The sequence below is a fragment of the Mytilus trossulus genome, chromosome 5 (assembly GCF_036588685.1).
Source record: "Mytilus trossulus isolate FHL-02 chromosome 5, PNRI_Mtr1.1.1.hap1, whole genome shotgun sequence".
NCBI classification, from domain to species: domain Eukaryota; kingdom Metazoa; phylum Mollusca; class Bivalvia; order Mytilida; family Mytilidae; genus Mytilus; species Mytilus trossulus.
This window is the reverse complement of record NC_086377.1, coordinates 23,063,463-23,135,551: the sequence shown is the minus strand read 5'-3', so window position 1 is coordinate 23,135,551 and position 72,089 is coordinate 23,063,463. Positions and strand designations below refer to the sequence as shown.

General features: G+C 33.9%; 4 protein-coding genes across 4 annotated transcripts; 2 read left to right on the top strand and 2 right to left on the bottom strand.

The window, feature by feature from the left end:
* Positions 1-19,140: 19,140 nt before the first annotated feature.
* LOC134717757 (uncharacterized) lies at positions 19,141-20,367 on the bottom strand. Its single transcript, XM_063580251.1, has one exon. It carries the CDS (start codon positions 20,365-20,367, stop codon positions 19,141-19,143), a length of 1,227 nt encoding a protein of 408 aa, XP_063436321.1.
* Positions 20,368-20,495: 128 nt separating this feature from the next.
* LOC134717756 (uncharacterized) lies at positions 20,496-24,365 on the top strand. Its single transcript, XM_063580250.1, has 4 exons — positions 20,496-20,510; positions 21,083-21,243; positions 21,687-21,771; positions 24,258-24,365. Exons 1-4 carry the CDS (start codon positions 20,496-20,498, stop codon positions 24,363-24,365), a joined length of 369 nt encoding a protein of 122 aa, XP_063436320.1.
* A 1,788-nt stretch (positions 24,366-26,153) lies between these two features.
* LOC134718670 (putative nuclease HARBI1) lies at positions 26,154-27,890 on the top strand. The gene is made up of 2 exons (XM_063581324.1): positions 26,154-26,323; positions 26,774-27,890. Exons 1-2 carry the CDS (start codon positions 26,232-26,234, stop codon positions 27,810-27,812), a joined length of 1,131 nt encoding a protein of 376 aa, XP_063437394.1. The 5' UTR covers positions 26,154-26,231; the 3' UTR covers positions 27,813-27,890.
* A 38,319-nt stretch (positions 27,891-66,209) lies between these two features.
* LOC134717755 (uncharacterized) lies at positions 66,210-71,837 on the bottom strand. Its single transcript, XM_063580249.1, has 4 exons — positions 71,179-71,837; positions 70,140-70,648; positions 66,941-67,027; positions 66,210-66,401 (listed from the first exon to the last, which is right to left on the bottom strand). The coding sequence occupies exons 1-4, from the start codon at positions 71,585-71,587 to the stop codon at positions 66,210-66,212; spliced, it is 1,197 nt and encodes a 398-aa protein (XP_063436319.1). The 5' UTR covers positions 71,588-71,837.
* Positions 71,838-72,089: the final 252 nt, after the last annotated feature.

The window sequence follows — 72,089 nt, the reverse complement described above, 5'->3', positions numbered from 1 at the left end:
AAAAGAACTCAACAAAAAGGGAATAAGAGCATCTTCTGGTATATCAAGACAAGTGTAAAAGAACTTTATTTAGAAAATTGTTTTGATGGAGTAACAGTTTTAGAGACACAACAGACAGACACCGTTAGTGATTAGATTAACACAGATTCTTCACCAGAGATCACTCTTCCAATTACCTTATCAGGATCAGTGCATCAACACAGAAGCAGTGTTTGAAATGGCGAAAATAGTGGAACAGACGGGAACATAGCTCAGTGTTTTGAAGGACTCCAAGAGACCTTCAAACAGCTAATTTACACAGACAATTGTACTCATGACACGACATGACAAGATCTAGCCCTGTAGATGTTCCACCAGTAACCCAAACAGTGCAGTCAGCAACGCAGAAGGAGGAAGAAAAGAGGGTCACTCCACCAGTGGAGGAGCCAGTGGCAACCAACACAAGTGAATCCTTTGTAGTTCTAGTGTTCAACAACAGTAGAAAGTTAGTAGCAGTGACGTCTGTCGCTAGCGCTGTGGCTCAGGCTAGGGACTTGTTCGACCTGAAAGACCAGGCGGTCGTGCTGACCTACCTTGGAGCTGAACTGACAAGATATGTGAGAATGGAGTTGCTGCCAGCCATGTCAGAACTCACCGTCATACTCAAATGAGCCATCAGGGAAGTGACTTAGATGGAATTTTGGTGTTGGCTTAGCCTCCGCTTCATGTCTGGAAGCTGTAGTCCCCAGGACTTGAAAATCTACTGTAACTAGAATAATGAAGACTTGTTTGACCTTAATTTCCTGGTCAACACGAAAACAAATTACATGTATGTGCAATTTGTCGAAACATTTTACAGGACATCTTGATACGAGAATTGTTGTTGACTGTACAGAATCTAATATTGACAAAACATCTGCATTGAAAGCACAGCGTTTAACTTGGTCTGAGTATAAACATTACAATACCTTATGCACCAAATGTTTGAATACTAGTAATAAAGAAATATATTTGTTTTCACTTAAGTGTATCATTTTTGGAGATCAAGGGATAAATCATAGTTATAGCTACAATGTATATTTACATCAACAATTTTCACAACAAATATCATAGTCTGATTTGCAGAATCCCCCAGACTATGAAAAAATGCCTTAAAGAGAACTACTTAAAGCAAGATTTGGATAAGTCTGATAATGGTGGTATTTTTTTTAACGAGAATTATAGGTAATGTAAAAGCCAAATTTGTATATAAAAAGTTAGTAAATAAAGTTATTGAACTACTACCGACTAGTATAAATTTTCGAAATGGGAAGAACTGTTGATTACTGATACAACAGAATGGTCAGAATATTTCAGGATAACCGATACAATCCTGTAGAGATGTTTATTTAAGAACCTTACAATACAAATGTTTGCATAGAATCATAGCAGCTAATAATACCCTTTTATACAAAATTAAATTAAAAGACCTCAAGATGTGTTCTTTTTGTAAACTTGGTGAAGAAACCATTGAACACCTATTTTTTAATGCCCAATAACTTTTCAATTGTGGTAGTCTTTTTCAAATGTAGTAAATCTTTTTTTTGTAAATTTTGTTCTTAACAAAGATTTGATTGATTGTTGGTTGCTTAACGTCCAGTGGCAAATATTTCATGCATATTCAGGACGAGAACAAGTTCACAATAAATACAATAGGTAGGTTGATATAATAGAGGCCATCTGAGGTGATGGTCGGGGAAATTTGGACTGCCACTGGAAAATAAGGGTATATTGGATAGGGACCGAAATTTTGCCTTGCAACAGACCACCTACGGACCCCTCAAAGAGTTGTTGCATGGGTTTTTAACGTGCAAAGAGCGTGGCACTCTCTTTACAAGAGGTATCGGATTTAACGTCCCCCTTCTGACCAGACGTGACTGCGAACTTGATACATCCCGCACAGCCAAACGGACGCCCCACTTCGGCAAGCGTTTTACTGCCGGTCGGGAGAAGACCAAGTGACCATATTTCTATTCCCCAGTCACCCTTGGGGAATTCTTAACAAAGAGAATATGTTTCTTGGTTGCAAACATGGAAAGTTTATGACTGAATCTGCTAGTCATAATTACAAAGAATTATATATATAAATGTAAATTAAATTAATTAAAACCAAATATGGTTGGGTTAAAGAATAGAATAAAGAAATACCAATTTCTCGAATATTATATTGCAGATAAAAATGATAGTCAATCCCATATTTTACACGCGACTATTTAAACCAATCAAAATTCATCCAAACAAATCATTACAGTGCATTCGATACATAAATTTAAAGATGGCCCATGTATATGTCCAGAGAACATCGAAAGAAACCGCGGGTAAATCTTGCACTCGCTTCAGAAACAATGATCAACAAAATGTCGATTGTAAGAGAAAAGAAAGAAGCTAAACAAACGAGGGAAAAAGTTGACGAAAGAAAAAGAAAAGATAAGGAAGATGCTCAGGAAACGCGAAAACGATATGTGGAGTCGGGAAATAAACCACATGTAGAGGACAAGTACTATAATTCTAGGGACGAACGTTTAATGTTTAATTTTGACAAGAATACTTTAACAAGGACCGTCATAAAAGCAAAGAAACATTGAAATTAAGAGACCAATTTTTGATTAGATTCCTTATATACATTTATGGAATATTTTGATACATATTTATTGAATATTTTGATATATTTTTTTATAAACATGTGCTATTACGTTTACAGACTTCTTAATTATTTTTGTTAGATAAAATGATGACATTTGTTCTTTAAGTGGGGATGAATGTGGCAATACAGGAATTAAGTTATTTTGAAAGCTCCCTTGTAAGATTGAACGTATTTACATTTTATATAATTACAATTGTTTACATGAAAACTTTCACCTGTGTTTATGTTCACAATAAATTGACTCCTTTTCTAAACCAGTTATTCATAATTAAAGGTAAGACTGTTCAGGATATTTGTTTAATTGCAAATCTTATTCAAAGAAAGTGCCATTGTTAAGTCATTTTGTTATTAATTATATACTGAACTCACATTTAATACATCCATAATTCATACTTTCCTCGAAGGTAACTTTCAGTATTCATTACAGCCATGTTGATTACTATAACTGTTCTGGACCAATTATTCTCTTAAATGTTTTGTCATTATTTAGGGTTCATACGCTAGGTTGATTGATTGTTGGTTGCTTAACGTCCAGTGGCAAATATTTCATGCATATTCAGGACGAGAACAAGTTCACAATAAATACAATAGGTAGGTTGATACAATAGAGGCCATCTAGAATGATGGTCGGGGAAATTTTGACTGCCACCGGAAAAGGAGGGTATATTGGATAGGGACAGAAATTTTGCCTTGCAAGATTTAATCCACCATTTTTTACATTTGAAAATGCCTGTACTAAGTCAGGAATATGTCGGTTCTTGTCCATTCGTTTTGTTAATTGATTTTGCCATGTGATTATGGACTTTCCAAATTGATTTTCCTCAGAGTTCAGTATTTTTGTGATTTTAATTTTTAAACCAATCAAAATTCATCCAAACGAATCTTTGCAGTGCATTCGATACATAAATGTAAATATGGCCCATGTATATGTCCAGAGAACATCGAGAGAAACCGCGGGTAAATCTTGCACTCGCTTCAGAAACAATAATCAACAATGTCGATTGGTAAGAATTGAAAAAAACTTGGATAAGTCCAGAGAACATCGAAAGAAACCGCGGGTAAATCTTGCACTCGCTTCAGAAAATGAATAACAATGTCGATTGTAAATGAAAGGAAAGAAGATCAACAAACGAGGGAAAAAGTTGATGAAAGAAAAAGAAAAGCTAAGGAAGATGCCCAGGAAACTCGAAAACGATATGTGGAGTCGGGAAAGAAACCACATGTAGAGGACAAGTAATATAATTCTAGGGACGAACGTTTCATGATTAATTTTGACAAGAATACTTCAACGTTATAAAAGCAAAGAAACATTGACATTTAGAGACCAATTTTTGTTTAGATTCCATATATACATTTAAGGAATATTTTGATACATATTTATTGATTATTATTTTTTTTATAAACATGTGCTACTAGTATTACGTTTACAGACTTTTTCATTATTTTTGTTTAGATAAAATGATTACATTTGTTCTTTAAATAGGGAGGAATGTGGTAATATTGGAATTAAGTTATTTTGAAAGCTTCTTTGTTAGATTGAACGTATTTACATTTTATATAATTACAATTGTTTATATGAAAACTTTCACCTGTGTTTATGTACACAATAAATTGACTCCTTTTCTAAACCAGTTATATATAATTAAAGGTAAGACTGTTTGGGATATTGGTTTAATTGCAAATCTTATTCAAAGAAAGTGCCATTGGTTAAGTCATTTTGTTATTAATTATATACTGAACTCACATTTAATACCTCCATAATTCATACTTTCCTCGAAGGTAACTTTCAGTATTCATTCCACCATGTTGTTTACTGTTATGGACCAAATATTCTCTTTTAATGTTTTGGCATTATTAAGGGTTCAAACGCTAGGACTTTGGTAAAAAAAATGGTTTAAGGAGGTAGACCTCGGTTAAGGGAAATAACTCTTAAAATCATCAGTACGTTTGTGTCAATCATTTTTATAAATATATTCTAAGCTTCTAGGTTACACAGATTATTTCAAATCTGTTTCAGGTAAATGCTTAAAATACATTGATGAGACTTGACCTTTAAAAATGTATAACTGACTTAAACAAAGTTGTCTCCCTGAACAAAGGTCTGCCCCCTTAAATGATAGTTTAAACGCCCCTTCCTAAAGTAAGACATGTCCCCACTTTATTTCATTTCTGTATTGTTGTAAAACTTACTGCCATAATAATATAATATTCATTGTGTATTTTGGTATGAAATATATATGATAATTTAGGTATTATTTCTTTAAAACTTCCCTTCCTAGAATGCTGGCTTATACTTGTCCAACTTTTCGTCCGGTTAAGTATTAGCTTTATACTACCGGAGAACTGTCTGTTATGTCGGTTGTTGCAGACACTTTTCCCATAGTGTGACAAGGTGTCAAGGGCAAAACTGGGTTGTTGCAGACACTTTTCCCATAGTGTGACAAGGTGTCAAGGGCAGAACTGGACATGATAGTTATGTAAAGTACATAGAACCTGGTTAAATTTGGTTATTTCACAGTTGCTTATATTTATGTCAATCAATATGTAACACTTAAATAAACTATTTACTTACTTACGTTTTTATTTAGAAAGATGCTGTTTGTTCGTCTTGGGATTGTAACACAGGGATGACTGTTGTAGCCTTAATTTTACTACTTTACTGATTAAGTCTGTTTTATTCACGCATCGTTGTACGAATATCGGAATTTGATGCGACGGTCATCAAAGTGAAAGGTTTAGCGCTATAAAACCAGGTTCAATCCAACATGTTCTGCATTTAAAAATGCCTGTTCTAAGTCAGGAATCTGAAAGGTGTTTTCCAATCGTTTGATGTGTTTTGTCCCTAGATTTTGATATAAGATGAGGGACTTCTCGTAATCATTTTTTTTTTGGAGTTTAGTATTTTTGTGATTTTACCTTTTTCCCAATTGTTAGATGTACTTAACTGCAGTTTCGGACATCACATTTATCTCAGTACAGATGGTCTTGAATCACAATTGATTGTTTTGTGGTAAGGCCACACCAATTTATTTCCGACAAACCTTGTTTGCACGCATTTTTATCTGTAAAACAAATATTTTTTTCAATATTCCCGTATCCGGGAATGTATTGGTGTCTTTTTCCAGCGTCATTTTTTTTAACAACATTTTACGATAAAAAGCGATCAGAAGAGCGTTTTAGTCAACGATAATTGAGACCCTAATAACTGTTTCAGGTATCAACACAGATTTATTTTCGAAGTCAACAAAAAAACATAGAACACGTGTTTAAGGACATTCAATAGGATGCTCTATAAATATTAATTAAAGGTCCAAGCTTTAGGGTTTTTTAACATCTCTTTCAGATTTGTGAACAACTATAATTACTTGTTGATAAATTACACTTACAAATTGTATATCCGAAATAACAGATATCTATCTAGGTTCTTCAACTACCATACATTCACAATGTATCATGCATTCTCAATAAGTTTCTTTATGTTTCCGCAGTTAACAAGAAATTGAATCTAAATAATAAACGTACATCTATGATTGATGTGCATGTCTACTTAAATTACATTTTTTATTACTAGTATTTGATCATGCATACTAGTCAATATAGTATGATGATGATTTAATAAAAATAATGACTCGAAAAATAAAAAGTGTATTTTTTTTCACAGAAAATGGTGAATCGAGCGCTTTGAATAACTCAACATGTTTTGTAACGTGTGGAGAAGGCACAATCACAATGAACAGAACATGTGACAACCCTGTCTCTTCGTTAGAACGTATGCATTTTCACAGTTAATGGCGGTTTGGGCGCTTGGAATAACTCCACATGCTCTGTTACGTGTGGAGAAGGCACAATCACCATGAACAGAACATGTGACCTACCTTAGTTATATTTGGCAAAACTTTTAGTCCTCAACTTCATTTTTAAGTTTTTGGATTCGAGCGTCACTGACCGAGTCTTTTGTAGACGAAACGCGCGTTTGACGTATATGCTAAATTTGGTCCTGGTTTAAGTGATGAGTTTATTTTTTGTAAGAACGGATGTTTTTTTTCAGTTCATACTGGGCTGGGCGCTTGGATAACTCCACATGTGCTATTACCTGTGGACAAGGCATTGTTACCAAGAACAGAACATAGAAAAAATTCGATCTCTTCGTAAGAACGTATTTATTTCACAATAATGGTGGATCGAGCGCTAGGATTGATTGTTGGTTGCTTAGCGTCCAGTGGCAAATATTTCATGCATATTCAGGACGAGAACAAGTTAACAATAAATACAAGAGGTAGGTTGTTGCAATAGAGGCCATCTAGGATGATGGTCGGAAAAAATTGGACTGCCAATGGAAAATTAGAGTATATTGGATAGAGACAGAAATTTTGCCTTGCAACAGGCCACCTATGGACCCCTCAAAGAGTTGTTGCAAGGGTTCTCAACGTGCAAAGAGCGTGGCACTCTCTTTACACGAGGCATCGGATTTAACGTCCCCCTTCTGACCGGACGTGACTGCGAACTTGATACATCCCGCACAGCCAAACGGACGCCCCACTTCAGCAAGCGTTTAACTGCCGGTCGGGAGAAAACCAAGTGACCATATTTCTATACCCCAGTCACTCTTGGGGATCGAGCGCTAGGAATAACTACATATGCTCTAGAACGTGTGGAGAAGGTACAGTCACCAACAGACCATGTAACATCCCGGTATCTTCGTAAGAAAGTTTTATTTTTAGTTAATGGTGGGTCGAGCGCTTGGAATAATTCCTCATGATCTGTTACGTGTGGAGAAGGCAGTGTCCCCAAGAACAGAACATGCAACAACCGTCATAATCACCATGAATAGAAAATGTAACAATCAATGGTGGATCGAGCGCTTTGAATTACTCCACATGTTCTATTACGTGTGGAGAAGGCATGATCACAAAGAACAGAAAGTGCAACAACTCTGCTCTCTTCGTAGAACGTATTTATTTTCACAATATCCTCTATTTCGTGTGGAGAAGGCAGAGTCACCAAGTACAGAACATGTAACAACCGGCATAATCACCATGACTAGAAAATGTAACCCTCCCCTTCTCTTCGTAAGTAGGTGTATACTTTTACAATTAATGGTGGATCCAGCGCTTGAAATAACTCCACATGTTCTATTACGTGTTGAGAAGGCATTTTCACAAAGAACAGAAAATACAACGACTCTTGTCTCTTCGTAAGAAGGTATTTATTTTCACAATAATTGTGGATCGACCGCTAGGAATAATTCCACATGCTGTATAAAGTGTGGAGAATGTGGTCACTAAGAGCAGAACATGTAACAACCCGGTTTCTTCGTAAACAAGTTTTATTTTAGTTAATGGTGGGTCGATCTTAGAGTATACACACATCTTCACAATCATGCAGCTCTTATTCAGGCCAGACGCTGCTCTTTGACAGCATTTTGAAAAACAAACCAAAACCAGTTACACAGAAACCTTTTGAATATTTATGCGATTTACATGTATTATTATTGTCGCCTTTAATTTTTTGGTATATCTTGTTCATCCGTTTTATCCGGTACGCTTTCGTTAGGTGTCCGTTTTATGCAGTACTCGTCCGTTGAATGTACGTTCGACATCCGTTTTGTGCAGTACGTTTTTGTTTCTCTTACGATGCTTATCTAATGTGTGTCCGTTTTGCTTTCATTATGCGTCCGTTTTATTTGGTCAGTGCATGAACGGACTCCCAACAGATAACAATTTTGTCAACAGTCCATTTCTATTTTCATCTATATATGCATCCTATCGTTCTATCGGGTAAGGTGTGACAAAGGCTTAAGTAAACAACTTTTGATGCATGGCTATTGGATCATGTTCAAATTTTCAGATTACCTCATTGAAATGAAAGTCACTTCTGGCAGTACCTGGGCATATGTTATCAATATCAAGCATTTGTTTTGTATTAATTTCCTGCAGTTGTTATATATATATATCTTTTACAGGTTAAAAGCTTGGCTAACTGTAATGAGAAGGAACTGCAGAAGGTGTTGCATACATACAAACAAATTCATCATCTTGTACAGGAGATGATGTAAAGCCAGAAATTTGTTAAAAATTGGTAAAGGAGTTCCACATGGTGGCGAACTCGTAGTGCACACAGACTTATTTGTTAAAAGCTTAGAAATGAAAGAAATAAGAAAGCTTATTTTCCTGGCATGGTGGTAATAAGGACAGAAGTGAACTGTAAAATCAAATGTTAGCTACTATTTATGATTTCATAGGGCGTTTCTCCATCTATTTATAAAAAAAGAATTTCAACCCCAGCTTTTCTCATCACTTGGCGGGATTTAAAATCCAGTCTTCCATCTACAAAAGCCAAGTCTCCACCTTGCTCAAAAACCCCAACAGAGCATTTCATAGTGCCGGGTATAACAGCTGCTACATAATTACGTGTCACACAGGTAAACAAAAATAAATTTGTCATTTTCAGTATATGTTCATTATTTACAATTATTAACCAACTTACTACAATATGTATAGCCATGCTTCGACATCTGGTCATTATGAACGGAGAAATTGCTACAGCCAGTCATTACGAGATCTCAGTCATGCATTACGAAATCACACCCGTGCATTACGAAATCACAGTCATGCATTATGAACAGATGAAACGGGACATCGATTAAATCAAAATGTCGTTTTATTTCTTGAAATAAGTGTGACATTTTTTTATTCCTTTTAAACTTAATATCATAAAAAAACAAGTTTAAATGATGTTCATTGACATTGTTTTGTAACGACTTTAAACGGAAATATTTCACAGCCTTTTTCGAGTACGACTTTCGATTATTATCACTGTTTAATTTCCGTTGTTCAATCCTCAGAATGCAGACTTCAAATAGTTAAACTGTCTGATTTATTCTTCCCAGCTACTTTTTATTTGCTAGATGAAATGATATTAAATAGCATAAAATTAAGTACTTGGATGAGAAATCAGAAATTACATCTGACAGTCACAATGTTGACTAAAATTCCATGCGAAATTGAATGCGAAAAGACAAGTTGAAGTTTAGCTATGAAATTCCTGTATCTTCTTCACGGTAAGTTTCTTACTCTTTGTTTAATCGAAGAATTAAAACCATTTTTAAAAAAGAAATGTTATGAAACGGGCTTTTCTGTATTGGTCCTGTTGTAGTGTGTGGATAGCTGTATAATTTTGTATCCGAGACTCGATTGAATGAAGTTGCCTTTATAGAACTTTGGTTAATAAAAGTATCAATATATGGACTTTTTAGCTCACCTGGCCCAAAGGGCCAAGTGAGCTTTTCTCATCACTTGGCGTCCTGCGTCCGTCGTCCGTCGTCGTCCTGCGTCCGGCGTTAACTTTTACTAAAATCTTCTCCTCTGAAACTACTGAGCCAAATTTAACCAAACTTGGCCACAATCATCATTGGGGTATCTAGTTCTAAAATTGTGTCCGATGACCCCGCCAACCAACCAAGATGGCCGCCATGGCTAAAAATAGAACATAGGGGTAAAATGCAGTTTTTGGCTTATAACTCAAAAACCAAAGCATTTAGAGCAATCTGACATGGGATAAATTGTTTATCAGGTTAAGATCTATCTGCCCTGAAATTTTAAGATGAATCTGACATTCCGTTGTTAGGTTGCTGCCCCTGAATTGGTAATTTTATGGAATTTTTTTTGTTTTTGGTTATTATCTTGAATATTATTTTAGATAGAGATAAACTGTAAACAGCAATAATGTTCAGCAAAGTAAGATCTACAAATAAGTCAACAAGACCAAAATAGTCAATTGACCCCCTAAGGAGTTATTGCCCTTCATAGTAAATTTTTGATAATTTTCACAAAATTTGTAGATTTTCACTAACATTTTCCACAGAAACTACTGTTATAGATAGAGATAATTGTAAGCAGCAAAAATGTTTAGTAAAGTAAGATCTACAAACACATCACCATCACCAAAACACAATTTTTTCATGAATCCATCTGTGTACAATGTTTAATATTAACATAGACCAAGGTGAGCGACACAGGCTCTAAAGAGCCTCTAGTTTAACTTGTTTTATATTGGCCCTGTAACATGCCCTTGATATTAATAATGGCCTCGGACAGTTGTAATGGCCCTCGGCGTTGCCTCAGGGCCATTACAACCATCCGTGGCCATTATTAACACCTCGGGCATGTTCCAGGGCCAATATGAAAAAGTCCATACATTAATACTATAATATCTGCAGTAATATTATCTTCCTGAATTCATTACTAAGCTTACGTGACACAACACCACAAGTGAGATCTGATACATTTCTAAAACGAATCGAAACACAATTATTACTGAACTCAAATAGGAACAGATCATTATATCCATATCGGAAATCACATCAATTTTGACAAATTAATTAAATCCAATTATTTTTTTTAAACACGAAACAGAAAATGCAATCTTCTGACGACTTATATATCAATTGTAAATGCCATTATGACAGTATTGAAAACAGAAAATAATTTAGTCAGCTGTATTACATATGTGACGGGATTGCTTCCCTTCGAGCCCCGTTGTAATGATTTTTTTTTTATATTTTTATAAAGTCCAAATAAATTGCAAAATGTCCAAAACAATAACAGTCCAAAATGTCTTTCGCCATCCGGGTTTCTTTTTAACTACAATACCTGCCCTCCCTTCATATTCGGCATCTTGTAAACATGTGAGTCATTGACTCTGGGAACGATTACAGCTCCATGTAGATTCGGAAATAATTCCTTCTTATTTATTTGCTCACTAAGAATGCGTCTTTCCTTCTTAGCTGCTTCCCTTGCCTGTACGTTTACCTTTGGTTTTATAACACGTTTAATTATCTTGCCGGGGTCAATATAATTCATATTATCTACCAGTTGAGAAATGGTGTTCAGCACTTCTTCTGTTCGGGCTTTAATATTAAGCTTTTGACAGTCCCTCAAATGCTGGAGAAGGTAACATCTTCTTCCTAACTTCCGCTGACAGAGACGGCATATAATTATTGAGGTTTTCTTGGTATGAAAGCGGAGCCAGTGTCTACAGTACATTCCTATGCTTTTTATAACAGGGGTTTCACACCCCTTTACTTCACAGGACATTCCTTCATCTGGCCAATACTCTGGAATTTCTTCCTCTGAAGGTATAATAAATTTGGCTACTGAAATTTCAGACATGCTGAAAAAGGTAAAATACAATTTTAAACATTATAAAAAATTCTTTCTAGGAAGTTTATAATTTTTTATTAGTACATGAAATAGAATTAACTGTTGCAGTACGTTCTGCCGCAATATCTTTCTCTAAAAGATGGCTCGTTCTATAATGTCGGCCTAGTTCACATCTGTATTTAAATTTTCTGTTGCACATAGTACATTTAAACATAGGAATATTTTCTAAATGTACAAGTTTCCAATGTTTTAAGTAACGTGAGAAGTTCCGGAAAAGTATGGTGTTACACCCGGTTACATCACAATGCATGCCATTTTGTGGAAATGTTTCTCTTAAATCATCATCTAGACGAAGTATTTCTCTATCTTCCATTATTATCATTGACATCATTTCGTCTGCTTCAGCCATTATCAGTAATGTCTGAAAAATATTTTTGTTTCTGTATTGAATTATATGTGTGTATGTATGTATGTACGTGTATGCATATCGATATTTATATACAGAATAAATAACTCAAGCCACTTTAGGTACCGGTACTCATTTGTGTATTTCAAATTATTCCAAGTCCTGTATGTTGCTGACTGAACTAAATATTTTGTCATATGTTGCTAAATATATTAACATCTCTAACTCAACTATCAATCTAAGAAGACATGAAATAAACTGATAACGCCCTTATAAATCTTCGGAAATTCCATATAAGTTGAAATTAGGAAATAAACATTACAATCATGAGTTTATAGTTGCTAAGCTGTACAATACGACAGGGTTGTTAGGAAGTATCATCATTATACAGTATAATGACTCTTGAGGTGGGGGGAGTGTGACGGGGTTGCTTCCCTTAGAAAAACTTAGTAGATACTTAGTCAGCCGTAAGCGGTTGAGCTATGGAAGTACTTCTTTAGCTCAGTCGGTTAGCGCGCTGCCTTGTAACACAGAGGTCTCGGTGGAGACAAGCAATTTTGTAATGAAATTCGCGCTCAACAATAATAACCCACGGTTGGAAGAATTACCTAGCCAGGTTAAAATATAAAGATAAAAAAGATAAACATATATCATCATTATAGAGTATAATGACTATTGAGGTTGGGGAAGTGTGACGGGATTGCTTCACTTAGAAAAAGTTAGTAGATACTTAGTCAGCCGTAAGCTGTTGGGCTAAGGTTTGATTGATTGATTGATTGTTGGTTGGTTGCTTTACGCCGCATTAGCACAAAAAGGCTTTATCGCGGCGAGAGCTAATTCGAATAATTTTTACAATTTAAAGCATATTTTTAAAATAAGACAAAAGGTCCTTCAATATACTAATATTCTCGACTAAAGCAAATTTATTATATATAAATAAAAATCAACAGTAAAATAACGTGATAAAAATTAAAATGGATTTAAATATATTAACATTCTTATATTCTAGAATAAATTCCAATTTCTTTTAAAAAAGCAACAATATTTGTAAATGGAACATTATTGAATAAATCATACATATTATTGACATTGAAATGCTTCTTATGAATATCAGCAAAGTCAATACAAATAATTAAAACATGTTTAATATTATACTTGCAGTTGCAAGGTACACATTGCGGTTCATCTTCATTTTTTAAAAGATACTCGTGTGTTATTCTAGTATGACCAATACGACATCTAGTAATAACACTCTGATCTTTTCTGCACATAATATTATTAAAAGGTTTGCCTAATTTAGGTTTAATTTCATGCAGTTTATTATCATCTTTTTTACTCCATTTATTTTGCAATATATTAAAAACATATTCTCTAATATTAGATTTTAAATCAGTATATGGTATATCACAGTTAGATAGAGGGTCACCCAGGGCATTCTTTGCCTCAAGGTCTACAGCTGTGTTTCCAAGGATTCCAACATGACTCGGAACCCATAGAAATATTATTTCTTTAAGAAAATTTTTAAATTCCTCATTACATATTAAATTTTGAGAATTGTTGGGTTTTTAATTTTAGTATTTCGTGTAGCTTGTAAGCATGAAAATGAATCCGAACATATAATAAATTTGGATTTATCTGAAGAAGCAATAAATTTCAAAGCCAAAATTATTGCTTCTGCTTCAGCAGTAAAGATGGATGCATCAGATGCAACTCTGTCACCATCTTTTGATCCATCAGTATAGACAGTTGAAAAATCTAGATAATCGGCTTTAATTTCAGCATAGTGTTGCTGAATTAAAAGAGGATTTGTTTTATTTTTATTGTGTTCACGGAGATCAAATATCATTTTTGGTTTGGGAAGTTCCCATGGAGGACATTTACAAGTTTTATTAACTTGAGCAACAGATTTTAAATCAAAAGAAGCTAAATGTGGTTTTAAACGTATACTTAACGGAGGAATTTTATTTTCATGTTTTGCAAAAATATCTTCATAAATCGGATTAAAAACACAGCTGTATGTAGGATTAGCTGAATGGGCTTTTAGTTTGACAGCATATTGAAGTCCAAGCTTCAAACGGCTGTCAGAGAGTGAGTGCTCATCAGCCTCTCAACTGGTGATGTTTTAAATGCGCCTAGACAGAGACGCAAACCTTGGTGATGCACAGCATCGAGAATCTGTATGTAGGACTTCCTTCCATACACTATAGAGCCATAATCTAGTTTAGATATAACTAGAGATCTATGTAAATTAAGTAAAATGTTGCGATCAGCACCCCAGTCAGTGCTGCCCACAACTTTTAAAATATCTAAAGCTTTTAAACATCTCGCTTTTTACATTTTGAAAAGGTTAACTTTTTATCGAAAATTAAACCAAGAAAATGGTTTCATCAACCATTTCAATTGGGTTGCCGTACAAAGTTAGTTCTGGATCAAGATACAATTTCCTTTTGTTACAAAAATGCATCCCGACCGTTTTTGACGTGGAAAATTTAAAACCATTTTCCGAGGCCCATTTTTCAATTCTTCCAAGGCATAATTGTAATTGTCTTTCAATGTTATTCATATTTTTGCCTCTGTAACATATTAAAAAATCATCAACGTACAATGAACCTTCAATATTACTTTTTTAAACTTCAACAAAGCTGTTGATTTTAAGACTAAATGATGTAACAGATAAAATACTGCCCTAAGGGACACCCATCTCTTGATCATACAGATCAGACATGGTCGAATTAACTCTAACATTAAATTGTCTGTTAGAGAGAAAATTGGAAATAAAATTAGGCGTATTGCCTTTCAACCCCACATCAAATAGATCTTTTAAAATACCATATTTTCATGCAGTATCATAGGCCTTCTCAAGGTCGAAAAAGACCGACACCACATGTTCATTTTTAGCTCACCTGGCCCGAAGGGCCAAGTGAGCTTTTCTCATCACGTGGCGTCCGGCGTCCGTCGTCGTCCGTCGTCGTCCGTCGTCCTGCGTCCTTCGTCGTTAACTTTTACAAAAATCTTCTCCTCTGAAACTGCTGGGCCAAATTAATCCAAACTTGGCCATAATCATCATTGGGGTATCTAGTTTTAAAATTGTGTCCGGTGACCCCGCCAACCAACCAAGATGGCCGCCATGGCTAAAAATAGAACATAGGGGTAAAATGCAGTTTTTGGCTTATAACTCAAAAACCAAAGCATTTAGAGGAAATCTGACAGGGGGTAAAAATGTTCATCAGGTCAAGATCTAACTGCCCTGAAATTTTCAGATGAATGGGACAACCTGTTGTTGGGTTGCTGCCCCTGAATTGGTAATTTTAGGGAAATTTGCTGTTTTTTGTTATTATCTTGAATATTATTATAGATAGAGATAAACTGTAAACAGCAATAATGTTCAGCAAAGTAAAATCTACAAATAAGTCAACATAACCAAAATGGTCAGTTGACCACTTTAGGAGTTATTGTCCTTTATAGTCAATTTTTAACCATTTTTCGTAAATCTTGGTAATCTTTTACAAAAATCTTCTCCTCTGAAACTACCAGGCCAAATTTAAACAAACTTGGCCGCAATCATCATTGGGGTATCTAGTTTAAAAATTGTGTGGCGTGACCCGGCCAACCAACAAAGATGGCCGCCATGGCTAAAAATAGAACATAGGGGTATAATGCAGTTTTTTGCTTATAACTCAAAAACCAAAGCATTTAGAGCAAATCTAACAGGGAGTAAAATTGTTAATCAGGTCAAGATCTATTTGCCATGAAATTTTCAGATGGATTAGACAAAATGCTGTTATGTTGCTGCCCCTGAATTAGTAATTTTAAGGAAATTTTGCCGTTTTTTGTTATTATCTTGAATATTATTATAGATAGAGATAAACTGTAAAGGGAAACAATGTACAGCAAAGTAACACCTAAAAATAAGTCAACATGACCTAAATGGTAAATTGACCCCATAAGGAGTTATTGCCCTTTATAGTCAATTTTTAACAATTTTCATAAAATTTGTAAATTTTAACTAACATTTTCCACTGAAGCTCTTAGGCCAAGTTCAATATAGATAGAATGATTGTAAGCAGCAATAATGTTCAGTAAAGTAAGATATACAAACACATCACCATCACCAAAACACAATTTTGTCATGAATTCAAATGCGTCCTTTGTTTAATATTCACATAGACCAAGGTGAGCGACACAGGCTCTTTGGAGCCTCTAGTTCGTAAAACCATTACGGACAAATGATTCGAATCGAACAAGATGATCAAGAGTACTGCGGCCCTGTCGGAATCCACACTGGATATTGGCTTATAGCCCATTGGATTCCACGGAACTAAACAAGGCGATCATTGACCATCCGTTCGAGTGTTTTACAGACACAACTGGTAAGAGCAATTGGTCGATAATTGATAGGATCCGTATGATCTTTACTTGGTTTTGGAATAGGCACGACGGTTGCAAGCTTCCAGATTGATGGTAAATCACCAGATTCCCAGATGGTATTCATGAGCTGCAAGAGAGCTTCTAGTGAGGAATCAAGTGTTTTAAGAGTTGGTAGTAAATATATCAGGCCCACAAGCTGTATTATGGGCTAAGTTTTAATGTTATATCTTTCAATTTTAAATATTTCACTGGTGATAGGCTTCGCAAAAATTGTAGTACTTTACTAACGTCCCATGTAGATTCATATCTAGGTCTGGGTGGACGAAGATTAAAAATTCCTTTCATGTATCTTATCACCATAGCATGACGTCCAACTGGAATACTGTCAATAGTAAGTCCTAAAGACGAAAGAGCTCCTCGAGCTAGATTTAAACTACTATAGCCTAAATAACCTTCCTTAAATAAAGTTGTAAAAAATTCAAGCACTGTTCCTACAGAAATTTGAAAGCAATTAATTTGTTTTTTGTTACAATATTTGAACCATTTCCTGATATACACTTGGTACTGTTTCTTTGTACTTGATTTCCAAGACGACATAAGTATGTGGGTTGTTCTTTAGAAAATCCTCGTTCTCTGAAGCTACTCCTGACACTAGACATGCAATTATTTTCATTTTCTTGTGGAAAGGATGAACAGATTGTGGATCGTGAGAAAGATTCAAAATCTTCTTGTTCTTTGGAAGAACGATTGGATTGTCTGTTAACAACTGCATTAGTCTCGGAAACCAAGTTTGTGTCTGCCAAAATGGAGCTATTACTACTCCTCTTGCACCGTCCTCTCTGATTTTGAAAATGCACCGGCTCAATAAACTGAACGGAGGAAACAAATAGACAAACTGAAAATATGACCAATTTATACTAAATGCATCAATAAATGCAGATAATGGATCTGGTTTCCAAGAGCAGTAATTTTCTATTTGGAAGTTTAAACTAGATGCAAACAAATCAATATCTGGCCTTTGCCACAAAGTACATAATTGGTCAAAAACAGACCTTTTCAATTTCCATTCTAATTTGTCATCAAATTCTCTAGATTTTTTGTCTGCTAGATTTTCTTTGCCTGCTATATGAGTGCATGTCAACCAGATGTCATTATCTTTACAAAACAACCAAATCTGTCTTGCAATTGTATTGCAATCTATGGACTTTGTGCCGCCCATATTTGATATGTAGGCCACTGCCGTAGTATTGTCTGTAAGAACCTTCACATGCTTATTTATGATCAGATGCAGAAAGGATTTTAATGTATAATATATAGCTAATATTTCTAAATAATTAATGTGATTTTTTGATTCTTCATCTGTCCATCTACCTCCAATTTCATTATCACTTAATATGCCACCCCATCCTAATAATGAGGCATCTGTCTGAATCACAATTTGTGGACTACCATGGCTTATATGTCTTAATTCAGTAGACACATTAGCAACCCACCATTCTAAATCTCCTTTCATCTGATTAGAAATAAGCATGCTTTGTTCAAAATCTCTCCTTTTGAGTTTTTTAAAGCTATAATTTTTTCCTTTTCAAGGTTACGATAAAACAATTTACCGAATTCAACGGCAGAAAAAGAGGAGACTATAAGTCAAATGACTTTTGCTACATCTCTAATCTTAGCTAAGTTTCTCTGCAGTAACCATTTACATTCTTTTACTAGGTTTTGTTTTTTGTCTGCCGTAAGGGTTATAATCATATTTTCTGAATCAATAATATTACCCAAGAATATAATTTGTTTTGATGGTTGAAAAACAGATTTGTCTTCATGTATGACAAATCCCAATTTTGACATTAATTCAATTGTGTCATTTACATTTTTATTACATTCTTCTATAGTCTCTCCTAATAAAAGACTATCGTCTATGTAACCAACATTCACATGACCTAAAACTCTAAGACTAGAGTAAACAGGTTTTAATAATTTAGTAAATATTCTAGGTGCGGAGGAAATCCCATTAGGTAAGCATGTGTATTGAAAAAGTTTTCCGTTCCAATAAAACCGTAAAAACTTTTGATGTTCCTCTGCAATTGGAACACTATAATAAGCATGTCTCAAATCAATAGAAGCCATAAATGATTTGCTAGTTACAAGTTTAATGGCACTTTCAAAAGTGTCCATTTTAAAATGATGATACTCAAAGTATTCATTCAACTTCTTAAGATTCAAAATCATTCTATATTCTCCATTCTTTTTTGGCCTTAAAAATATAGGCGATAAAAACTGGTCTTTCATTGACTGAACTTCTTTGATAACATCAATTGCCATTAACTTTTGAATTTCATTTGAAACAATATCACTTTCTTTTGAGTTAAAGACAGATTTTACATTAAAAATGTCTTGCTTAGGTTCAACATTATCTATGAACTCTATATGACAATGGCTTACTATATCTAAAATAAATTTGTCAGAGGTAATTTTTTCCCATTCATCGGAAAACTTTTTCAATACACCAGCTTTAAAACAATGACTTACTTCATTTGATGTATCTAATACTTCTGTGGATTTCCTCCTCTCTGGGAGTTTTTTGGAATAGGGCCGGAACCTCGACCTCTTCCTCCTCGGAAGCCACCTCTGCCAAAAGTACCTATGTGGCCTCCTCTACCACCTCTGAAGAAGCCTCCGCCTCTACCTCTGCCACTACCAAACTTCAACTTGTTTCCAACTTTGGAACAATCTTCAATGTCCTTTGCAACTTTAGAGACATCATCTCCAAAAAGGTTGTTTGTGTAAGGAACAGAGTGTGAGCAGAGAGGCACATATTCTGCCATCATTTCGGGCTTTAAAAAATCCCTTCTAGTCATATTCAATTGGCGGTTTGCATGGCCCAACAAAGCCAATACATCATTACATTTGTCAAAGTATTCTCCACTACCAGAGTTACCATTGGCATTGTTGTTTTCGTCAATAGCCATTTTGTTGACAGTTTTTGTTAGAATTGTTGCTGCTTTTACAATAGTTCTTTCAAGAAATTGTAATTTTTTATCAGCAGATTGTGCTCCTGGTGAAATTACATTCCACATGAGTTGGTTTATTCTTACAATAGATAAACCTTCACAATTTTCAGGTCTTGCATTGTTTTCATCTTTACTTAACTCAGAGTATTGTTCCTCATTCATACCATTCCTGAACAACTCATTGACATTATTTGCCAAGACCTCATCAATTTTGACATCACAAAGTTCTTGAACCTTACATCTCTTAGACATAGATGAAAACCTATTATCATCTTTGTTCGGCTTCTTAGCAGGTGGTTCACTTTCATTGTCTACATTTTCCCCATCATCATGGGGGTTTTCTTCACCTTCATCATAATTATCATCATAATTATTACGCTGGTCATATTCTTCAATGTCTTGTACCCGGTCTTTTAAAGACCTTATATCGTCAGATTGTCTTTTCTGACCTTCTTGGATTGAGACTAACATTGACATGATTGCATCATGATTGTCTACTTTTGCAGAGGTAGAAGGGCCAGGGTTTTGAGTTTCATTACTATTAACCTTCGCTGGATTCTTACCATTTACACTTGAAGTGTTTGCTCCGCCACTCGCGGAAGCTTTCGACTTTGTCGACTCATGTTTCCTTTTACCAGCCGCGCTGGAAACGGAATTTATCTTCTCGGACAGAAGCTCATCTTCGTCCGTATTACTGATGTCTTCAAGTGAAGACCTTCTTTTAGAGGCGGACCCCTTTTCGATCATTTTCTCCGCCATGTGTTTTCTTTATAACCGGTTTACGGCAAAGTGCCGAAAACAGGTGAAAGTCGTAAATTTTTACCGAATTACATCCGGTGATTACTTACTTTTATTTATATCTTATATCAAATTTTATTAATTATAAAATGAATACCAACTACGTTGGTTTAATATTTAATCTGAAGTTAGGACAATTCAAACTACGTCCGAACTGCCCAAGAGCTATCAGCACACTGAAGTTCACACATGCGCAGCACAATCTCATTTGGTCCCGGGAGTGTTACAACGAAATAAAATTGAACTTCAAAGTACGTGGTATGTTTAATATATTGATATAATATAAAGAAAAAAAGAGCATTAATTGAGCAATATATGCAGTTGGTATTTTTATTTTAAGAAGGTTTTATTTTGTCAAATTATTTTGCCAAGGTAATTGAAATGCTATTGAAATTAAATTTATGATTACACAATATTTTTTGCTATTATCAATTGAATTACTACAACTTGTTATAAAAAAAAATTGTGGACATTTACATAAATGAATGTCAATTACTTAAATGGATTTTATCAAAATCAATCAATTATGATTACAATTTCCCCACCACTTCTTCATTTCCTTTTATTTATTTTTTCAGAATGGAAAGAAGGAAATATTACAAGCATATTCAGAAAGCTAAAGAACAACCGGAAAAATATTTAACTGTTATAATTGACTCGATGGACCAATACTCAGCTTCCATACTTCTTATATAAATCAAAGTTTACAGGTAATATGTGGAAGCTGATGGTCCACTTAATTTGGGTTTTGCTTCACGGAATAAGTACATATGGATTTTTTGACATATTTGAATATCCTCACTCAGCAAATCTCACCATTGATAAACATTTATGCAGGTTTGGAAGACATCCCACATGTCCTTTACTTGCAAATGGACAATTGTTACAGGGAATATAAGAACAGGTTATTTACTTTTATTTAACTCTATGACCATTGATTGAAAGAATGTAACGAAATAACTTAATTTAAGGAAACATATACAAAAAAAAATGCTGAAATTTGTGCTTTGTGAATTAAATTTATGAAATCTTCAATGAAATTAATCAATTTAAAGTTTGAAAATATGATATGTCTTTGAAAACAAATTGAAAACGCAGTTTAAAATACAGAAATGCTCAATAAAAAAATGTCACAAGTATTTTTAAGTTAAAAGAGATGAAGAACCTATCGGAAGATATTTTGTTGAGTTCAAATACTGTTCGATGTAGGATTTTATTTCTTATGTTTATTGATATCAAATATGTATTACAGATTTGTCTTTGGATATTTTCATTGTCAGTGGAGCTGGGTGTATTAAAAAAGTGAAAGTATCATTCCCTATGGTAGGACATACACATGAAGACGTTGATCAGGTTTTTTTCAAGGTACGTAAATATATATAGCATAATGTTAAAATTTCCTTTTTGCTATCCTTGACCAGAAAAAGATGTACATGAATATTCTGGAGATAGATATCAGTAGTGGTCTTAGTAAGGTATTATGCGGAAACCAGTTTTTTCATTTCCCATGATTAAAACAGAAGATTCGAGCTCCTAGGATATTTCATAACTTGTTTATCAAAAAAAGAGGAGAGTAAACTTCTTATGTTTTCCCGATGGCTTCAAATATACTGAAAGCTAAACTACCAGTTTCAAAGAGGGAGAATGCATATGAGTGTGTTGGGTGCCAGACGAGCAATACACCAGTAGTAAACTCCTACACATATGTGGTCAACCACAAAGGAAGCAACATGTTACATTAGAAAATGCCTGTACCAAGTCAGGAATATGACAGTTGTTATCCATTCGTTTTATGATGTTTCGGACTTTTGATTTTGCCTTTTGATTTTGGATTTTCCTTTTTGAATTTTCCTCGGAGTTTAGTATTTTTGTGTTTTTACTTTTTACTAACCATAAAGTGCCCGTATTGGTGCACCCTGTGTGACTACAGATGTGACACACAAGAACAATTGATTGATTGATTATTGGTTGCTTAACGTCCAGTGGCAAGAACAATTGACATAGCACGTAGACACGTATCCAGTCCATAAGAAACTAGTTGGTATATAGAAGACGTCAGGGATTACCATCAACCCTGACAGTGTCTTCGGGCATTCTGATATGCCATACTTCATTTCGAGTGATGATATCGTTACATTTAACAAAGAGAAGAGCCAAGAACAATACACCAAGAAAAGAAAGGAAAATGCAGAACTGCGACACAGACCGTGGAAGAGTGTCTACAAGTTCCAGAAGCGAATTCTTTGAGTAGTCAAATACTGGCAGTTCTTCCATCTTCTGAAGAAAAAGAGATGGGGGGGGGGGGGGGGGGGGGGTTTGGGGGTATGATGCAGTAACTGTGACATCAGGTGATTTAGATAACACTGGGATAGTGAATGTTACAGTGGTTGACAATACAAGATTAGAGTCGGAGAAGTCTACAACTACTTTAAGGTCAACATCATCATCATCCAAATTTAAATCCAAAGAAGAAATTGAGCAGCAGACTCAAGATTTTACCACCCAAATGAACAAAAGCTGAAAAGAAACATTCAAATTCATAAATTAAAGTTTTATATTAGGGGAAAAAACAACTAACCTCAATGGTCGGGGAGCAAACTAAAGCATTTAATAAGATGACTAACGAGCTAAAAGGACTGAAACAGTGGCTAAGGGACAATAATGAGACAAAAACTGCAGATTAAGACAATAGAGAAATCAGAGAAGATATGGATAATAGGGACAATCCTAAAGACAGCAGAGAATACCGAGATTATAGGGACAGAAGATATCTTTCATATATATAAATGCTCAAAACGACAATAGTCAGTGATTTGACTTCTGACAAGTATTTTTATAACAGTGACATTATTAAATCCTATATAACATACATGAAATCAACAGTCTTAATGTTTTATGACTTTATTTTAATTTGAAGTTCGGAGGACCCCACAAACAGAGGGTATTGTAATGATCTACAAACTACCCCCTTTTAATTACACGAGGTAATGTGAGGTAATTTGCACATTACTTATACCAACATAACCTATGTAACTATGTTAAAGAAGTTGAGGGTATAGTTCATTTACATATAAATATTTGGTTTATGATATTGGTAAATTTAAGCACATGTGGAGGAGTCATACAATTTTTGCATATGTGAAGTTGGACGTCTCATGGTTTTAGTGTATTTGTTTCGTTTAAGCACCTCACAGTTGTTTCAGAGGTTAAACGTCGGTTGGACTTGTTCTTGTCTTACCTTTTTAGCATGCCAACATTTCCTTTTGTTTCAAATTGTTGTTTTAACGGTCAATGTTTACAAATTCCCGATGTATAAAATTCCATCGAGGATGTGTATTCGAAAGTTGACTATGAACTCCTCCGATAATTCATGTATACTGTCACTAGGACCATGTGTATTGTTAAATAAACTGTTCCCAGCTGCCACAAAGACTCACATTGTATTGGATTTGGACATTTAAATTTGTCATAAATTAATTGACTGTCAGTACAAAATATTTTTTTGGTTTTTTTTTCATTCTTTTACATATATCTTTTGGTTTTCAATTCTAGTGTTTTATATTTATTTACCATGCAAAGATGTTCAAAACCCGGAAGTAACCATATCCGCTTCCAGAATCTGATCCGATATTGTAATTTTCTTCTCATGTCAGCCATTTTGTTTTCAATGTTGTTTTCGTTTTAACTCGAATTTAAACATCATTTGTCGGCGATTTTCTGTATAAAGCTAGCGGTTGAACAAAATGATCATCGCTGTCATGATTAAAAATGCTAAAAACAAGATTTGATATTGTTTAATAGGAGACTTTGATAAAAAGGTTTGAAAAGTTATTTTTTTATTTTCTTTCAAGTCGGGCAAGTCGAGTTTAGCTAGTAACCAAGTCAAAAGTCCGACTTTTAAAGTGAAAGGTCGCATGGCTCGCAGACCTCTGCCTCCAAATCAGTGGAACTTATTTTAAGACTACTGACGTGGTTGACAACGTATTGACGACAAACAATATTCCTACGACTTACGCCATTTTGGAAATCTAAACTACTTGTCTTTAGAGATTTTCGGCGATTCAACATTTAATACATTTGTTCTTTTACAACTTAGCCAAAACCTCAGGGGATAATAAACGACATAAAGATTCCTAATGTGCCCTACTTCCTATGTGTAATTTCAAAACTTTTGGATAAATCAACGATCTTTTAAGGTTTTTCTATTTATATTTTTTGTAATCAAGAACTAAAAGAATTAAAAAAAAACCTGTTCAAATAGTTTTAAATTACATGACATCCAGCTAGATTATAGCAATGGCACATATTTCAGCATGTATTGGGTAGAACACATTGTTGGAATGTCACACTACGCAGAAGCAGGGATATCCGTCACTGATTAAAGAATAGTATTTGTTAAATTTAAAGATAATTATATTTGTTGTAGATGATTCAAACGTCAACATTTAATACTTAAATTTGTGGGTCAACAACTTTCAAAGTAAATAAAGTCCGAGGGGCTTAAAGAGATTGGGGAGAGAAACGACTTTTTTTTTCTTTTTTTTCCTGTAAAACTCTGTTTTGAGAATCTTCCTCCAAATCAGCAGCACCTCGATGTATGAGTAATTATCCACTACAATAAACACTTAAAATGTGAAATTTAGTATATGATAAGTAGTCTTCCATGACAACTAAATATTGTGTACCAACATATTCATTGTAATGGAAACCAAAAAAGGAAATTACAAATGTTGCATTTTGTAGTTTAAATCTATTTATTCCTGAAATTTTACAAATATTTCAAAATGTAGGATTTGGAAACAAGCTTCACACAGTTTACATTAATCATAATTTTTTATTATTAGTACCTGTATCCCTGTGATGAGAGTTGTAACTGTGAACTTTATCAATGGAAAAAAGTAAAATCACAAACATACTGAACTCGAAGAGGAAAATCAATACGGAAGGTCCATAATCACATGGCAAAATCAAATAACAAAAAGTAAAATCACAAAAATACTGAACTCGGAGGAAAATCAAAAAACAAAACGCATCAAAAACGAATGGACAATAACTGTCATATTCCTGACTTGGTACAGGCATTTTCAAATGTAGAAAATGGTGGATTAAACCTGGTTCTATAGCGCTAACCCTCTCACTTTAAACGCATCAAAAACGAATAGACATGAACTGTCACATTCCTGACTTGGTACAGACATTTTCAAATGTAGAAAATGGTGGATTAAACCTGGTTCTATAGCGCTAACCCTATCTCTTTAATAAGTCTCATCAAATTCCGTTATATTTACATGATGCGTTAAATAAACAGTCACAATTAATAAAATAGTCAAAATATTGGAACAGCAGTCATCACCGCATAACAATTTTAAAAGAGACAATTTAACAGAACACAAAAACATTTATCTACGAACACATGGATTGACTTGAGTGTCTGACGTCATAAAATATGTATACGTCACAAATTTGTCGTTCAATGTGCATACAAACAGTTTTAAAATTTACATAGGCAATGTAAGCATACAGAGTTAAAAAATCAAAAGTATGCAAGAACAAATTACAGAAATAGACCGAGAGTTTAACTAGTCCAAAAGTTATAGGTATAATTTATGAGAATCCAAAAATAGTAAATTCCACTACGCGATTGAATGATTTAGACATTTGTTGTTCAACTTATATAGTAATTCATAAGAGATATATCATAATGACATAGAATAGACCAAAATAATACTGGGTCGATTCGTTTCTGACTAATTCGGTATACACCGACCACGTGGTCGATCTACACCGGACCAACCGTAGAAACGAACGAACCGACTATATACAATATGGCCGATTGCAGTGCTATTTGTGTGGCAACTTGTGTTGCCATGGAATTGATGGAATCTTCAGATGATGAGTCAAATTTCCTTTTGGAAAGGTATTTTATTTTTAAGAAATATACTACCTTGAGCTAATTTGTTGATTTTTCCTACTATTTGTTGGTATGTGTAAGCATGTGTGTAAAGGGGCGTGACCGGCATGTATACCATCCCCCTTCATTTTTATTGCTATAAAAATAACATCATTCGGGAATTCGGGATTTGGCCGATTTCTTTTCCTTACTTTTTTCGTGAATTCGAGATTCGGCATTTTTATTTTTTTATGAATTCGGTCCTGGACAAGTTTACCAGATTACCCTTCATAAAAAAGTGTAGCAGTTTATAAAGCCAGCATTCTCAGAATAAACAATTGTACTAAAAATAATATCAAATACATTTATCAAGCATATCAATTCTTCACTGTTCAACTTAATCGTTTTCCTATTGGATATTTTGAATATTAAATTGTATGTATCAGAAAATATACATCTTTATTTTCTTAATTTCAGTGATCGAAAGGATCGTCATAAAACACAGGACTTTTTCGAGTGGACAGTTCCAAGATATTTCCCAGATATGTTCAAGAAATTTTTTAGGATTTCACCTCAGTCTTTTGAACTTGTATGTCAACTGTTAGGAGCTAATGAACAATTGGCAAAAAGAACATATCGAGGGGGACGACAAGAAATACCATTGGAGAAAAAAGTAATGATCGTTTTGCGATATTTAGCATCACAAGAAACTATTTTAGGAATAAGCGATCGGTTTAATATAACTGTTTCAACATTTACCAAGTACAGAGAAAAGGTTGTTAACGCAATAAATGATCTTCTCCCCAGATTTGTTCAGTGGCCTGAAGAATTGGATTCTGTCGCAATAAAGTTTAATGAAATGGGGACATACGAATTTCAAAACATTATAGGGGCAATCGATGGAAGCCACATTCCGATTGAGCAGCCATTGGAATGTCCCAATTCATACTATAATAGAAAAAAATTTCACTCTGTAATTTTACAGGCCGTATGCAAAGACGATCTTAGTTTCGTTAACATTTGTGTAGGTATGCCAGGAAGATGCCATGACGCTAAGGCGTTTAAGCATTCTCATTTATCTGAAATTGGAGATGAACTCTGCAGGCAAGGACAATATCACATTCTAGGCGATGCGGCTTACGCACTAATGAGGTGGCTTATAACACCATTTCGCGACAATGGAAATTTAACAAGAGAGCAATATAATTTCAACAAATTTCTGTCATCCAAAAGACAGGTAATTGAAAGAGCCTTTGCTTTGTTAAAAGGACGTTTTCGTCGTTTGAAATACGTTAGCATTAGAGATATCAAGTGTATTTGTAAAATAATTTCAGCCTGCTGTGTTCTCCATAATATCTGCCTACAAAGTGATGAAGACATTGCTGAATTTATTGATGCAGAAATTGATGAATTGGACGCAAATTTAGGGGAGAACTTTCCAGTGAATGCAGACAATGGAGAAGGTATCTTGAAGAGAAACAATCTAACTATCGAATTAAACAGAGTCAACAGCTAATAAATGACAATAAACATTATTTCAACTTTGAAATGTTATTCAAACAAATACACCCATGATTAAAGTACATTATGTAGATTTTATTGGTTTTAGTGGCCTTGAGTTGTTTTGTATGTTTTAGCCGGGATGTTGTCTCTTTGACATATTCCCCGTTTCCATTCTTATTCAATAAAAATACTGAAGAAGATATGGTATGAGTTCGGATGAATAAGCAAATTTAGGTTACAGTAGGTTCTTAAGCACAAAGCTTTCAAGTTTGCTCACACTAAACAGCAAGCTATAAAGGCCCAAAATTACCAGTGTTCAAAAATTCAAATAGGAAACAACAAAAAAAAGATGCAACATATGTTTGTCTTGATGCTGAAATGCTGGATTCAAGAATTTCATAAAAATCAAATAAAATCATCAGTTTGTGTATATTTAATAATAAGTATATTCTTCAGGTATACTCTGTAACAATAAAACAAATAAAACACATATCTGTGTGGAAACAATTAAACATAAAAAAAGTGTCAACAAGAAATGAGATCTGATACAGAGTTACATCTGGATCTACTTTTTTGCAATGTCTTTCATGACATCTATAAGACTTTTGAAGCATTCCATTTTTTCCGTGTGTCGCCTTTCTGATGCCTCAGCCAATAACTCGAAACGATCAGTTGTCTTCTTTTTCTTCTTTTCTTTAGCTATTAAGAATAAAATAATCATAGATTTTATAAATATATTTTCAAAATTACATCGATTCCAATCATATGGTAATGTACTTATTTCAGTCGTGTAAATTGACTAGTCACAAAAGTGGTTGTTATCATAGAAAGTAAGGATGCTGTTAATATATTTATCATAATTTTCATAATTTCATATTTTTCTGGTATTATTATTTTTGTTGTTTGAATCAAAACGTCTAAATTTGTGTTGTATAATACATGTAATTCTGATTTTTTTTTGCTGTATATAATTTAATGTACATGCATGTAGTCCCTACCCTTTCGTCATCTTGTCACATGTTTGGTATCTTGGCGTAGTGGTTGGAAACCTAGTCAGGTAAGCAACTCTAATAAATCCAAAAGGATTTCCTAAAAAACCTCCCATCTCCCTTTGGTTTATGCTTTTTACAATGCTATTTCGGCATGAATGACCAGCAATGTTACACGACTGATGTAAAAGATACCCCCTCCAGGAATTCTTAGTGAAAGGCGTCATGAGGTCAACTGAAATATACAAATTTCTATATGTTTTAATTTTTAATCCAATTACAGATGTTTGCCTACATAAAACCTTATTCTAAGTTGTAGCCAGACATTTTGAAAGAAGGTGTGTATAATAATTTCATTTCTACAGCATTTTCACATAGGAATTTGACATCTATTCTGTAAGAAGTGTTGTGTGTTATGCCACTAATATTGGATTACAATTTTGCAAATATAATTTTTAGCTAGCACGTTTTAGTCCAACGTTTGGAAGTCATTGCATGTGTTTAAATGTACCCATAATAGTTTAGTTTATTTTTTGTAAAGTAAACTGGTAAAAAATAATTATTTTTCAAGAATTCATGTTCTAATTCAAAATACTAAATACATTTTCAAAAGTCATTACATGACGTGTTTTAATGTAACCATAATAGTAGGTTTTTTGTTGTAAGGTAAAATGGTAAAAAGTCATTTGTTTTACAGTTTTATTACCTTGAGGTTCAGGACATGAAGTAGACACTTTCATTTTTCTCTTGGAAGGCGTTGGGTTACTAGTTTCTTCCTCTTCACTGGAACTTTCAGCTGCAAAACAAGAATAAGATACTTATTTCCAAGCAATAAGCAGTTCAACGTTTTGAATCATTTTTCAAGAATTCTATTTCGATTTAATTGCTGCATCTTTTTTTAAAAAAAAGTCATAATACCTATGTTGGTGCAATTCTAAATATCAATACATATACAAATTAATTTACGACAAAAGATTATAAAATGAATATATTATATTAATTTACCTCTAAATAATCAATACATGTATATATGAAATACAACCCAACTCTGTGTGAAACTCAAGGTTGATTCTGTATATAAATGATATCATAATAAAAAAAGTACCTTTTTTAGGCTTACTGGAATCCAACAGATATTTTGGTTGTACATCATGTTGGCTTTCAAACACTGTAAATTATGTTGGGATTTCAATGTTACTCTCGCCACTTGTTTTTAGTTTCTTTTTCATTCTTTCAAATCTATCCTTCATACTTCTTATTTTGATCCTACACTGCTCTGGATTAACTTGTATTGAGAGTTTTTCCGCAATCTCTTGGGATATTCTCACCCATTTATTTTTTATGAAGGATTTACTCTTCTCGTATTTATCATACAAATCAAGCAAAAAATTTTCAGAATCTTTAGACCATGTTGAGCTTGTCGATGGTATCTGTTTGGCACTTGTGCTGGCTAGGCTAGTGGCACTTGTGCTGGCTTGGCTAGTGGCACTTGTGCTGGCTTGAGTGCTCATACTAGGCATATCCGTAGCTTGGCTAGATTCCACTCTCAGGATATTAACAGTTACCTGACCATCGACATAATCCCTTTCTTCCAAAAATCGGGAAATAGCCTCTTCATCTGCAAAGTTCAAACACATTTTAAATCATTGAAGTTAATGACGCTAAATATTTTGATGGCAACGCTGACCATCTAAAAGTACAAAAACCGATAAACAAATAAAATGCAAGCACACTGCAGTCGTATTTCGGACATGTATGTAAGCAAGTGGTATATATTTATTGTATAGCAATATTGATTCCCCATAAAAAGCAAGGTAAAAATATTCCTATATTGCACAAGTTCTATTTTGCACCTGATGGCTCCAGAGAAAAATTGATGATTTCATCAAGGACAAAAATCTTATTATAAAATCCATTTGTGGCCACGTTTGTGGCATCATCTTTACAGAACCTAGTAATTACATTATTGGTTTTTAGTGGGGCCACGGTTGCTCAATTAAAAATATATTCTTAAGGTGTGTATTCGTTTGGTTATTTTGTATATAATAATTTAACCAATTTGTTTCAAGCATCACCAACTTACCTCCGCTTTCTAACTTTAGCAACGTTACTATGTCTGTTCTTACTATGAATTTTCGGAATATTTCTCCATCTTTGAGAACAGAAATGATTGCAGTTTCTCTCCTGGCCGGCAACTTTGGAAGAACTCTGGAATTCAAAGAAAAGGTTCTTTTTAAAATTTAAATTGTTTAGAGAAGGGCGGATCCACAATTTAATTGCAGTTCTAAGGGGCTGTAAAAAGAAGAAGAAAATTGAAAAGTCTTTGTGATAATTTGTGTACAAAAACAAGATGTCATGCAATTAAATTACAGTATATGCTTTCCCAATTAAAGGTATGTGGGTGCAAGTCCACAAATTTATACTTTAACTCAGCACATGTATGTGTGATCCTCAGCAGGGGCGGATCTAGTCCAAATAATTATGACGTCTTGCAAGGCTTTTTTATATTTTTATGTCATAAAAAAGTTATAAAAAAGCCTTGCAAGACGTCATAATTATTTGGTCTAGGGCGGATCCAGCAATTTTCAAAAGGGGGGGGGGGGGGGTGCTAGTCCTTTAATATATAACCTCTGGAGGCGATATTTTCTATTTACATTATTATTCTAATGATTTCTTTTTACTTATTTTGGTATTTTATATTTTTTTTACTTTTTGTTGTTTTTATTATCAATGTGCATAAAATAGGGGGTGGGGGTGCTTACCCAGGACAAAGGGGAGAGCAAAACATATGTCCCGATACAAATGCATTGATTGGCCAAAATAAAGGGGTGCTACCCCCCCCCCCCCCCCCCCCCCCCCTGGATCCACCACTGCTCAGTATGATCATGTTTGATCATGTTTTAATGCAACATGCACCCAACACAATCAAGATTCTATTGTTAAATATATTTTCGTTCTTTGGTTTTACATGTAATTCAATAAATTTTACTTCAGATACATGTAAAATGAATTATTTACAAATTATTCCGATTTATTCTTATTTTCTCAGTCAAATTTTCCCACACTTACAACTTTTCCGCCATCTTGGACATGAATCGTCGCTTCAGTTCAAACGGTGCATTCCGGATTATTCCGGTTTATATTTTTTTAGAAACGAACGTAAAACCTGTTGCTCCGGATGATCCGGGTATGTTCCGGATACCAGAAACGAACCGACCCACTGACGGGACCTATTAAAGTACAGAGTCACGAAATAAGAACAAAAGAAATACCAAGAGAACACAAAAAACATCTATCTACGAAAACATGGATTGACTTGAGTGTCTGACGTCATAAAATTTGTATACGGGTTTTGCTTATTGTTGATGGTCGCAAGGTGACCAAAAGTTGACAATTTCTGTATCATTTGGTCTCTTGTGAAGAGTTATCTTATTAACAATCTTACATCTTCGTTTTATGTTATTCAATTGTTGCATTAAATTAGTTAAAATAAAAGGCAAATGTGAACACCGATATCTCCCCTAACAAAAGCGAGGTAGATAGATAAACAGAAAGATAAACAGTAATAGACAATACTTAAAACCTTCCTGTTGTTTACGGTAAGCGCATACAAACAGAGAAAAAACACACCTCAAAGGGTATAATCTTTAATTTCCTCGGGTTTTAAAGAAAACTCCTACATGCGAACCTCATGTAAAAACAAAAGGAAAGAAAATAGTCTTACCTGTGGAAAGTATGCCGTTAGGGACTCTAGGTGCCCCCTCAGGGTAAAAAGATCATCCAGCTCGTCTAGCCCTAAATTCAGCTTCATCGATCCATTTGATGCCGCCAAATCTAAATAAAAGAGTCCTCTAGCGGACTTTTTAAAGGAAAGCACTTTCCCTCTCCCGAATTGGGTTTTGTACTCCGTCCTACCAGTAGAAGTAACAATTTGACTAAATTGCACATTTTCGGCTTCCATTATAACACTTAATCGTAAATATATTTCTAGACAAAGGTTAGAAGTACTGACTTGTAATCGAAAAATACGCACTTTTATATTTATTTCATTTTTCTAGCTAATATTATCTAAACCAATAATATTACACTTTGAAGTATGGGGTGGGACTAAAGGAGGGATAACCACCTCATTCTTAGGTTTCGCATAACAACTCTATACCAAATTGTTTATGTGGTGCGCAAACAAAAATGCGCTTAACAACAAAACAACGTGTTGATGAATCTCTAGAAACTATACTATGATAATATGCTTTATTTTTGGGTTTCTTAACTTAAAATCTTTATCTAAAGCAGCTTCATTGTAAAAAAAAAAACGTTCGATTTTTTTTCTGAATTTCTTTTGAGTGCCTTTGTCTCGTACCTAATATTTTCTTTTTATATGTTTCCGTCCCCCCCTTTTTTTTCCGAGTTATACTATTGTTGACGATCATATAGCAACATCTCAATTCTTTCATATTTATTCTTTTTCGTATTGTTCTTTTTTTTTTGGACACAATCATAATCTCCCGCCTTTTTATTTTTAATTAAACTGTTGATTATGTGCACATGCGCAGACGATTCACAGAGAAAAAACTGAAAAATCAAAAATGGTGCTCGCTAAGTGTTTGTTGTTATTAAGTATTGTTGTGTGTTATGGTCAAGTGCATGACCTTAATATAAGGAAATGAAAAAGTGTCTACGATGAAAGCTACGAGGTAGTGGAACTGCAGTGCTTGTATGAGGGGGAAGGCAGCTACATTTTCACTGGGCCAACTTCAGTGAAAAAGATCACCCTGGACAGACTGGCGGGTTCCAGCACATTGATGACTTTTGGCCAGCATTTAGAAAAAGTAACCATTAAAACCTGCACCATAGGCAAGTGTTGCCAGGCCATCTCGACAACCCCTAGCACGGATGTGCAGATTGCAGATAAAATTTGTGTAAGATGCATGCTATTACGTAACTTGTTTTCAACATCCGCCATTTTTTAATGTTTACAAAAAATTGACAAGCACTTTATGAAAGACAAATTCCCTTTATTTTCTTTTGAAAGTATATCAATATAAGAAAAGAAATATTTGTTAGCATAATTTTAATCGTATTTCTATTAAATAGATTTGTGTTAAAAACTATAAATATTAAATTTGATAACTGTCTATAAATATAAATTTTTTTTTTTTACAGTCACTGGAAGACCTTGTGTCCACTACTGATGCGGACGAGACCTCTCCTCATACGGAGGGGGGTTCTCCTGACTCCTCGACAGAATGGTCTCAAAGCGTTCCAACATCAACAGTGTACGACCACAGCCAAATGTCCAGCACTCTCCCTGACCATTAACAGGTGGGTTTTCACCAATAGGGCAAAGAGAATCCCTACTTAACATAACCATTGCATTGTGGTGGTGTATTCTAAAAACATAAAAACACTGCTGTTAAAATTAACCTAAACAATTTCGAAAGTACTTATTTTCACTATTTTAGACATTTTTACTTGTGTACATGTAGTTTATTATTTTTTATTTTTTTATTTTAGACTACTACAGAAAATGAGACCAATTCAACAACACCATTGATAGTGGCAACCGTCACCACTTTAACAGGTAGCTTAAAAGTTTATATAATTTTTCTAGGAGTAATTTTGTTTCTATTAATTGTCTAAATTTTGGTGTTCTTATTAAAAAAGTATTACTATCAATCAGACTACATTCCAGTTAAGAACGATGATTCTTTATATGTTGAAATGGACACCATAACTAGTTAAACTATTTCTTTTCTTGTAGTACTTCTGGTGATAGCTCTCTTTTTTTTTTTACTTACAGTGATATTCTTTCTAATAGGTGGATTTATTGTTTGGAGGAAAAGACATTCTAATAATATTTCAAACTCGGAAGATGAATTCTATAATAAAGCCTGGTACAATTTAAGTAGTAACAATTTATAATTTTTTTTTTTTTTTATTTTCTTCTTGTAGAGCAATTTCAAGTTCTAATCTTTACCATGATAAGCGTATTAGTGGTTTTAAACCGTATACATAGACTTTTGTTAAACGCTATACCAGCTTTAAAAAAACTTCACCCCCCTGTAAGACAGCTTATTAACCCTCCTCAACATCAACTACTACACCAAGCAGCAGTCCAACCTATACCACCTGCAGTACACCAGGAAATCATCCTACCCTTACCAGCACCTCCACTCATTTTAAGAAGAAGCACCAGACAGTCCATACCACCCAACAGACTTAATTTGTGATTAATTTGTGATTAATTTGTGTATTATGTTTTGATTTTTTTCAAACCAAAGTTCTATATTATTTGTGTAATTAAGATGTACCTAACATTACAGGGGGGATAACTCTGTAAAATCAGCTAAATGTTTTATTTATGATATGTATTTAAGGACATTGTAATAAGCTTCTCAAAGTTGAAATTAGTGTTTGTTAAACTGTTATATACCCAGTGTAATTTTTATGAAGAAATGGTTGGTTCAAATATTTTGAAATTTATGTTTAAAGTATTTCTTACCTGTCCTTCAAGATATGTAAAGCTATCTGCAGCATGTCTCGGCTTTGTACACTATTAGCTGCATTGCACTGCTGCATCAATTCTCCCAGAAATGTCTCGCTCATTCGTATGAGGCATCCTATTCTAGTTTCTCTGTTTTCATGCAACGAAGCATGATATAGTGCAGAAACATTAAATTGTGTACTACTAAATGTGCTGATGGGTTGCTGACAGTACCAATTCTTCATTTCTTCAAACAACTCAGGTTGTATTGAACACTTATAACACGGGAAAAAATGACTCCACACTACTGCCACATGCTGAGATACAAAATTAGTCAATTGAGAAATAAAGTTACTGATTGAAGCACGATGATCCATCATAAAGTTTTCTAAATAGAATGAAAGTATAACATTTTTCCTAAATATTAAAGGACATATTCTTCTCTCTTGGTTATGACTAAGCATCCATTGTGATGACAAAGGAGATATTAGCATTTCTATGCTATATTATCTTAAGAAGTTTATTGAGGGGGGCTTTTTTATTATTATTATTATTATTGAAGGTTTTAACAAAGGAGAGTGATAACTTTCTATACATAAGAAAGACTCAACATCCTGTGTTTGACATGATTATAAATTATGGATAAACTGATACATTTTTCACTTAATTTCTCTCTTTAAATATATTTTTATGATAAAAATAGAGAATAAGTCAGATTTTTGAAATGATGTTACTTCAAAGGGTGTTGTTTATATTATACATATCAAGAAGTTTTGTATATGATTCAAGTCTGTTTTATTATGTTAAGAAGAAGTTTAACTCAAATTAGTAGTAATATATGTTTATCTGTCTGATGTTCTCCATTAACAGTTAATCAGTTTTGAAACTTGATTGCAACTAAGACAATTTCCTATACTCTACATCTAAAGATTGTTACACATGTTTATCTATCAACAGTTATTTAGCTTGAGGCTTGATTGTAATTAAAAATATTTAGTAATTATACAGTATAATAACTTCTAAAGGAAGAAAATCAAAATAGTTATGAAGCTTTACATCAGAGGGATTATCTGATATGATCTATCAGATTAAAAGATAACGTTTATTTGGTCTTAAAAATAATGTTAAAATATCAAAAATGCTATAGAGGTTGATGGGGAACATTAGACAGACCTTAGTAGTATCTGAAATGTTTATACTGTAATATAAAACATGTATATAGTCTTTGTTTTTCTTGTTATTAAGCAATATAGTTGTGATAATTTATTAAATGTTAATTGTTTTAAAGTTGGTGCTAAATAATTGTGATAATCATTAAAGTTCATATTTCAAATCATGATAGTTGTACTCCTGATAACATGCTGTTATATATAGTTAATATATTTATTTACAATGATAGTTTAAGAGAGGAAAATATACTCTTTAAAGACAAGTTTTATAAAAAAATAAATAAAAAAAAAGTAGTGCTTATACTATAGTTTTGGTGCTAACTGTTTTATGGTGCTATGCATTCCGCCAGATTCCCCTATAAAGACAAGTTTGATAAAGAGAGTAGTACACTACATTTTTACTAAAGTTTTGGTGCTGTATATTCTTACATTGAAAAACTAAGCATTTACGGTTGTTAATCAAACCATGCTACCTGTATATATTTTATCTATATTTTGTTACTTTAGTGCAACATTCCATCTTTTAATTTTTGCTTCATGCGTGTTTTCATTTTAAACATGGAAACCATGTGGGTTATATTTTTATTTTATAACATAATTTATCTTCTATCACATTCCATCAAGTTACTTTTTATATTGTAGTCATTTTTAAAAACTAGAATTATCTAGTTAATCATATTAATATATGTAATCTTTTACATGTCTCTTTTTAGAAATCCATTCTTGTTAAAAAAACCAACATTTGTTTTAGAAGCTTTATAATATTTTATATATATTAGAAACAAACTCAGGGTTGTATGCTCAAATATCGGTTTTAATACAAGTTCTTATATACTATACATATATTGTAATATTTATTTTTTATGCTAAAAATATTCAATCAGTTTTTGCAATAATGGTGATCTACACAAAATGTGATGTATACATAATGTATATAAGTTTTTGATAATAAAAATAATTTATGTTCGTCAATCTTTGTTTATCTCTTCTCAAGTGTCTGTAGTTTGTGTGTTGTGGAAAGAAAATGAATGCCACCCCTTGCCAACAACCATCCCTCTCACATATTGACTAACTCCAAGCAAATAACAATTTAGACAAGCAATAACAACACAAAGTTCTACAACGTGGACAACATGGACGTCATCTCCTAGTACCCTAGTTACCAACCAATGTTGCTCTACCTTGAAAAAGTCAGTAACGTGGAAACACAAATTGACGACAAACATACCCCTGGTTACCAACCAATGTTGCTCTACCTTGCAACGTGGAAGCAAAATGGACGACACACATAACCTGGTTACCAACCAATGTTGCTCTACCTTGGTCAAAAGTATGACACGTGGACACAAACATTCCACAATCACTAGCACAATATTTACATAAGCTGCTCTACTGTTTTCTTATCCCTATTCTACTACTACTACAGTGTATGGGCACAGCCAAATGTCCAGCACTCTCTGACCATCAACAGGTGGGTTTTCACCTATAAGGCAAAGAGAATCCCTAATTTACCTAACCAGTGCATTGTGGTGATGTATTCTAAACTAGAGGCTCTCAAGAGCCTGTGTCGCTCACCTGTTACTGTATTTACTGATGTCGATCATCTTGGTTAGTAGGTGGGGTCATTAGACACTTTTTTTAAATAGATACCATAGTAATGATTGTGGCCACATTTAGTGTAATATGGCCCATAGTTTTAGAAAAGAAGATTTCAAGTTACAAAAATGACAAAAAGTTGTTCAAAATTGACTATAAAGGACAATAACTCCTTAAGGGGTATTCTTACAATTTTTATCATGTTTGACTTATTTGTAGATCTTACTTTGCTGAACAAAATTGCTGTTTACAGTTTATCTCTATCTATAATAGTATTCAAGATAATAACCAAAAACTGAAAATTTTCCTTAACATTACCAATTTAAGGGCAGCAACCCAACAACGAGTTGTCAGATTCATCTGAAAATTTGCGAGGGGATAGATCTTATTCTGATTGACATTTAAATCTTGAAAGATTTGCCCTAAATGTCTTAGTTTTAAAGATATCAATCAAAAACTGCATTTTACCACTATGTTCTAATTTAAGCCATGTCGGCCATTTTGTTTGGAAGGCGGTGTCATCGGACACACTTTTTAAACTATATACCACAATGATAATTATGGCCAAGTTTGGTTTAATTTGGCCATGTAGTTTCAGAGAAGAAGATTTTTGTACAAGTTACAAAAACTAACGAAAATTTGTTATAAAATTGACTATAAAGGGCAATAACTCCTTAAGGTGTTGACTGACAATTTTTGTCATGTTGACTTATTTGTAGGTTTTAATTTGCTGAACATTATTGTTGTTTACATTTTATCTGTATCTATAATAGTATTCAAAATAACCAAAAACTGCAAAATTTCCTTAAAATAACCAATTCAGGGGCAGCAACCTAACAACGAGTAGTCAGATTCGTCTGAAAATATCAGGGCAGATAGATCTTGACCTGATAAACAATTCAACCCCATGTCAGATTTGCACTAAATGCTTTGGTTTTTGAGTTATAAGCCAAAAACTGCATTTTACCCCTATGTTCTATTTTTAGCCATGGCAGCCATCTTGTTTGAACCATTTTCAAAAAAAGTTCTAGAACAAATCAATTTTTACCAATTTTAATTTTTTTTCGATGAATGATCACCGAGCATGATTTTAGTATAAATACCCTAACCACTCTCATATACAGTACAGATCACATTAATGCTTATTAACAGATAAAACTTTACTTCTTTAAAATGGATCTCTTCATAAAAGTCTCGAGAGCGAATTAGAAAAGATGCCCAATCTGAGATGAGTAGATTTTAGGCAGAATCCATGCCTCTGCTGTACCGTGGATCTGGACAGTAGAAGGCAGATGGCGTTATTATCTAGCCTAACTGACAACACCAATTTCAGTAAAATGGTGGTCGGACTCTACCACACCATTTTACATGGCAGCATTAGTAAATCAGAGGACTATCTGTACTATTGAGATAATACAGTATTAATTGGGATGAAAGTTTTGGCAGAAAGGGTGTAAAATACTTGCATCCTTCAGATGTGTAACACAATTTTGAAAATGAGCAAAAATCTGCCTTAAAAATACACTATAATCAATCATCAACAGTGAAAGGAAATTTTTAATCATCACCTTAGTGATATGTCCATTATTAATTAGTTAATATTTTTATTGACTGGTGAGCACATTTCTTTTAAAACATATTGATCGAACTTGCATGTATTACTACCATAATTACAATGACATGAATGATAATAGAAGAAATAACAGCAAATTACCAACTTACCAATGCAAGAAACCACAAACCCAACCACCCATCCAATACTGATTGATTCTGCTTCCTAGAATAAAAAAAAAATATTATTATTTTTTTAATTTACAGAACTTAAATGGCTGACAACTTCTTAAACCAGCCCCATGGAATCAAGAAGTGGGATGGAGGAGGATGAGATGTCAGAAACCCAAAGTGAACAATCTGTAGATGAGGTACAATAACCATGTACCTCAATTAAGGATGAACAATTTTAATAATGTATCATGCAAAATAATGTATGCTAGACATTTGTTTTTGTTATATAAATTAAATATATATATCTGTCTCTGAAAGACGACGACAATAAACGTGCACCAACTACAGTCACTACAGTGCCTACCATTAAAGGAGAACTCAGCGGGTGACAGATAGATTTGGAAGGGAAGAAGAGGACATCTTAACGAAGTTGGAAATTTAGTATTAAGTAGTGTAGCATCTATACTTTATTTATAAAGTCTACGTCGACAATGACTAGAGATGCCTTGTCTATTTAACATTCTAGTAATTTGAAACGTATCGTTAACATATTACCCATAGATTTCAGTTAAACAGTCAATACCTGAAGACGGGTGCCACATGTGGAGCAGGATCTGCTTACTCTTCCGGAGCACCTGAGATCAGCCCTAGTTTTTGGTGGGATTCCTATTGTTTATTCTTAAGTTTTCTATTTTGTATCATGTGTAATATTGTTTTTCTGCTGGTCTTTTTCATTTTTAGCCATGGCGTTGTCAGTTTGTTTTAGATTTACGAGTTTGACTATCCCTTTGGTATCTTTCGTCTCTCTTTTAAGAATGTCTAATTTCTTTCAGAACAACAATTTGATGATGCCTTTAACACGTTTTTGTTCCTTACTCCCTTATTTACAACTACATGATAACGTTGAGGGTATAAAACCACCATGTTCTACATTTAAAAATGCCTATACCAAGTCAGGAAAATGAAAATTCTTTTCCATTCTTTTTGCAGGAACATATATATATATTAAAATATACTGTTCCCAGGTTTTAGATAACTTGTGTGATTATGGACTTCCGAATAGATTTTCCTCTAAATTCAGTATTTTAGAGATTTTACTTTTGAATCCTTTACCCTTCAAACGTTCCATCCCTTTAAGATAAACGAAGAATTTGAGAGGCTTGAAAATATACATACCATCAAAACAATGGTTACACAGGTAGATAGGGGTACGTCTAAACACCGCTCAGGACCTCCTGAGTGCACTCAGGACATACAAAGTGCACTCAGGACCCTTTGTAGTCATCGTATCTGCACACAGGATGGATGTTTCTATTCGTTATTACCTTCTAATTTTAGAGTTAAATTTTGGTAAAATTTAAAATCGAACTTAGATGGATATGTTAATTTTAATGAAATAATGAGGGACACGTGTCACTCATTACACAACTAATGAGCCGTGAATTATCCAATCAACACAATTGATTGGATTATCTTTATTGCTGGTTATGGATTGAGTTGTTAGTACAGTGTTACCTTTAAAATGGATATGCAAAGAGAAAATTTAAAAAAAACAACCTCATTCAATGTACTTTTTCAGTTTATTTTTCATGATGGCGGCTAAATAAATTTAGTTGTGTTTTGCAGTTCATGAATAAAGAAAATAAAAATTCATATTATTTTATAGTTGCCTTTTCCTGTAACAAGTTCGATTTTTTATTTCAAAATGATTCTTTTCTCTCTCTCCAAATAAAGTTATAAATATACAAAAGCAATGTTCACTGAACATAAAATTTTATTGAATTTGTATATCTTTATTCTCAACAAACCATATACATAGGTATAGAGAATACAATAATGTACAATATTTATAATTTAACCTTAACAACACAGGTCAGTTTTTATTGATATGGTTTTGTAAAGTCTAATATCTTGGCTGTGTACGTGCTGTCCTTGGTCTATTCATATGGTTTGGCTTACGAGCATGTTTCGGAAAGGCGGGGGTCAAAATCGTGCAAGGGCTGTATCCAGGTTGTTAAAAACTTCCATTTATTATTTAAAAAAAATGTTTTTTTGGGGGGGCACTTCAGAATCTGTGCACGGAGACTCAGTCGTGGTTTGAACGGATTACGTCTCAATAAATAGTCTTCGAAAATATCTTTCTCGCTGTACCAAATTTTTTTTTTTTTTATAATTTAGTTTAGAATATTACTACAATCTAACAGTTAAACTTACAAATTGTTTAGAAATAATACCCAAAATATCATAATTTTCAGAAAACGGAGAGGTTAACGGAGACAAATTCATTTTTCAGAATTTATTTTCACATTGAAATTCGTTCAAGGCTTGTATCACTGGACAAGAACGACTTTAATGAGAGAAAACCCATTACCTAATGCGGATTTCTTAAAACATTTAGAAAATAGATCAAAACACACACGTACATACACATTTATATAAATAAGAATTAAAACGCAAAAATCTATTTTTAGTGAGTGATCAGATTAACTGTTAGCTTGAAAGTAAATTTTAAGTCCAAGTCAGGAGCCTGTAATTCAGTGGTTGTCGTTTGTTCCTGTGTTACATATTTGTTTTTCGTTCATTTTTTTTATATGAATAAGGCCGTTCGGTTTCTCGTTTGAATTGTTTAACATTGTCATTTCAGAGCCTTTTATAGCTGACTATGCGGTATGGGCTTTGCTCATTGTTGAAGACCGTACGGTGACCTATAGTTAATTTTCTGTGTCATTTTGGTCTCTTGTGAAGAGTTGTCACATTGGCAATCATACCACATCTTTTCTTTTTTTTTTTTATATAAATGGCGTTTCACCGATTCTTTTTTTTAGTATGGAACAATGCAATTAAAGTCTTGTAATATATAGAGAGATATGAAAATACGAAAGAATTATTCATCTTATTTTTTTAACTAGGAATAAAATCCATAAACAGCAATAAAGATAATCCAATCAATTTTGTTGATTGGATAATTCACGGCTCAGTAGTTGTGTAATCAGTGACACGTGCCCTCATTATTTTATAAGAATAAACATATCTATCTAAGTTCGATTTCAAATTCTACCAAAATTAAACTTTTAAGTGAGAAGCGTATAACGAATATAAACATCCATCCTGTGTGCAGATACGATGACTATAAAGGGTACTGAGTGCTCTTTGTATGTCCTAAGTGCACTCAGGAGGTCCTGAGCGGTGTTTAGACGTACCGGGTAGATATAATAATAATTTTGTCATTTGTAGTATGCGACAGATATTTTCGAAAAGATGTATACGATTACCTAAATTATCAATATTAATTAACGAGAACCGTATACTCTGGTTGGTATTCAGGGAGAACATTCATTCGTAGATGAGTTAAACAAAGCAAGGTATTAACGACTTTTGACAAGCAACGTAGATGACTGAAAGATTACAGGTAAAAATTACAGGTCATTAGGTAAAACGGAACATATTTTTGTCATTTATAGGATATACAAATTGTGTGTAGAACACGTGGTATTCAAATAAAAACACATAGCAGTCGTAAAGGACATATCATGATTGAACGTGCAAGCCCTATGTTTATCCGATTGAATCTGTATGACATTACTTCAATGTTAATCAGTGTCTCTTATTTAACATGTGTTAAAATGGACATATTTTATACGAAAAAGGTAAACTGAAAATATTTTGGTCATTTTCAGTATGTAATAAAATTCATTCTTATGAACACTTACTCATCCTCTAAACCCGTTTCCTATCTGATGTAAAATATTGAGAAGATAAGTTAGGAGTTTTCTGAATCATACAATTGCATATAACTTAATTGTAGACTTAACGAATACGATTATATCCGGGTCACTCAGGTTAGCTGAAAATAATTTTGTCATTTATAGTTTTATTCAACAAAATCCACGCATCAGTATTCATGTGACCTTCGGCAGCAATAGTGGCTTGGCTGGAAGTTCCTGTTTTATAATTTAATTGGGTATGTAAGCTTCCCAAATTTACAAGATAAAATATTTCTAGGTTCAATTCAATACCAATAGGCCAATCCATCTTCCTGTACCCACTTCTTAGGGTAAACGGACAGAGTCATAGTACTTGAAGGTCGCGAATTTTATAGGACAAAGAGTCACAAATATTTGTTAGACTATTGTTCAAATATATTTTTAAATATTTTCTGTTTATTACAAATTTTCATTTTATTTTAAAGGAAATTGCGCTTGAAATATGAAAATATATGACATTTTAATTATGCAAAGGTGTATGACATTTTATTATGCAAAGGGTATATTTGTTGCGAAAATGAAGCCATCTATTAAAGTACCTTGTCACTTTGACATTTTTTGTTTTCATAACAATTATTTTATCATTGTTGATAGTCATAATAATTTTTAAGTTGCTTCTTTCAAACTTCAAGAAAATACGAAAAGAATATTTTCAAAATTAAAATGTGACTTTTTGTCCTACGACTTTCTGTCCTACATTCCTTCTGAATATCGACAATTCGTCCTCACACTGGGGGTACTCTATATGGTTTTGTCAACAGGTTGAGAAGGTCACGAGAAAGAGCGTCCTCCTTATGGGGAAATAACTACTGTGCCTGTACCATGATAACTTGACCACGATACGGAGGAAAACTATCAGGGTGGTCCTGTTTGGAGTCGATCATGACATTCAAGTGATCGGAAAGAACGTAACGACACACGTTGCGTGTTGCAACATGAACACACTTGCACGTATTGAACCCTTGCAACTTATCTTTGAGGATCCGTAGGTGGCCTTTTGAAAGGCTAAATTTGTGTCCCTATCCAGCACGCCCTCATCTTCCAGGGGCAGTCCAATGACAACAGAAGTATACCGCTGGTCGAAGCTTTACCCTCAAGGGTGACTTGGGAATGGAAATATGGTCACTTGGTCATCTCCCGACCGACAGTGAAACGCTTGACGAAGTGGGGCGTCCGTTTCGCTGTGCGGGATGTATTAAGTTCGCTGTCACGTCCGGTCAGAATGAGGACGTTCAATCGGATTTTACATCATTTGAAACAGATTTTAATTGTACATGTTTCACATACCTATCACCTTTTCTAGCAACACTACCTGTTGACTGCTAAAATTTAAATTCGCTCTCATTATCTGACTCATTGTCAGAGCGAATATCACCAAGTATATCCCTTTCTATCGGGGTAACATGAATAGACATTTCCGACCTTGCGTCGAAATCTATATTCCTAGAAATTCTAGGTGAACCAAAATCCTCGTCTAGATTCGAAACTAGTGGAATAATGGGTCTATGAGTGTCAGATCTGAGCAAACCTTTGTGTTTCTCTATTCTGACCCCTTGAATCTGGATTAGTTTCAGATCTGGGCATACCTTGCGTATCCCTATTCTGAACTATACTCTCGTTATTTGCCCCTCTAACATTGGCCAACGACTGCATCATGCTAAATAATGTGTCAAATTTACTATCTAAATTGTCTTGCAAACCATTGATTTTCTTGTCATATTCCTGCTGCAATGCAGTTGACTTTGACGGCTTTTTCCTAGCCTAAACAGTGGTTTTGGTTCTGGACATATCTTTACTTGCCGGTAAAAAAGATGGCGTATCTTTGTTTACCTCCTCCGAATTCTCGTGCACCTCGAGATCGGATTCCATACTTTCAATATTTTCAATTTAAACGATATATTAATAAAACTTTGTTATTTAAAGAAGTCTTCAATAGAAAAAACTAAATTTCTAATTTTGTTGAAAACTTTGCAGCGACGAGAACATCGATTCGCTAGCTCCCAAAAATTGAAACTGATTTGTCGTGTTAAGAGAGTGCCACGCTCTTTGCACGTTAAGAACCCGTAAGTGACCTGTTGTAAGGCAAAATTTCTGTCCCTTTCTAATGTACCCTCATTTTGTAGTGGCAGTCGAAATTTCCCCGACTATCATCCCTTATGGCCTATATAATGACAAGACCTACCTATTGTATTTATTGTGAGCTTGTTCTCGTTTTGAATATGCATGAAATATTTGCCACTGGACATTAAGCAACCAACAATCAATCAATCGCAACTCTAAAATCGTAAGAAAATAACAAATCCGGTTTACAATCTAAAACTGAGGGTAACGCATTAAATATTTCCCCGACCATCATTCCGAATGGCCTCTTTATGACGAGACATATTTATTGAATTTTATATTAACTTGTTCTCGTCCTGAACATGCATGCAATATTTGCCACTGAACACTAGGCAACCAACAATCAATCATGTTACAATAATACATCCTCTCACCGGACAGTACTGGTCCCTCTGGTTCGCTATCCCTGTCATTTCCTTTGTTTTACTCCTTAAGCATACACAGTAAGAATGAGTTGACAGTTTTTATGATTGTGGCGCTCTAAGCACTTTAAGGGTGTCAGCCAGTTTGGTTAATTCGGTCTAAGAAAAGAGACTTCGGCAAGCTTGGTCCCTGGGGGTGTCTTCTCCATCCTGTGGGCCTAACCCTATCCTGTGGGTCTTGAAGAACATCCTCACCATCCTGCTCCATCCTGTGGGTCTAGAAGACACCCTCACCATCCTGCTCGCTCATCTACTAGGGATTGACGTCGACGATACATGATTGTTTTAATCGGACTCTGAAGTGCAAAAAGTACATTGTTTTGGACTTGATTAGTGTCATTTTGGTATTGGCTCTTTATTTGAAGAAAACAAATCAGTTCTTGATTTTTCTGTTCTTAGCATCAGCGAAAACTGCATTATTGCACTATTTCCTTTATAATGCGTACCCCTGAACATAATCGATTGCCTCATCAGAATCTATCGCTAAGTGCAAGGTTTTGAATTTGACCATTATCGTATAAAAGAGGGACGAAAGATACCAAAGGGACAGTCACAGTATAACCTTTCCAACTGTGATGATGTACTAAAAGTCTTGATTATTGCAATAGTCTGATGGATAATTCGTTGATGTAAAACTTCCTACTGGTCCATTAAAAGTTCTTCCACATGTACCTGTGCTATCACTTAAATGCAGAAGTATTATGTTTTTCATGGCGCTACAAAAAGCTTCAAGTTTTTTATTTTTTTATATAGTTTTGAGGAAGCGTTCTAATCTTTTGTTAGCATTAGAACAAATGGCTGAAAAAATAATGTACGAATAGGAGACAGTAATGGCCAACTAAAACAGAAGTATTTAAATTTGGAATCTTAAGTGTATCTAAATAAGGCTTAGTTTATCTATGCCTGGAACAAGATATCCTATAGCGGGTTATTTTCGCGGGTGTATAATTAAGCGATTTTTATTAAATGATGTATATGAAATATTTTGGCGGATTCAAAACTTATATCTATTACTTTGCATGAAATTCAGAGAAAAATTGACACCCAGCGAACTTAATCCGCTATACGGCAATCTTAAGTATTTCAAAGAATTCATATTAACGTTAAGCAACCACCAATCAATATAATAGATCCCAAATTGTAGCATCATCTAAATTTTAGAGATGGAGAAATGCTTTGCATTTCACACTTAAAACCGTATATCTTTGCGAATGTCGTTCCTAAATTCTTTGTTCCATGTCAAAAATCAAAAGAATGTTTGATTTTTAAATACACAAAGGCTTGTGATTTTCAAATCTTATATCATGAACATAAAGAAAAAAACAATTCTACTGGTTTCAAAGTGTGTTAATATCACAAACTATGAACATTCAGAATTTTAAATAACAACAGTCCAGTGTTCTTACAGGATTTTTTAATAGCACCAAGGTACCGCGTGCTCTTGGTAAAATAATTGTTAAATGTGTGGTTTCGCGTTGCGTCGCTTACCTATATTTCTAGTAACTTGTTTTTATGCCTTTTGTTTTGTTATACTGTGTCAGAAAATTTTTGGTAAAAAAGAAGTAAATCAATAGCCAATTTGTATACTTGAATATCTTTTTATAATAAATAAAACATGATTCATAACCATAAATATAGTTATAGTATATATATAAAATAATTATAGTTATTTAATCTTTTATAACATCGATGATCAATTATAATAAAATAACAATTAATAGTTCAACTAAAAAAAACTTACCAGTTTCTAGATAGAAAATTGTTGTATACATATGAAAGGATTCCCGTCTTAGGAGACTTAGAATTTACAAGAACTTAAATAGTTTTATTATTGGAAACAGGTTCTATCTTAACTTCTACTAAAACAATTATAAATATTTGGACATTTTGCCATAAATACATATTTCATGTGAATGTTAACCTTATTTGTGTTTGGTGGTAAGGCCAAACAAAAAATGGAATTTCATAATGGGGTAGGTAGTTTTTTTGTTTGTTGTTTTTTAATATAAAATAGAGGGGGGGGGGGTTGAAATTCAACATATGTTTTGAACGGTATACTTGAATTAATTAGTTTATATAATTATATATATTAATCAGTTGTATTACCTTTTCATTTCAGCAATGGTTGATCCCATGCGAAGATCTATGTCTTGATATAGTCATTAGTCATTGTTTTGTTGATTCTATAAATGCATTTAATTTTGAATTCCTTTGCTAATAAACTGAGAATTGTACATATCATCTTAAGTGAGCCATAAAGTCCAAACCAAAAAAAATGTAACCGTACTGTTTTGATAAGACGCACAAGGACAAACAATACTTATCAACTACATATCTAAAGACAAATGAAAAACAGACCATGAAAAACTAGGATTACCCCAGGTGCACTGGAAGGAATAGCAGCTCCGACTTCTTACAAGATAACCACTATGATTCTCACATAGGTTATTTCAGAAACGATTAAAAGGAATATTTGACATCCGGAAAGAGAAAGAGAATCTGAAAGGCATTAATCGTTTTATTGGTGACGGCTTTTGCTGCATTTTTCATCATTTCATTTAATTTAGTTTGCTGTTCTTTAATACACGAACATTCTAAATGGTTGATATTGAATGTAGCAACAAGATCGCCCACGATCATATTTGGCTGGACATCGAATGCTGTTTCTTTTGAGGTGTCCGTAGACGTATTGCAGGTCACTGTCAATTGAAAACCTTTATTAGGGAGCTCTCCATGGTTTTCCGTAAAACATCCAACAGGGTCCTCCTATTTTCAGTGCATATAAAGGCATTTTTATCTACTACAAGATGCTGACATTTGTGTATCCGTACAGCCAACAATCTTGTTACCATCAACAAATGCGCAGCCATTACGAGTTTAAATATGTAATTAACAAGACGTTTACGTTTTTCCGGATTTTAAATGACACACAAAGATTATGGTTTTAGTGCAGCATTTAGGTTGTATAATGTATCTTATGTTTGGTTAGGCAAAAAAAATATGCGTGTTTCCGATTACCCGACCTACCCTAATTTTTTTTGACGATTTCCGAAAAAAACATGCGCGTAGTTACGTTTACTGGTCATGATTCATTTAAAAGAATTCCCTAATAAGCAACCAACATTCCGCCTAAATGACGGGAAGTAGATATAAATAAATTTTAAAATGTGCTGATGTACATTGTTTACTTCCTTCCTTCATTAATTTTGGATATATATATTATGTAGGACTCTAAAGTGCGATGGTCACGCTAAAGTGCGATGGTCTACGCTAAAGTGCAATGCCTACACAAAGTATAGACGTAATAAACGTACAATGAATTATGACGTAAACAGTCGTTTATACAAACGAAAAATGAACAAGCCGAAAGATAAAAGTTAAAAATACATAAAAATGTATTTGGTTTTAAATAACTTTAAACGAAATGTCCATGACTTTCTTAAATTAAACCTAACCGTGCTTTGTTGGCTGAAGTATCGACCATTTTCCTTCGTTATTTAGTAGATTCATGCGTAAATCATAAATTGTCCGCTAAAACATTATTTTGTACAGTGTAGAATAATATAACATGTAGTGATGCCTTTGTGTTGAAGGTCGTATCTTGACTTATAATCGTTTACTGTTATAAAATATTAATGCAGTTGGATGAAAAGTTGTCTCATTGGCACTCATAAAACATCTACCTATATCTAGTTGTACTCATTACGAAGAAGAAAACTATGCGAATATTGCATATATGCAAGCAAGCTAACTAAAGTCTTACTCTACAAGCATTAGGAAATTAGCTCTAATCCCTCGAACCTTACTACATTGGTTCGTTGCACTTAAGCGTGATATACAATCGTACGTTCGTAAACAAAACAACCATCGCACTTTAGCGTCGCGCCGTGATACACCATCGTACTTCAGCGTAGACCATCGTACTTTAGCGTAGACCATCGTACTTTAGAGTACAATCGCACTTTAGAGTCCTACATATATATATATTCAGTTTGAAGGTACAGTCACGGGTTTTATATATCAGTTAGATTGCAATTAATTGTAAATAAACTTGAATTAACTGGGTCATGTGATATTAGGCCGAGATTTCCAAAGACTGTTTTGTCAGAAGAGTTGAGTGTGTAGTTATTTGTGATATAAAATTATAAAATCTTAATAAAGACACAATTCAATCATGTTACAAGTGTTTATAACATCGATTAAATCCAATCAACAAGGCTAACCTCATAAGGTAAATTGATCACGTGGTGTAAACAACATGGGGTTGAACTGGTCGGCAATGCAAAATTTTTGTCCCTATCCAATATACCCTAATTTTCCAGTGTCAGTCCAAATTTCCCCGACCATCATCCCTGGTGGCCTCTCTTGTGACAAGACCTACCTAATGTATATATTGTGAACTTGTTCCCGTCCTGAATATTCACGAAATATTTGCCACTGGACGTTAAGCAACCAACAATCAATCAATCCTTAGAAGATATTACAGTATTTAATATTGGGATAGGAACAAGAGCAAAGATTTTAGGGATAATAAGTAGAAAGTAAGTTCTCTAATGTTCAAACTTAAATTTGTGTACAGGTCTTCTGTTTCTAGTACTTCGTCTTATAGGTTGAGGTTGATTGTTCTTATGAAGAATATTTTTTTTTTAGTTTTAGTTTGCAAATAAATTATGATCTCTCTGATTTGTCGGAAAAAGCTTCTCCTCAATGCTCTATCCAGTTGCTCTATGTAGTAAGTGATGCCTCCATGTAGGTGGGGCTAGTAAGTTACTACAATAAACTAAAAAAATGAACTTAAAAATAACTGTCCTCTCTGGACAAGTTCACAAATATTTCACCTATGTACACAAAAACTGCTCCCACTACCTACACCCTATATAGAGCTCGTGGTGGCCTCCAGGGGGGGACGACACCACTTGCCCTTGTTCCTGGTCAAACCGGATTACCTCCCCTGTATACCCAAAATAGACATTGGGAAGGCATCCCTCCAACGTCTTGCTTCCTGCCTGCCCCCTTCAAAGCAATGGAGATGGATCCTCTGCTGAGGAGCCACCCTCTCCCGGACTATGGTTAAGACTTTCAGGTGCGCCTCCGCACTATGGCGATCCTCGGGAGCCCCTCAAACTCTGGCCTCCCCTTGCACAGGTTCAGGACCCACCTTAGGGTGCTAACTTGCCTTTGTAGAGGTGGGTACCGCTGGCTTTGGTCAAGTGTCCATCTTTATCGGGATTTTTCAGTTTAATGCAATTCCTCGTATTTTAAGTTTCCATCTTTATCGGGATTTTTTCAGTTTAAAATCGTTATTCTTATAGTTAAATGTTACTAGTATTCCTCGGATTTTACAGCATGTAAAGTTTCCATCTTTATCGGGATTTTCTAGTTCTATGATTGCAAGGTAAAAAATATCTTTCACATACTGTTTACATATGTTTTATAAGCATACTTTACAAGGAATAAATTAATTTCAACCTGAAACACTTAAACATTTTCAGCATTGATACATATAATATGTTAATTAAAACTAGAAGATGTATTGTGATTGCCAACTAGAAACTGCATATGAGACCCATAACATATTTTGTTTGCCTTGAGAACTTCAAAAATGAACAAATTCCCTACGCCATACCAAATATACATATATATCATATCAAAAATGATAAATTAATAAATTAATGTGTATCCCAAATTGATGTGTGGTTATCAACAATGTCCGTCTTAGGGAGATGAGGTTTACTGTGAGACAATGGAGGAGGTCGGACTTTATCATCACGTCGTCTTTCTTCAATGACGTCACTAAAGCTCATTAGACGCTTCTTTCTAAACAACAGATCCTCAAATAATTCTTGAACGTAACCTAAAAAATAATAAATTGTTCATCTACAAAGAGTCTACAGACAATTCTTCATGAACATTATATCAACTTAAACAAAAACCAAATTATGTTTGCATAAAATGACACCCGAGATAAGTTTCTGACAACAAAATCCTACATAACTGTTTATATTTTTATTGCGGATATTTAAACCCACAAAATTCCTGGGATAGAAATGCATATCTTAATAGCTGTCACTACATATGATGGCAAAATTCTTCTGTTTTTCTTTCCAAGTTTGTGCCAAACCCTTCTTACAAATCTTCGGTATGCCAAGTATCTACAGGTCCTTCTGAGTAAACTGGTTTCTTATGAAGAGTTGTCTCACTGGCATTTTATTTTATTTGTTTTTTAATAATCATTTAATAATCCACTTCAAATTATCCCCCACGTCTGGAGTCCCTTTATTGTTCATATTCCCTATTACTCTGCTCTGTAGAAGTCTTCTGCTTTTGGTGGGACATCTATCTAAAAATGACACATCTAATTTCGCCTTGTATTCTTTGAACTTTGGAGACTATCAAGAGGGTTGATGGGTTATCAAATCCTCTTGGCATTCTTCTGAGGACATGTACACTGGCTTTAAAGCCTCTGTAATCTTGGACTTCTTAATTGCACTGAGATCATGCTTTTCAAGGGCTATCAGTCTTCTTTTTGCTTTCAGCGAAGAAATTGAACAAATAGAAGTGTAACCTTTAAAGATACATTTAGTAAAAACAATTTTCTGAAGGCATCAAAAATAATGAGATGTTTGGCACAATCAGCCAGTGGCAATAGTTTATCTAGATTTTCTACTTTTAAATGTTATCATTTAAAGGTCCTTTTTGATTAGATGCAGCCACTGATGGGAAAATGTACCACTGGTATTAAGAACTGCATATATAACTTACTATTAGGGTGATTAAGTGATGCAAAAGAAACACTTGTGTCTCCCCACCACTGTGGACAATTTTCTGGATTGTCAAAGAAATTTTGCATTCTTCTCGTACCTAAGAAATACATACAAAAACATTTAACAAGTAATTTTTAACTTCATGCTACGCATTTTGGTTTGTTACATTTGTATTACGATTAGATTTAACGGTATTTTCTTAATGTCATTACTTGGCTATAGCAAAAATGAGAATAAATCAATATCAATGACACATCATGTGAAATCATTGCATATTCATTTCATCATCATGATCAATACATGAAATATTTTTTTGTTTATGCTTAACTTTCAAGGGGTGACTAGGGAATAGAAATATGGTCACTTGGTCTTCTCACGACCGGCAGTAAATCGCGTGCAGAGGTGGGGCCTCCGTTTGGTTGTGCGGGATGTATTAAGCAACCAACAATCATTCAGTCAATGTTTTTGTTTTCAAAGAAATTAAAATGTAACTATTCTTATTTATTATATAATAAAAAAGATTTCGTATGATAGCTAATGAGACAACTCTCCACTTTAAAGAATATTTTTTTTAGAAACACAGATAATTGCACAAACTTAACAATCTACTGTTGATTCATTATTGTTCCAGGAATACAATTTTTCATGGATATCAAATATTATAATAAAATAAAAATTTAGAGGTTTAATGAAGAAGAAATTGTCTTCATGTTGTTCTGTAGTAACTATGGTTTTTAAGGATACCTTGCATTTTATTTGGTGAACATAAAACTACTCCAATCAAGTTTCAGATTTCTCCCATGTCCATGTCAAAACAGTGTTTTGTTAAGGCATCACTTACATTGTCTGAAACTGCTCCTGTAACATCTTTTAAAAATAAAATTAGAATTTTGTTCATAATTAAAAGTAGCTGACGCACAAAAATGCTAGATCAGAAAAAACTGATATTGTTTTTAGTACTTTCTGAATAAAAATGTGGCTAATATTTGTCCACGGTAGAAGAAAAAAATAACAAAAACTTGTAATTCAAAAATTTGCTTTGTGCCTGTGATACAATGGCAATGAATTTTATGATACTTAGGTAAGTTGTTGACCATGGAGGTTAAAGTTGAGAGATTGTTATCTCATCTGCTGGAAGGTTTTTCTGCACTACCAAATTATGATGTTTATCAAAATATATTATCTCCTTTTTAAAGTTTAATAATTTGATTGTTGGTGTCTACGGATACACAATTTTCCTGTATTCCGGAATGATAAGTAGTATAGTTGTCAACATTTTAAGACTAGTTGTACCAATGTTGAAGGGTAAATCCGTCTTGATTGTGTATTGCTGCTTTTCTCCGGGATTCCTAAAAAGAAGTTGAGTAATAGTACATTATAAACCCTTAAAGCATTGTCACATAAAAACGAACGCAGTACACATGTTGCTCATCGGAATTTGTCATTGATCTTGGTTGGTGATTGGGCGTTGCTCCGGGAAGAGATTATTGATTTTCGATACTAGTATCTAAATTTACGTCTGCTTCATTTTCAATTACGGTTGCCTCCTTTCGTTTGGATTTGATATTACTGTTGAATAAATGTAAGATGATTGGCTTGCTAAATTGGCAGAAACTTCTATATCCATCCCCTCTAATTCTTGGATGAGTTTTGTCTTACTCCACGTGGATGGGTCCTCCCTACAGTCTACAGGCGGGCGTTCGAAAGGCATTTTTCTTTTCGATTGCCTCTTCGACTTTCAGGTAGCCATAATCATGATAATGTTAATAATAAAACTTGATTATAATATTACAATAACAAGTTACCACTCACGTGTGAAAAAGAAATACAAATATCCAAAGTTACTAAAATCCAAGGAAGGAAACTAAATCAAAGCTTAAAGTTCCAATCTAGATGACATAAATATAAAAGTCTAAATCGTAGAATAAAAGAATAGTACTGGTATGGTATAGCACACAATTAAAGAAAATATTTTCTTCACATTATAAAAAGCGTCCTTCAACAGAAAAAACAAAGTGGAGTTCTGCAACGTGAATCTCTTCTAAATAATGAAAAACAAATAAGAGTAGCAAATGCAGACTCGAGCTTCTTTACACGAATAAACCACGCCTAAAGTATATGTAAGCTTATATAAAATCATAATAAATTGTTATTTTTCTGAATTATTATGAGACTGCAAACGAAATTTCCAATACACCAACAAAATTGATAGCAAAATGTTCTACTGTAAAAAAGGTTATCACCCATCCAAGTATTTACACCAAAAAATGCTTGCACATCTCATTTTGCGCCAACCCATCCATCGAATAAATATTGAACATTCCCAGTAATAATAATAATATTGATTTCAACAGATACAGTAATCTGCAACTCTTTTTATCTTTATGTAGTTTTATCTTAAATAATTATTTATATTAAACATACCATGTGGACAGAACACTGTAAATATACCAGGAAGGAGAGATGGTTGACGACTTCCTTTCTTTGTACAAACTTTTTCATCCATTTTCTTGTCCATAACATATAATCCCCTGCATCTTATCTTTGGTAAATTTGAAAAATACGCCAGAGCATCCTGTGTGATTTCAGATGTTTCATGTTCATCAATTATAAAGTTTTAGTGGTTATATCAAATACTGCACTTATTATGTTCCTCTTAAATTGTGGAAGGTCAGGTACTGCACATATTAATTCAAACAAAACTGGTTAAGTGCTTTGAATACTTTTCGTTATATGAAGATTTTGCCCGAAATTTTTGTTGTCAATGTATGTTATACATTTTTCTAATTTATCATAAGGGAGGGTAGCACAGACTGACGAGTTTCAGGAAAGCATCCTGATAAAATCTGGATGATTGCAACAAAAGAAAAATATTTAAAAGTTAATGCTTCATTTATACAATCATACTAATGATAAGTGACTTGAAAAAACGACTAACCAAAGACAAATTACGACAACCCAAATGTTAAATCTATATGACTGTATAGCACACATGTTCTCTAAATGACAATCAGTAAAAGCTATTGTGTAAAGTAGTTCCGATCCCTTCTAAACCTCGCATATCTAAGACGACAAAACAACAAACATCATAATATAGCATAGTGGTATATATATTTATTATCTAGACTACTAAAAAATGTAACAATATAATCAATAAATGAATCTTATGTTTTCGCTTTCTCGGGGGCTACTCACTTTATAAAAAATCTACCCAATCTAAACAATAATTTGAAACATTATTCTAACAATAACCTATTAACTATAGGATGCGGTGGATACCTGCAACATTGTTTCGGCTGCGGTGGTTACCAGCAGCACGATATGCAAAATAATCCCCTGCTTACTTATAAAATAATAATTGGAACTGATAATTCTTAAAGAATATTTACTATACTGATGTATAATTGACTACGGGGTAAAAAATAATATCCCCGAAATTAACATGACCAATAGTAAGTAGCCCAAATATTTAATTCATATATATATGAATACATTTATAAAAGGTAAAGGTGAGGGCAGGTGGAAACAAAATAAAAAAAACTGCTACGATGAACTGGCAGCTTAAAACGAGCTATTAATACTTTACTTATATCTCCTATCTGATTGGCTAACCAATCTTCTAAAATATCTCCGTTCTCTTAGCAATTTTTAAAAATAACTCTCTCTGTTATCCCAATTTGTATTCAATAAATATCCCACCTGGCGTAGGCAGGAATTGTTTATCGTAGAAACTAAAATTTAAATCTTAAATTACCATTTTTAAAATCATACTTTTTCTAGTAAGTTACTTGAAAAAAAAAATTACGACAACCCAAATGTTAAATCTATATGACTGTATAAGCACACATGTTCTCTAAATGACAATCAGTAAAAGCTATTGTCTATATAAAAGGGACGAAAGATACCAAAGGGACCGTCAAACTCATCAATCTAAATTAAACTGGCAACGTCATGGCTAAAAATGAAAAAGACAACAAAAAACAATAATAAACATGACACAACATATAAAATTAAAGAATAAACACGAACCCCATCAAAAACTAGGAGTGATCTCAAGTGATCCGGAAGGTTAAGCATATCCTGCTTCACATGTGGCACCCGTCGTGTTGCCATCCAAAAAATAAGGCCAGGACGCAGTCATGCTACATTTAACAATTAATCAATAACCCAAAGCTGGAATGGACCCGACTCGATCTTTCGTAAAAGCGAAGTGGGGCGTCCGTTTGGCTGTGCGGGATTTATCAAGTTCGCAGTCACGTCCGGTCAGAAGGGGGACGTTAAATCCGATGCCTCGTGTAAAGAGAGTGCCACGCTCTTTGCACGTTAAAAACCCTTGCAACAACTCTCTGAGGGTCCGTAGGTGGCCGGTTGCAAGGCTAAATTTCTGTCCCCATCCAATATACCCTTATTTTCCGGTGGCAGTCCAAATTTCTCCGACCATCATCCCAGGTAGCCTCTATTGTATCAACCTACCTATTGTATTTATTGTGAACTTGTTCTCGTCCTGAATATGCATGAAATATTTGCCACTGGACGTTAAGCAACCAACAATCAATCAATCGTAAAAGCGAATTTACCGATTTTTTTTTACTTTCTAGTGAAAATTGTTCAATGAATTACTGTTTCAATGTCAGGTACTTATATCAACGCCCATGCCAAATGCAACTGTTGCAAACACAATTCGAATAGAACTATCTTCATTTGGGAACTCATACAACACATGATTCTTGTTTGTTTTTGCTGTAGACCTATGCTACATTGCTACAAGTCTTTTGTCTAAAATATCTTTATTGTGTTCAATACCACTTACAAAGTACTCAAACAAATGCACATGAAAAAATACTCCAGTAATAAACAATTGTCTCCCTTATTTCAGGTATCAATATTATAGAAACATTAATTTTATAAAGAAGAATGGAGAAACTTATGATTTATTCATTTTAGTGGTAAATGTATATAATTGTCATTTTATTATTTCTTTCCAATTGATTCGGCTTTCTTGTAAAAGTCACTCCTGCATAATTTCTAGGGTATAGGGTTAGTGTGAGCTACCAGTTATTGCGCTATTAGTATTTGCATCATTTTGTTTTGTCTATCTGTTTCATTGTTTTGCTGATCAGCCGTTTCATTTTATTTTTTTACATAATGAAAGTCACTAAAAAAATCACTTAAATTAATATTTCATTAAATCAAAATTTCATTAAATTAAATTAAAATTGTTGATTTTTAGTTATTTTTTTCATTGAATTTCTTTGAAATTAAAGATTAATAGATGACCGAACTGATACAAATTCTTATTTTTACAGCATCGAAAGTACTGAAAGCCGTCAAACTGACAATAATATGGGCAGTGTTAGCAGTCATGGATCAAAGTCCTGTTAGAAATAAAATAAAAACTTGAGTTTAGTGGGAAGCAAAAATCAAGATATATTTAAGTACTGACTGTCCATAGCTCTGTAAATTTGTCGGGTATATAAATATTGTATAATGACTATTTGTTCTGATTCTTTATCTAGATTTAAGTGATATTTTGTTATACAGTGTGCCAAATTTAGATGTAAGGATGTTTTGTTAAATAAAATTCCCCCAATTGATTTCTACAATATTTATCATTTTGCAAGATAAGGGTGTCCTCAGCAAAATATGAAAGTATTATGACCACTTTCTTGGTAAATAAGGGAGATAACCAACCATGAAAGGTCAATTTAATGATTCTTTGTTTTCTAGAACTGAAACTTTTGTCTTTTGATGTAGGCTTAACTGCTGCTTTTGGCATTATGTATGAAGGTAAATCAATTCATGAAGATGTGTCATGCACCATAGTGACCATAGTATTGTTGACCTTGAACAAAGACTTCAAGGTGAAAATGATTACCATATAAACAATTTTTTGTTTGGTCTTAAAAGTGACAAAAACTTTGCACACATGATAATGCTATGACTACCCCACACTTGTAAAATTCAAAGTATTGATAACAGGATGAAGGTATTGGACCCAAAAAGTAACTACACTTTTCAACTTATCACTGTCAGGGTGTTGTATTGGCCAATTACGAATAATGAAGTCATTAATTCTGCCAAGTATTTTCTGTAAGAAAAAATATTGGACCTTAAATGTTACAAGTACCAGCAATTAGGAAATAGTTTTCAGACAGACCAAAAAGTGACAACATTACAACAGACAACTCATGACTATTGGTTCTCACTTCTATAGATTGAATGTAATAAACAATTAACTTCTCCATAGGCAACAATGGTTGCCTTTTTCAAGATACAGAATTAATCTACATTACTAGTCCCCCCAATCCTCCCTATATATTGCTCCTTATTCTAAAAAGGGACTATGTTGCGAATACTTAGATGCTTTCCCTTTTGGGGCCCTAGCCAAACGCTGAAAAGATACAGTGCTAATGAAGCATCTGTTTTACACTAATCAGAGATCAGGAAGGGGCCCAAGATATGTTAACTGGTTCTTAGTTAGAAGTATAAACTGAACAAACACAGGTTTGGGACAAAGAACCACAGTTTAATAGTTTCTTTGCATATCAATAAAGCAATACATGTAAACATAATTACAAACAAAGCAAATTCCAGTTGAAAATCTGTGGTACTCCTAACACAAAGTACATAATAACTGTGAGTTCTAATAATAAAAAAAAAAAAAACCTGCTCTCATATGGACCCGATTAGCCATAATCTCAATTTTGAATACCATGTTATGTTCATAAAATGGCTGTGCCAATACAATCTGTTAACCTATAGATGTAATACCGGTACCACCATTGATTTTCCTAAACAGTCCTTTATAAATTTGCACTTTTCAAAGAATTGTACAGAATTTTTTTTTTTCAAATAAAATATACTTTCTTTAACACATTCTGTATATTAATGTTTTAACCCAGGAGCCTGCAATTCAGTGGTTTACGTTTGTTTACGTGTTACATGTACATATTGGTTTCTCGATCATTTTTTTAACATAAACTAGACCGTTAGTTTTCCCCATTGAATTGCTTAACATTGACATTTCGGGGCCTTTTTATAGCTGACTATGTGGTATGGGTTTTGCTCATTTTTGAAAGCGGAACAGTGACATAAAGTTGTTAATTTTGTGTGTCATTTTGTTCTCTTGTGGAAAGTTGTGTCATTGTCAATCATATCACATCTTCTTTTTCAATATTTTGCATTGAGTAAGGTTGTATCCTGTCCAGCACTAGTACTATAGAAAAAGATGACGCTGTACATTATATATTGCATGTAAGAAACTAACCATCACTGGATATTAACCAATAACATTTTCCTACGCAACATTCTATGATTTAGTGGTATTACATCTATCACAAGTTATTCCTCAGTTCATGTAAAAAAAATAGTAAAAGATGTGACAAAATAGATATGAGGCCATTTTCACTGTCTCTGTTAAATGCTAACTGTAGATGTTTCAGACAAAGTCCACTATGTGCTAATCGTCTAGCTGTTAGCTTGGTGATGCGCGAGGCCCTTATCAATGGAATGTAAGAATCTGTTAGCAAAGCTGAATTGAATGGAAAAAACATCCTTTTCTGAATATTCAAAGTGCTCAAGAAGTTGAAATAGACTTGTGACATCAGTAAATGCATTGTGAGCATCAAATTCTACAATGTAAGTAATTTTGTGACCAATGTTTGTTGTTAATGATTTCCTATGTCTGTAGTTTTGAATTTCCTTCTTGCCAATCTTATAGTATCAATGCACCCATCAATATGTAACATGAATTCCGAAAGAAGACTGTGCTGACGTAGTTTGTTCATAAATATGGTTATGTCAAACGAAGCAATGTTATGACCGAAAAGAATGGGTTTCTTCTTTTTGCTAATAAACTCAATAAATTCCAGGAGTACAATCTGAATATCTCTGCTTTTAACTGGTTTACCATGATGGTACATCTGATCACAAGAAAAATCAAAAGTCAATCCTGTTATTTCTGACGATTTGGGTTAAATGACCTCCCTAGGTGACACATACTCATTAAAAACAGTGGTTCCATCAAATGCAGGTAGCTGAGTTATATCAGAATTTCTTGATAAAAAAAGGTCCAAATAAAATGACAGAGTTTCACATCTTGACATCAAACCCCATCCTCAAGGCACTGGTTGATAGAACTATCCTTATTACACTGTTTTCATCCTTCAAAGCATTTATAATTATGTTCTTATTGCTCTCTGGTGTCTCCGAATGAAAAATCTCTACATACTTTGTGCAATTGGGAAGTTCAGTAGAGTGTAGTTCTAGGAAATTCCTTTCTTTTCCTCTAAGGCATCTACCAACCAAGTCATACCCATCTCGATTTAATTTTTAATTTTTGAGGACACAAGTTTGATGCAAGAGTTGTTGGGCGACATATTTATTTCTTTAGTATCACCAGTTAATTGCATTCAAAGCGCGAAATCGCTGTAAAGGCAGTTAGTAACAGGTTGTGTGTATTTCTATAAAAAAAGAAGATGTGTTATGGTTGCCAATGAGACAACTATCCACAAAAGACCAAAATGACACTAACATTAACAACTATAGGTCACCGTACGGCCTTCAACAATGAACAAAGCCCATACCGCATAGTCAGCTATAAAAGGCCCCGATAAGACAATGTAAAACAATTCAAACGAGAAAACTAACGGCCTCATTAATGTAAAAAATGAACGAAAAACAAATATGTAACACATAAACAAACGACAAACACTGAATTACAGGCTCCTGACTTGGGACAGGCACATACATAAATAATGTGGCAGGGTTAAACATGTTAGCGGGATCCCAACCCTCCCCCTAACCTGGGACAGTGGTATAACAGTACAACACAAGAACGAATTGTAACAAGAGTGCACACACTGAAATGTCTCGCCTTCTTAACTAATCATTGATATTATGTTGATAGTCGTAAGTATAAAGCTTTATTACAACTGTCACATAAACTTAAAATTAACCAAGATAGCTAAACAAAGACCAATGAACCATGAAAATGAGGTCAAGGTCAGATGAACCATGCCAGGCAGACATGCACAGCTAACAATGCTTTCACACATTAAATATAGTTGACCTATTACTTATAGTTTAAGAAAAATAGACCAAAACACAAAAACTTAACACTGTGCAATGAACCGTGAAATTAAGGTCATGGTCAAATAAAACGTGCGGGACTGTCATATAGATCATAAAATATTTCCATACACCAAATATAGTTGACCTTCGGCATATAATATTAGATTAAAAGACCCAAACTCAAAAACTTAACTATAACCACTGAAGCATGAAAATAAGGTCACGGTCAAATGACCGCTGCCCGCTAGACATATACACCTTACAATCATTCCATACAACAAATATAGTAGACCTATTGCATAAAGTATAATAAAAACAGACCAAAACACAAAAACTTAACTTTAACCACTGAACCATGAAAATGAGGTCAAGGTCAAATGACATCTTCCCGCTAGATATGTACACCTTACAAGCATTCCATACAACAAATATAGTAGACCTATTGCATAAAGTATAAGAGAAACAGACCAAAACACAAAAACTTAACTATAACCACTGACCCATGAATATGAGGTCAAGGTCAGGTGACACCTGCCAGTTGGACATGTACACCTTACAGTCCTTCCATACGCCGAATATACTAGCCCTATTGCTTATAGTATCTGAGATATGGACTTGACCACCAAAACTTAACCTTGTTCACTGATCCATGAAATGAGGTCGAGGTCAAGTGAACACTGTCTGACGGGTATGAGGACCTTACAAGGTACGCACATACCAAATATAATAATCCTATTACTTATAATATGAGAGAATTCAACATTACAAAAAATCTGAACTTTTTTTTCAAGTGGTCACTGAACCATGAAAATGAGGTCAAGGACATTGGACATGTGACTGACGGAAACTTCGTAACATGAGGCATCTATATACAAAGTATGAAGCATCCAGGTTTTCCAGCTTCTAAAATATAAAGCTTTTAAGAAGTGAGCTAACGCCGCCGCCGCCGAATCACTATCCCTATGTCGAGCTTTCCGCAACAAAAGTTGCAGGCTCGCCAATCAGTTCAAAAGGCTCAACTCATCAGATAGACAAAAACATACAAGTGGACGTGGCCCGGTACTTATACATCCCGACACAAAAAGACACAATGAACAGATCTGAGAGTACTCGCAGTTATCTGACAGCTAGTTCTAAGCCACTAACAACTAATAAACAAAGCATGTCTCTAAGACTAAACACTCAATCTAGTAGTTCTAGTCCAGTTATATCACTATCTTCCATAGTACAGAAGTGGTTTGTAGTATTTAAGATTGAGAGTTCTCTTGTACCTAGTTCACCTATATGTATTGTCTACTGTTTACAATATATTTTCTGTTCCTCGCCATGAAATGCTATTTTAAGACATAAAAGAAATTTTCCTTTTTATCATAAATAGACTATTTATAATTATTGATTATATACGCATATTCAAGGACTCCCATCCTACGAATAGTTCACAAAAATTGAATAGTCAATGTACTGTGTGTATTGCAAGAACATCAAGAAACATCATGGTAAATGTACATAGTAACATGTCAACTCTCTTGATGACCATACTTTTTCCAAGCAAAATAATTTTTCAGTAAAAACATGTTAAAGTAATCAATCTACCGGTATGAAAACAATGATATCTGGTGGTCATAATAGCTGTCTCATTAGCATTTTAACCACTACCCATATTTGCTATTAAGACAATACATGTAGAAGAAAATGATTCAACGCAAAAACAAAACTTACTTGTAAATCTATGAAATTCTCTTTACGGTATGAGTTTTTCTCATTGTTGGAGATTGTACAGTAGTAGCGTACTTGCAACCTTAGGCGTTACTGTTTGACGTGCACTTGACTGATCGGTGACGGATGTTTGACTGATCGATGAATGATCGGTGATCGGTGACCCATAGGATCCGTCGGATAAGTCAAATAACCTATGTGAGAGTTACCGTAACAACGATCATCGATCAATCAGTCAATCAAATTTATGCACGGATCGGACGGATACGTATATTTTTCAAATTCTTATGTTAACCGAACTGAACAGTGTTTACAATCCATGAACGCGGACCTCGACGAAGACACCAATATTTATGTATTAACAGTAAAAAATGCTTAATTAAAGCATTAATTGTTTGCGTTGATTAATAGTTTTGTATTAAATATTGTAAACATCAGAGACATATATAATACATTATTGTATTACATGTGTCGGTTAACATGAACTTTTTCCGGGAAGGTCTATTAACAGGACAGATAAAACCAGGACAGTTATTTTCGATACGTTTTTATCTGTAACTTTTGTTTTACTTATAATTGAAATATTTCAAAATTTCTCTGCAATTTCAGCCATTTTTTTCATAAAATTAAACTGTCCTGGCAGATTTTTTTTAATTTACTTATTATTTATTTTTATATTTTTTATAAATAATGTAAGTAAATACCCTGTTCTTTATTATACAATTTAAATTTCAACAATATATTTTTGTTGAACAATTCGAACATTTATATGTTTTTATTTCTCAGCATATTCTGAAGCTTACTGTAAAAGGCATCAGCTAAGCCAGCCACGGAATCAGACAATTGCCTATTCAAGAAAGTAAATTAAAAAAAAACAGATGCAGATTGAGACACCATCTAAGTGAAAAAAAAAGAAATATTTTCATAATTGCATAATAATCAATTTAATTTTGGAAATTATATGCCCATGGATGTGTGTGTTTTGTTACAAAATATGTGTTTCTAGTATGTTCCATTACAAATTAATACAAAGGAATATAGTTTGCCAATACAACTTTTAAAGGAAATAATGATTAATAATATGAGTATCTTATAAGATATATGTGTAAATAAGAAGATAGATTGTTTCTTCGAACATTTATGTTTTTATTTCTCAGCATATTCTGAAGCTAATTGTAAAAAGCATCAGCTAAAGACAGCCACGGAATCAGGCATGAATGATGATGTTACAGAGACAATTGCCTATTCAAGAAAGTAAATAAAAACACAGATGCAGATTGAGACACCAACCAAGTGAAAAAATAAGAACTATTTTCATAATTGCATAATAACCAATTTAATTTTGGAAATTATATGCCCATGGATGTGTGTGTTTTGTTACAAAATATGTTTTCTTTTCATCTGCATAAAAAATAACAGTATACCAGGATTCGTATTCATGTTAATTTGGTTATTTTAAAGATTTATGGTAGCGTTTTTTTTTTTTTAAATATTTGTAGTATTTGTTATTCTTTAGACAGGATTTTAAGTTTCTGGAAGATTTTTTGTCCATTTTAGGGAAAGGATTTTTAGAAAATTCCTGGTAGAATTACTTTAAATATCTGGCAGTTTTGAAATATCTGGCAGGATTTTTGAAAATTCCTGGTAAAATTTTTGTCAATGAGTGGCAGGATTTTTGAAAACAATAATTCTACTAGTATAGTGTATGATTTTAGTTATTATAGTTCAGTGAATTTTCTAAGGATTTTAATTTCTAGGTTGGATTTATTACAATATTGGATTCACGTGTTTATATTATAATTGGAATATTAAATCTTTTCATTCACCTGTCTAGTGAGTGCTATCTTCTGCCAAGCGTCTATTGGTTAATGGTTTGTTGTGCATTGCTCATGCTTGCCATATGCTGTTCTTCCTTTTGCAAACAGTCTTACCAATTTACTATTACTGTAAGGATGGTTTGCAGAAGATTTAAGAGTTCCTGTAGATATAGGAACAAAGGAAAACGGGAAAAAACTTAAAAGCCGTTAACTAAAATACAAATCAAGAAAGATTTGAGAAGAATCTTGCAAAAAGTTTGTGTTGAACTTGTCCAGTAGACTACTGACAAATGAGGAATATCCCCTTTTGGGAAAAGGGATGAAGTTTATTCCTTCCCCTAAAGTTTCAAGTACTTACATACGTAAACTAATCATGAAGGATTTTCTTGAACTAGCTAGAAAATTGAGATGTAGATTTCACTACTCTACAAACACAATTAAAGAAATCCATCCTTTATACTTACAAACAGGGCATATTCCTCCTAACGGAAACATGCCCTTGAAGGTTACATAACTGATACAAAACTTGAAATTTCTAGTTTAAAGGTTAAACAGTTCAAACACAACCTTACACTAGCAGAGCGTACAGCTTTCAATTATCTCATAAAAGATGACAGCATCTATATATCTAAGGCAGATAAGATATATATAAAAAAATAATTAAAGTCACATATTTAAGTTAGAATTGGTTTTAACCCCAAGCGAGTCTTCCCGTTGACATCAGTAAATGTTGACACCTGATCACGTGCGACAAGTACATTAGGAGTTCATTCAAGTGAATGGGTGTCGCTTAACATACTCCTCCCGTTGTCGTTGTGACATTTCCCTAGGTGTAAGGGCCACGTAATACACCTCCTCGACTTCGACGACTTCTTCAACTACTTTTTCATCCTCAAAGTCGGCGGGGTTACACCAGTAATGCCTGTTTTTAAAATATCCTTCACTTCTGGTCTGCTGCTTCTGCTGGTAGTAAACGTTATACAGAATAATTTCAACAGATGGTTTGCAATCCCTGCCTTCACTTCCTATTTCATGTAACAATCCACAAGGTTATTTGGATGTCCAAATACAATGACAGAGTTGCACATCTTGACATCAAACCCCATCCTCAAGGCACTGGTTGATAGAACTATCCTTATTACACTGTTTTCATCCTTCAAAGCATGTATAATTATGTTCTTATTGCTCTCTGGTGTCTCCGAATGAAACATATCTACATACTTTGTGCAACTGGGAAGTTCAGTAGTTATGCATTTATACAATTTAGAGATGTCATGTATTGACGAACAGTAAATTATAGTTCTGGGAAACTCTCTTTTCTTTTCCTCTAAGGCATCTACCAACCATGTCGTACCCATCGCGATTCCATTTTTTTTTAATTTTTGAGGACACAAGTTTGGTTTTAGATTTGTTGGGCGACATATTTATTTCTTTGGTATCACCAGTTAATTGCAAAAACCTTTTGGCAGATGTTGACTGCAAGTTGCACTCAAAGCTAGTACTGTTGCCTCTGGAAATAGAGATCTCAATTCCCCAATATTACCAAACCACTTTCGAAAGGCTTCTGTTCTTCCTCCTTCACCTTGACCCTGGAAAATTAAAAATATGTAAATCTATAAATACTAGTATCTACATGTAGGTAGCTTCCCTTAAACATAATGTATAAAGCTACAAAATACAAAGCACGTGTCCAAACTAGCATTTCATATTATAAAGGGTCATTAGGGGGGGTCTATGTTTTTTTCCTAACGAAATATCCTGACTCCCAATTTGAAAACAAATATTCTGTTCAAGCAGATGACTAAAAATTAATATGAATCCTGATTTTCCAATACCTCATACTATAGAGTTTTTTTTATGAAAAAAACAAAATTGCAATTTTTCCATTACTATAGTAGCTTTACTCAAGAAAGGTACATTTGTAAGTGACCCCACCCAAATTTTGTTTGTATAAGTTTCAAGAACATTTTGAGACACACTAAAGTTACAGAATCAAAAATTACTTGTGTATGTGCAGACAGATGGACAAGTGTAAAACTTAATGCCTCGTTTTTTGGCATATAAAAGGCTGAAGGTACATTTTAATGCTCTTGTCTTTTCTAAACAGTTTGAATTGACAGGTTCTGATATTTTTTACATATTTTTTTCTCATTGATTTGTAGTGTTCATTTAATCAATGGTGGGGACTATACATGACGTTTGGTTTTGCTTATTGTTGAAAGGTAATGTTGCCTATTGTTGTGTGCAACTTAATTATTTGGTTGCTCTGCCACAAACTGGTGCTCAAAGACTTAACAAATATGTTCAGGTATGACGTCCATATTCACTGTACTAGTATGCAGATTGTTAGGGGTCAGCTTAAGGACACCTACGGGTGCGGGAATTCTCGCTACATTGAAGACCCATTGGTTGAATTCGGATGTTGTCTGCTCTGTGGTCGGGTGGTTGTCACTTTGACACATTCACCATTTCCTTTCTCAATTTTATCATTATATATAGTAGGGCTTACAACAATGTATGATACAATCAAGAAGTTGGATTGAAGTTTAAATAATACAAAAACTCAATATACATTTCCTTGAAAAAAGATAAAGAAACGGTGAAATATATGTTTGGCCTTTGATTTGCTTTGGACACCCACTTTTTTTGGCCCAAAGAAACATGTACATGTGTATAATTATAAGTAAACATTAATATTGAAAAAGGGCATTGCCTGTACTTACCATATTGCTATTGTGTGAAACACATCAATCACAATTACTTTAATGTTTAACTTCTGCAAACAATTTCTCCATTCTGGGTCACCTACTAGTATTATACACGAATTATTACTGATACCTGTTGAATGAGTCAAAGTTTAAGAGGAAAACAATTTATCAATTCAATTCAATATTTCACTGGAAAGAGCAAAATAGAGGCGTGATCCAAATACAGACAATTATTATATTAAAACAACACATAAATGAAATAAAGATTCATGTAACAAGTCATGAGCCAATTATATGTATACAAATACATTAAACTGATAATGACACCATAAACTTATATTTCAGATTTATTCTAGATTTTCCTACATTTACTTAAAGCACACAATATAAGATAAATATATATAAGGTATATGCACGAACTACTGTAAAAGATTATTATCTGATGAAACGGTATGGTGGTCTCTCAAATCAAGAGCTTCTTCGATAGACAAACAAATAGATTTTAATTCCTTTTCAGACATAGGATTCAACATTTTGTTAAAATTTTATCCAAATTATTTGAATTAATATCATTAATTTTATATTTAGATCTAATTTTGTTATATTGCGGACATTCAATCAAAAAATGAATCTCATTTTCAATTTTGGGCAAAATTTACAAAATCTCTTATTGGAGGGTATTTTTGATCTTGCACACCTCCCAGTTTCTATTGGTAATGAGTGTCACAGGGTGACTTTGGTTACTCACATATATGTTGTTATTTTGGTTGTTAATTCCATTTCGATTTGCATAACGTCAGTATTTATAAATGCTATATTCTGCAGACTTCAGTGTATAATACATGTCCACATTTTACATCTAATTAATTAGGTAATGTCCACTATTTACTTGGGCATTTACCTGTTAACTTGTCGAACGGGTTGAGTAACATGTCATACCTGTATTTGATGAGCTGACTTCACTCTCAGGTAACATCTTAACGAGTCAAGGTGTGGCCAGATATGTGTTGTATAAAGTTAGTTTACGATATGGCGTGGACACACACACTGGATTTCTGAGGTCCCAGTTTCGGGCTAGATGTATGTAGTTTTGATTTTTTAAAGTATGGAGATATATTACAAATGGTGGTGAAAACTGTTGACAGTACGACTTTCCATGTTTTTCATCAATAGTTTGGCAACCTACAATATTTGGAGTCGAGTATAGACAATAGGGCAGCCGTAATGTGTACACCGCTTATGTTGGGCCAGTTTTGTGTAGTTATCAAAAACCAAATACGTAAAATTCCGTAGTATCGTTATTCAGATTCCAAAGCTAAATATAAAGAAGGAACAGTTCATTAAACATTGACATTATTATTTCATTTATTTATATTTGTAAATTTGTACAATATTAAATTGTTATTCTGTTTAAAAGAAGTAGTCATTTATTATCTGTAAGTACAAACTCCTAAGTCAGCTCTCGTCTATCCGTGACAATGAGTGTGCACTTGTAACATGAATCTTCTTTTTTCCTTTGATCTTTTTATGGAATAACACAGAGACGACAAGCACGTACCAAAATGTATGCTCTAAATTGAAGCAACCAAATAATATTGCATGAAAGGTCACATGGGCCTATATAACTCAATGGGAAAACTGCCATGAAATAACCAACAACACTTTAACCAATATTGCACAAGTAAGCTCCGCCTCCTTAGGAAAAGATTACGCCTACAAAAAAGCACACACAAAAATGTCAATTTTATTAGAATTCTTATAACAAAATACAAATCTTTAAATCTGTGTAGGTTTTCTCCGCCAGACAGACAACCAAAAAAATGAAACGACTACGCATTAATTTTTTCAAAATAGAACCGATTTTTTTTTACAAATTTTCTTTGTACTTTTGAAACATAAACCTAAAATTGATCATTACATATTGAAATGAATTTTTTTCAAATGCAGAGCTTAGTTAGTGAAAGTTGAAGTTGCAATTTGAAAATTGAACAACCCCTTTAGTATTTGTAACGTCTTTAAGCATTTCTGGTGTGGTCCGTTGACGTTTCATCGGTGGTGTGGCTAACACACTCGTATTTTCAATAGTCGGTTCATCACTAGAATTTTCATCGAAAAAGGATACTTCTGCAGTTTCGGTGGCATCTAGAGGAGGATTAAGCACATTTGAAACCTTTTTCTGTATGGTTTCATTTGAAGTTTTGTAGGTTCGGACAGCATTTGATCTGTGCCCCGTTCTACCCTTTATCTCCTGTTCCTCGATCCCTGCTTGGTATAGTTGAGTCGCACATGTACGCTTGCCTGAATGATTTGAAAAGTTGCCCTGAATACCACCTTTCTGACAAATTTCCTTCATGAAAAGGTCCAATTTGTTAATGCCAACAGCCTGCTTTCCATATCTAATAGTTTGCTCAGAATTTCCCTTGCGTGGTTTACGGTAAAAGATGCCATCATTACCGAGCGCCTCTAAATATTTCTGAAAATGTGTAGCAATGCATCGAGGACCTACAATGGTAATAGAAAAGTTAATGAAGTTTGCAGATAGATGAGGAAAATATCTCGTCCATTAAATATTTGACTTTATATTTACGGCAAATTATTAAAAATTAAACTAAAATATAATATACACAAATACACAATATTCTTAGGAATATTACTTGCTTATAGTTACATATTAAATATTAAAGCAACATGAAATTAACAAATAAAACTTATCATGCACAGAACATGTGAAAACTGGATACAATCTATTTAATCCTGTTTAGCAATGGGTTGAAAATCACATTTAACAGTATATTTAACATACTGTTAAAAGTACTGACAATGCAATCAAATATGGCTATTCAGCTGACTATATATGCGGTTTGGGTTTTGCTCATTGTTGAGATGGAACGGGGACCTACAGTTGCTAACTTCTATATACAAGTTATTTGGTCTGTGGTGGAGTTTTCTCATTGGCAATTATACAGCATATTCTTACTTATATAAATGTATAACATAAAGAACCATTTAGAAATTACAAATAAATGTCTTACCTTCTTCGGAGTAATGTTTGATATCCTTGTTATCCAGACTAAGATGGGATAAACCTCCTTTGAAAGTTTTTGTACTCCTCCCTATGAAGCGCACATACTTTCCAGTTTGGTCGGTCCCAATTTCTAATTGGGAACAGTCTAGATTACGGTGTTCATCTCGTCCTCGCAAACCAAAAAGTTTGCATGCATAGAAAAAAGCAGTATGCTGGAGCGATACAGAATTCGTCATTCCAAAAACCCCCTTTTGCCACAAATTTTCTTCATCTTGTAGACTGAGAGGATCAGCTCTTTTAACTTTTGTTCTGAACCCTTTTGATAACAATTCTTTCATCCGAGAATCAAGGACGCGTCTGAAAGTAACAAATCTCAAGTCTTTTTCGTCAAGAAAGTTCTTATCATTCACGTTCATGTCCTTGCAATAGCGCAATAATCCACATATTATGCTATAGAGTGACTTGGGGGGGATATTCCTCGCCTTTCTTATTACGCACTTCAATCACGAAACGTTGTAGCCAGTGGTTCATTTCGGCAGCTTCGAGCATATGTATGTCAGCAATACTATCGCCATGTTTAGATCTTGCGATTCTCCATTCATTAAAAACACCAATAGACCACTTTGTATTCTTTTTCGTGTTCGCGTTTGTTTGAGACGATATCAGCTTTTCTATATCCTCATCTGAAACGCACCGGTTCGACATCCTCATCTAAAACGGGTGCGGTAAAACGCACCGGTTCGACATCCTCATCTAAAACGGGTGCGGTAAAACGCACTGGTTCGACATCCTCATCTAAAACAGGTGCGGTAAAACGCACCGGTTCAACATCCTCATCTTTTAAGTCGGTTAGCAAGAAATCTCCTAGCTCAAATGTTCCCAAGTGGTAGTAATCCACAGCCTGTGATACACTCATGT

What these genes read in the sequence shown, in the direction of transcription:
- LOC134717755 (XM_063580249.1), bottom strand. Translation starts at nt 71,587, where the DNA reads ATGAACGTGAATGATAAGAACTTTCTTGACGAAAAAGACTTGAGATTT. An exon ending in ACGTTACAAATACTAAAGGG is followed by an intron (nt 67,028 to 70,139) that starts GTTGTTCAATTT and finishes TTAATTTTCCAG; the next exon opens with GGTCAAGGTGAAGGAGGAAG. An exon ending in CTCTATTTCCAGAGGCAACA is followed by an intron (nt 66,402 to 66,940) that starts GTACTAGCTTTG and finishes GTTTACTACCAG; the next exon opens with CAGAAGCAGCAGACCAGAAG.
- LOC134718670 (XM_063581324.1), top strand. Translation starts at nt 26,232, where the DNA reads ATGGCCGATTGCAGTGCTATTTGTGTGGCAACTTGTGTTGCCATGGAA. An exon ending in TCAAATTTCCTTTTGGAAAG is followed by an intron (nt 26,324 to 26,773) that starts GTATTTTATTTT and finishes TCTTAATTTCAG; the next exon opens with TGATCGAAAGGATCGTCATA.
- LOC134717757 (XM_063580251.1), bottom strand. Translation starts at nt 20,367, where the DNA reads ATGGCGGAGAAAATGATCGAAAAGGGGTCCGCCTCTAAAAGAAGGTCT.
- LOC134717756 (XM_063580250.1), top strand. An exon ending in ATTGATAAACATTTATGCAG is followed by an intron (nt 21,244 to 21,686) that starts GTTTGGAAGACA and finishes TTTCATTGTCAG; the next exon opens with TGGAGCTGGGTGTATTAAAA. An exon ending in TTGATCAGGTTTTTTTCAAG is followed by an intron (nt 21,772 to 24,257) that starts GTACGTAAATAT and finishes TTTTCTTTCAAG; the next exon opens with TCGGGCAAGTCGAGTTTAGC.